Source organism: Triticum aestivum, chromosome 5A (assembly GCF_018294505.1).
Source record: "Triticum aestivum cultivar Chinese Spring chromosome 5A, IWGSC CS RefSeq v2.1, whole genome shotgun sequence".
Lineage (NCBI taxonomy): Eukaryota > Viridiplantae > Streptophyta > Magnoliopsida > Poales > Poaceae > Triticum > Triticum aestivum.
In genome coordinates this window covers 481,010,328-481,082,416 of record NC_057806.1, presented here as the reverse complement: position 1 = coordinate 481,082,416, position 72,089 = coordinate 481,010,328, and the positions used below count along the sequence as shown (strand labels likewise).

General features: G+C 44.6%; 1 long non-coding RNA gene across 1 annotated transcript; it reads left to right on the top strand.

Annotated features, from left to right (window-relative positions):
* The first annotated feature begins 54,167 nt into the window (after nucleotides 1–54,167).
* Nucleotides 54,168–57,141, top strand: LOC123107272 (uncharacterized). The gene is made up of 3 exons (XR_006451630.1): nucleotides 54,168–54,687; nucleotides 54,809–54,900; nucleotides 56,865–57,141. It is a non-coding gene; the product is annotated as an uncharacterized lncRNA (long non-coding RNA).
* The last annotated feature ends 14,948 nt before the right edge of the window (nucleotides 57,142–72,089 follow it).

The following is a 72,089-nucleotide window of genomic DNA, read 5'->3' as shown; positions in this document are numbered from 1 at the left end:
CGGTTACAAAGGAGGAGATATCCATATCTGTATTGCCTAGCTTGCCTTCCACGCCAAGTAGAGTCCCATCCAGACACGAGACGAATTCTTCAATCTTGTATCTTCATAGTCTAACAGTCCGGCCAATGGAGATAGTCTGGCTATCCGGAGACCCCCTAATCCAGGACTCCCTCAACACTCATGACCCGCTTTTGTGCGGGAGAAGACAGCTGGCTGGCTCGTAGTAATAACATATCAAAGAACCATGGTACTTCGGATACCAAGGACGGCAATAGCAGGTCACGTCACAACAAACATAAGCGCCGCATTAACAGCAATAATAACGAGGATACGGCAGTCAATGCCGGATTCAAAGGCTCTGAACCCGGTCAGCGGAAAAATCCATTCAAACAAAGTAAGCCAGGACCGTCCATCTTGGACCGTATACCCGATCGCTCGTGCCAAATACACGGCACCCCAGAAAAGCCAGCCAATCACACCAACAGGGATTGTTGGGTGTTCAAGCAGGCCGGCAAGTTAATTTCCGAAAACAAGGACAAGGGGCCACATAGCGATGACGAGGAGGACCCCCGGCAGCCACACACCGGAGGACAGAAGAGGTTTCCCCCACAAGTGCGGACGGTGAACATGATATACGCAACCCACATCCCCAAGAGGGAGCAGAAGCGTGCGCTCAGGGACGTATATGCGTTGGAGCCAGTCGCCCCAAAGTTCAACCCGTGGTCCTCCTATCCGATCACTTTCGATCGCAGGGACCATCCCACTAGTATCCGTCATGGCGGATTCGCCACACTGGTTCTGGACCCAATCATTGACGGATTTCACCTCTCTCGAGTCCTTATGGATGGCGGCAGCAGCCTGAACCTGCTTTATCAGGACACGGTGCGCAAAATGGGTATAGACCCCTCAAGGATCAAACCCACAAAAACGACCTTCAAGGGCGTCATTCCAGGCGTAGAGGCCCATTGCACAGGCTCAATTACACTGGAAGTGGTCTTCAGATCCCCGGATAACTTCCGAAGCGAAGAGTTAATCTTCGATATAGTCCCGTTCTGCAGTGGTTATCATGCACTACTCGGGCGAACCGCATTTGCGAAATTCAATGCGGTACTGCATTATGCATACCTCAAGCTCAAGATGTCAGGACCTCGCGGGGTTATTACAGTCAATGGAAACACAGAGCGCTCTCTCTGAACAGAGGAGCACACTGCGGCCCTCGCAGCAGAAGCGCAAAACAGCCTCTCAAGGAAATCCACCAGTTCGGCGATTCAAAACCCGGACACCTTCAAGCACACTCGGAGCAATCGTCAGATAGACCGCCTGGCGCGATCTGAGCTCACGTAGCAATGCGGCCCCCACCCCAGTCCCAGCCAAACGGCGAAGCTCGTGCCACGCGTACATAATTACGCATTAAAAATACCATGGGCGCAGGTGGGGAGGGGGGCACACTGCGGCACGCCCCAAGACGCGGCTTAAACCACACTAGGGGCTTCCCGTTTGGTTATTTTTTCCTTTTTTCAGGACCTTAATCTCTAGAAACCCTGTCCGGCAGCACTATTGCCGAACACATGATGCAGCAACCAAGGAGGAAGAAAGCTACGTCACACCACGGAATTCCCAGGTGGATTACAATAACGAGCAAAATATTTGATTTAATACTATTCCTCAGCTTGCCCTTGGAAGGGACATAGTCCCACTCTTTGCTTATCGCAGTATCTGTATCATTCTGCTTTAATGCACCTTTTTGAATAAACAATGCATACCATCACGACTATTATTGCATTCTTGTTATATATATATATGTGTGTGTGTGTTCATTAACGACGCCTTGCAACCGTACACTTTGGTACGGCCAATACACCAGGGGCTTACGTACCCCACAATATGGCGTGAAAAGTTCGAACACTTTCACAAGTGCGGCACCCCGAACTTATAGCATTATATGCATCAGCTCCGAATCATGTCTTTGGTCAAATGTTGGGTTTTCCCGGCTCCTATGTTTTGGTACCTTATGTTCCGCTCTATCGGCTAAGGTAGCGCTAGGAGAACTACTGCGATTGTGCCCCAGTTCTGCCGAGCTGAGCACCTCAGTAGAGAAAGCTAAAACTGACTGTCATGATAAGGCGAGAGACTGGTCACTGTTCGGCGAGGTTTTCGAGTCCCTAAAGACTTATGCCGCTTAGGGCGAGGGGCCAGCCCTGTCCGGCTTAAAGGCGTGTATCGCACCCCGAATTCGGCCTTCCGAATACCAGGGGCTTCGCCGAAATTTAAAATTATAGAACTCTATGGCTAAGTGAGAGTGATAAAGCATTATTAGTCCGGTTGCCTTCTTCGTTGTGCTGAGCACCTCCCTCGAAGGACCCAAACATGGAAACAAGAGTTCTCAGGTTTACCCCGAACACCCCAGCACTCGTGGCACGGGGGCAGAAGCCGAGGACTAGCCATCTCTCAGATTGGATAAACGGCCAAACAGAAGGTAATATTTTAAATTCACACAAGTGTTGCATAGCGCATATGAAACAAGTTTTCATCATACAGGATCACACGAGCAAGTTTACTCAAATATTACATCCTTTGAACATTCGTCCGCCACAAGACGGGCACCCTTCAGGACACCCTCATAATAAATTTCGGGGGTGCGATGCTCCTTGCCCTGCGGCGGCCCTTCCTTGATCAGCTTCACAGCGTCTAGCTTGGCCCACTGCACCTTCACACGGGCGAAAGCCCGGCGTGCACCTTCGATGCAGACGGACCGCTTGACGACCTCTAGCCGTGGGCACGCATCTAGAAGCCGCCTCACCAGGCCGAAGTAGCTGTTCGGAAGGGCATCGCCAGGCCACAGCCGGACTATAAGGCCCTTCATGGCCTGTTTGGCCGCCTTGTGCAGCTCGACCAGCTGCTTTAGCTGGTCGCTCAGAGGCATCGGGTGTTCGGTCCCAGTATACTGAGACCAGAACAGCTTCTCTGTTGAGCTTCCCTCCTTGGCCTGGTAAAATTGTGCGGCATCCGACACGCTGCGGGGCAAATCTGCGAATGCTCCTGGAGAGCTCCGAATCCGGGTAAGTAATCGGTAATTTACTCTTACATGCTTGCTCTGCATATAGAATGCCTTACCCGCCGTTATCTTCTTCATTGCGTCGATCTCCTAGAGGGCCTTTTGGGCTTCGGCCTTGGCACTTTATGCGCCCTCGAGGGCCGTGGCAAGCTCAGACTCTCGCGTCTTCGAGTCAAGCTCCAACGCCTCGTGCTTCGTCACGAGAGCCAGGAGCTCTTGCTGCACCTCGCCCACCCGAGCCTCTTGTTTTTCCCGCTCGGTGCGCTCCTTGGCCGCTTTATCTTCGTCCTTGGTTAGCGCTTGCTTCAGGGTCGCCACCTCGGTCGTGGCCCCTGGCAAATATACGATGATCCTGTCATTTTGCAATCGCGTTTTTTATATATACATATCTATAGACAGGGTATTACTTACCCTTGTTCTCCTTGAGCTGCCTCCTGGCAAGGCCGAGCTCTTCCATCGACGAGGAGCACCGTACTATTATGAGTGCGGTGGTCCAGAAGGTGAGTCCAACGACGCCTGGTGTCGGGAACTCTTTCGGGTTCCCTTGGCCTTCTTGGTCTTCTCCGGCACCGTATAAGGAGTCGAAGTCAGCATCTTCGCCAGAAGAGTGTCCGCTGGGCCTTCGGGCAAAGGAGCCGGACAGTCGATCTGTCCGGCCGTCTCCTGCCAGTCCTGTCAAAGGTACAGGAGTTTAGATCCCGCACGGAGTCAATCTATAAAAGATAAGTATCGTGTGAAAGGTAAAACAGCTTACCGCGCTGGCTTGGCGCTTCGCGCTGAATCCGCGATCCTCGGTAATGGGAGGGGGGACCTCGACGCTTTTGAACAGCACCCTCCAGAGTTGTGTCGAAGAGCCTGTTCAGAGTTCGGTGCTGCACCGGGTTGAACTCCCACAAGTTGAAGTCCCGTTGTTGGCACGGGAGGATCCGGCGGTGGAGCATGACCTGGACCACGTTGACGAGTTTGAGCTTCTTGTTCACCATGTTTTGAATACATGTTTGGAGTCCGGTCAGCTCTCCCGAACTACCCCAGGACAGGCCCTTCTCTTTCCAGGAGGTGAGCCCATGGGGATGCCAGATCAGAATTCAGGGCCGTTGCCCATGCAGGGTCATGCGGCCCGGTGATGTAGAACCACCCCGATTGCCACCCCTTTATGGTTTCCACAAAGGAGCCCTCGAGCCATGTAACGTTGGGCATCTTGCCCACCATAACGCCGCTGCTCTCCGCCTGGCGGCCGCCCACAACCTTCGGCTTGACATTGAAGGTCTTCAGCCATAAACCGAAGTGGGGCTTGATGCGGAGGAAGGCCTCGCACACGACGATAAACGCCGAGATATTGAGGATGAAATTCGGGGCCAGATCGTGGAAATCCAGTCCGTACTAGAACATGATCCCTCAGACAAATGGGTGGAGAGGGAATCCCATTCCGCGGAGGAAATGGGTAAGGAACACTACCCTCTCATGGGGCCCGGGGGTGGGGATGAGCTGCCCCTCATCTGGGAGCCGGTGCGCGCTGTCGTCGGGCAGGTATCCGGCTCTCCTCAGCTTCTTGATGTCTCCCTCCGTGACGGAGGAGACCATCCACCTGCCTCCCACTCCGGACATGGTGGGGGAAGGTTGAGGTGGGAAGTGAGGACTTGGGCGCTAGAGCTCGAGTGTGCGAAAATGGATGAGCAAAGGAGGAGGAAGGCGTGGATGAAAAGATGAATCCTTATCCCTTTATATGGGCGGACGAAACTATGCGCCCCCCACTAGCCTGGTAAGACTCGCTTATCCCCCAAGCATCGTAATCGATGGCGCGGCTGGGTTACCCACGCCCGTATTGATGAGAATCCCGTAATAAGGGGACACGATCTCTACTTTGATAAGATGTGTCAAGAAACTGCCTCGCGTTATGTGCGGGGCTAGTTTAAGGAAACGGTTTGTATAATCACCGGGCCATGACATAATGTCATGCTGCCAAAACAAGTCAGCAAATTAGATTTGCGAAAATATTATCCTCTCTATAGTGGTATGTGGAACTTATTTTGCAGGGTCGGACACTATCCTTGTATTCAAATTCTTCCGTGGTGTATTCGGAGGAGGAACCCGCCTTGCAATGCCGAAGACAATACTGCGCGCCGGACTCATCGTCATTGAAGCCTGATTCAGGGGCTATTGAGGGAGTCTTGGATTAGGGGGTCTCCGGACAGCCGGACTATATCCTTTGGCCGGATTGTTAGATTATGAAGATACAAGATTGAAGACTTCGTCTCGTGTCCGGATGGGACTCTACTTGGCGTGGAAGGCAAGCTGGGCAATACGGATATGGATATCTCCTCCTTTGTAACCGATCTTGTGTAACCCTAACCCTCTCCGGTGTCTATATAAACCAGAGAGTTTTAGTTCGTAGGACACACAACAACAACGACAACATACAATCATACCATAGCCTAGCCTCTAGGGTTTAGCCTCTCTGATCTCGTGGTAGATCTACTCTTGTACTACCCATATCATCAATATTAATCAAGCAGGACGTAGGGTTTTACCTCCATCAAGAGGGCCCGAACCTGGGTAAAACATTGTGTCCCCTACCTCCTGTTACCATCCGGCCTAGACGCACAGTTCGGGACCCCCTACCCGAGATCCGCCGGTTTTGACACCGACAGCAGTTTACACTTGTTTGGGCCTTAAGTCGCCTTCGGGCTTCAGGCCCTCTATGAGTTTGCGTATTGGACTACCGTCTTAAGCATCTTCATGGGCTTTGTCTTGATGAACCACCACGGGCTTAACCCAGCCCCTTCTGGACGGGTTAACTCAAGAGTTACATCCCCAAAAATTACTATCCTGGAAATTTCAGCGAGTCGTACTTACTACCTCCGCCTCAAAATATAAGATGTTTTTGTAGGAGAGTTGGCAGTACTTGAGACGACGAGATTTATTTGTGGCTACACTAGAATGGCTTGACAAGTAGAGTAAGGGATAGACTATTTGTAAGTCGTTTGGATTTTTTTCCAAGTTTCTTTTTCATTTGTGCTATTAGTGTTTTTCTCTATATAGACATGAGGTTTGCACACATTCTCCCATGACAAATCTAACATATATTTACCTTTTCCACAAGAGCTAACAAACTAAGGAAATGATGTTCGATGTCCACTAGTGTTCGAGCCCTGTCACTCAAACTTTCCTATTTGGGTCTGTACCACTACCACTTGTGAAGAAATTAGCTGCATGACACCACGCGCCATCTCTATTCTCACGTTACGATTTATTTCTTTTCTGTTTTCTTACATTTGTGACCCACTAGTTCACCACACCGACGACACCTCTATTTTACCCACCACTAGTCATGTCAACTGCAATGGGCCAAGGGAGACATATCTGACTGTAACTTCCGCAGTGGGGCCCAATGGGGTGGGACAGAGGCACCGCTCGGCAGCGTCATGGCCTCTACACGAAGCGGCGCTTCCCCCAACCCTGATCTCTCTCTCTCCCTCTCTCTCTCTATGTGTGTGTGTGTGCCTCCCTTCCCCCATGCCCTCACTTAGTTCATCATGATGCCGCCCGTCCCTAATCCATGTGCACGGGTCATCAATACGTCAGGGCCCAGCATCGAGCGCCACGCCTCGCCACCCCGCTCACGTACTAAAAGTGCAAAAGGTTTAGTTGTAGCCTTTCCGAAGGAGTATCAATCCCACAGGGAGCACAGGAAATGGTCTCTACGACACCGGTGGAGATGGCACCGACCCGAAGGCTAGAGCGGTGTGGTGATACGTCTCCAACGTATCTATATTTTTTTATTGTTCCATGCTATCATATTATCTATCTTGGATGTTTATATGCATTTATATGCTATTTTACATGATGTTTGGGACTAACCTATTACCCTAGATCCCAGTGCCAGTTTTTGTTTTTCCTTGTTTTTGAGTTTCGCAGAAAATGAATGTCAAACGGAGTCCAAATGAGCTGAAAATTTACGGTGATTTTTTATGGACCAGTAGAAGCCTCCGAAGCAAAAGAGTTGGGCCAGAAGAACCACGAGGCCTCCACAAGGGTTGAGGGCGCACCCTCCGTCCTTGTCGTCGCCTCGTGCATCCCCCTAACTTGTTCTCGACGCCAAAAATTCCTATAAATATAGAAACCCCCAGAAATAAACCTAGACCGGGAGTTCCGCTGCCGCAAGCCTCTGTAGCCACGAAAATCCAATCGGGAGCCCGTTCCGGTACCCTATCGGAGGGGGAAACCATCACAGGTGGCCATCTTCATCATCCCGGCACTCTCCATGACGGGGAGGGAGTAGTTCACCCTTGGGGCTGAGGGTATGTACCAGTAGCTATGTGTTTGATCTCTCTCTCTCTCTCTTGTGTTCTTGATATGGCATGATCTTGATGTACCGCGAGCTTTGCTATTAGTTCGATCTTATGATGTTTCTTCCCCTCTACCTTCATGTAATGAATTGAGTTTTCCATTTGAAGTTATCTTATCGGATTGAGTCTTTAAGGATTTGAGAACACTTCATGTATGTCTTGCATGTTCTTATCTGTGGTGACAATGGGATATTCACGTGATCTACTTGATGTATGTTTTGGTGATCAACATGCGGGTTCTGTGACCTTGTTAACTTATGCATAGGGGTTGGCACACGTCTTCGTCTTGACTCTCCGGTAGAAACTTTGGGGCACTCTTTGAAGTTCTTTGTGTTAGTTCGAATAGATTAATCTAAGATTGTGTGATGCATATCGTATAATCAAACCCGCAGATACTTGTGATGACATTGGAGTATCTAGGTGACATTAAGGTTTTGGTTGATGTGTGTCTTAAGGTCTTATTTTAGTACGAGCTCTAGGGCTGTTTGTGAAACTTATAGGAATAGCCCAATAGATCAGTTAGAAAGAATAACTTTGAGGTGGTTTCATACCCTACAATAATCTCTTCATTTACTCTCCGCTATTAGTGACTTTGGAGTGACTCTTTGTTGCATGTTGAGGGATTGTTATATGATCTAATTATGTTATCATTGTTGAGAGAACTTGCACTAGTGAAAGTATGAACCCTAGGCCTTGTTTCTAAACATTGCAATACAGTTTTTGCTCACTTTTGTTACTAGTTACCTTACTGTTTTTATATTTTCAGATTACAAAAACCTATATCTACCATCCATATTGCACTTGTATCACCATCTCTTCACCGAACTAGTGCACCTATATAATTTACCATTGTATTGGGTATGTTGGGGACACAAGAGACTCTTTGTTCTTTGGTTGCAGGGTTGTTTCAGAGAGACCATCTTCATCCTATGCCTCCCACGGATTGATAAACCTTAGGTCATCCACTTGAAGGAAATTTGCTACTGTCCTACAAAACTCTGCGCTTTGGAGGCCCAACACGAGTCTACAAGAAGAAGGTTGCATAGTAGACATCATGCGGTGGTATAGCCTCCTCTTCCTTCTACTTGTCTTAGCTCTTCTTCGATGGTGGAGGTGGTCTTTGAGCAACACAGGATATGAAGATGGTGATATGAGAGCTTTATTGCCGGTAGCTAGGGTTGGAGGTGTATATATCAGAGGCCCTCTTGAGGCTCCTCCGTTGATGTAGCTTCTCCCCTTTGATCAAAGGGCTCTACACGAGCCAAATTCAATCCTAATAGTCGGGGGAACAAACATGGATGAAATCCATGAAGAGTTGAGTGAGATCTGGGCGATGTCGCAACTTTCTTGGCCCGGTATGATCGAACTCGGTCGTACCCGACACCGTCTTTCTCGTTGGACCCCTTTAGTATTTTGGCCACCATTTTCGCATATAAACTCTGATTTTGACGTTTTTCATCTCGTTGGAGTCGTATGTACGACGCTGATGCACCTGTGATATTGTATATTCAATTTGGGAACTTTAAAAAATTGTTATATTTGATACTCCAAAATGCCCAAGTATGGTGCCAACCTTGGCCTTTTCATTGTTTTTGGTGCATGGTTTCTCCAAAACACCTAAAGACACAACAAAACAAATGAAAAACTACAAACTATGCGATGCTCACAATGAAAGGAGTATAAACTGGAAATCATGCATAATGGACATGTAATTGGCTCAATGGGACATGATATATGGAGATAATATGCAACAAGTGAGCCTCAAAAGGGTGTATAAAATAGAGGCATCAGACATCACGGGTAGCGTTGTAGTTGCAGTGGAGACAAATAGGCAGCCGGAGCCGGTCAAAGGTTGCATCTCCCAGTGGTGCGTGGTTGGCCGCGCAACTTAAAACCCCCCAACAGGACGCTAGGAGGAAGAAGGTGAAATTTCCCTCCCGCGCTGGCTCTTGTGGTATGGAACAACCTCCATATGTGAAACAATCATTTGTTGTTAAGACTTATTAATCATACATATTTTCGGACAGCAAACTCATTGTACTTTTTTATATGTGAAATAGTAATTATGATGTTAATCAATAATACCACAAGTCAAGTTACACAATCGAGTCTTACAAGCACACCTCGTGTTTTGTCAAAGCATACATGTATACCAGGTATAAAACATTGAGTTCTTTACGAAAAACTTAGTTTATGCCCATTAGAGTGGCAAACCAAAACTTACTAGGTCCTACAAATGTCAATTTATCTTATAGATTTATTATATACTAACCACATGAATATAGATTCTTATTTACGATTCCTTTGTCACTTAATTACCGTAAAAACAATAAATAAAGATGGAAGTTTGAGGTGTATTGCTTGTCGAAGACCATATGGCTTGTTTAAATGAAATCAAAGAGGAAGACCTCACTTTTGCTGAAAAAAAACATTCATTTTTATGTGTACAATAATGTCTCATAAATTAAGTCAAACAAAAAACAGATCAGATTTTCTTCCATTTGTGCAACAAAAATAATTTGATAATCAATACCACCAAATATATATTTATTGCATATGTTTTCCTGAGAAATAAAACTAGTTTGCACACGTCTATGCACACATCTAAGTTTTGCTTTCTCAAACTTACAATGTCAGCAACATGTTAGTTAGTTTGGTCCTTTCATACTTAAAGTCGTAATATTTTTTTCTGCCATCGCACTGCTCACATCCTTGGATCGAGTTACAAGGCATTTACTTATGCATGGGGAATTTCGGTTCACCCGCAGACGCACGAACATCTTCCTTCCTGCTCTTTTATGCCTAGCATCTTCCTTCCCAGTTGCATGCTCCAGAACCGATCTCTTCTCACATGTCTACGATGTTTGTGCCCCCCAGTCGCAGCAAATCCATTCTGCAACCATTGCCACCAAGGAAACCTATTGCGTCTCTTTATTGATTTTTGTCGTGCGCACTTTTGATAGTCTAAAAACTTAAATGGAGGTGGATGGAGGGGATGAAATTGAGGCAAATTTCCATGTATCTCGCTTATTCTTGTCCAAACACAGGGGGCAAAATGCTTAGTTGCTAATGTTTCTATTCTTATTGCCCAATCTGTTACAACTACAAAGGTCTATGTGGCCATGAGAATGCTCTAAAGTACAACACCTTCAGCCTCTTCTTTTGAGAATCCTGCGAACACATGAAAGTAAGCTTGAAGTACTTATTCATCTCTTAATCAACAGTTGCATAATTTCTTACTTACTTAACCGTACAATATTCTTGCTTATTTTTCACTCCAATTTACTTCAGACACAAATGACGCGCCAAAGCCTAACTGTTGGAACATAAACTTGTTATCCATGGGAATTACCTATTAATATCTATTAGTGTATCATTTTCAATTTTTCAAAGAGACTACTTGCTAAATTTCAAAATTGCTCGTTTATATGGTTATCTCAGCCATAATTCCTAAATACCGTTATGTCTGTAAAATACTACCATGCATGTTGTGAAAACAATAAATTATAAACTCTGTAACAACAATCAATTATTTCCTTTGATTTGTGTGAGGTTACCCTTGCTTTGCAAGAAATGTTTTCCTGCAGAACCTGCATATTACAAAATTTGACATAACTGAAGTTAGGTCTTTCCTTAAGACAAAAGAGGACTTGAGAATCAGGCGTCAACATCCCGAATGAAGAACAACAAAAAAATTCACGGTCGATGATCGGAATGATGTGCAAATGACCTTCACTCTACGTGGTGGTGTGGGTCGCTCCATCTATGTGCAACTACACAATAATCTGGTCACTCATCCATGTATGTTGTCTTAAATATAACTGCACTTTAGTTTCCCTTGTCTCTAATGACCAATCTGTTAAGGTTTAGGCCTATGTGTTTACCATGCTAGCCCTTGGATCGGTTCACCAACATACACGGTACTGATGTAATATCAAACACAAATGCTGTTGGAAATATGCCCTAGAGGCAATAATAAATTAGTTATTATTATATTTCCTTATTGATAATAATCATTTATTATCCATGCTAGAATTGTATTGATAGGAAACTCAGATACATGTGTGGATACATAGACAACACCATGTCCCTAGTAAGCCTCTAGTTGACTAGCTCGTTGATCAATAGATGGTTACGGTTTCCTGACCATGGACATTGGATGTCGTTGATGACGGGATCGCATCATTAGGAGAATGATGTGATGGACAAGACCCAATCCTAAGCCTAGCACAAGATCATGTAGTTCGTATGCTAAAGCTTTTCTAATGTCAAGTATCATTTCCTTACACCATGAGATTGTGCAACTCCCGTATACCGTAGGAATGCTTTGGGTGTACCAAACGTCACAACGTAACTAGGTGGCTATAAAGGTGCACTGCGGGTATCTCCGAAAGTGTCTGTTGGGTTAGCACGAATCGAGACTGGGATTTGTCACTCCCTGTAACGGAGAGGTATCTCTGGGCTCACTCGGTAGGACATCATCATAATGTGCACAATGTGACCAAGGAGTTGATCACGGGATGATGTGTTACGGAATGAGTAAAGAGACTTGCCGGTAACGAGATTGAACAAGGTATCGAGATACCGACGATCGAATCTCGGGCAAGTATCATACCAATAGACAAAGGGAATTGTATACGGGATTGATTAAATCCTCGACATCGTGGTTCATCCGATGAGATCATCATGGAACATGTGGGAGCCAACATGGGTATCTAGATCCCGTTGCTGGTTATTAACCGGAGAGTCGTCTCGATCATGTCTGCGTGTCTCCCGAACCCGTAGGGTCTACACACTTAACGTTCGGTGACGCTAGGGTTGTAGAGATATTAGTATGCGGTAACCCGAAAGTTGTTCGGAGTCCCGGACGTCACGAGGAGTTCTGGAATGGTCCGGAGGTGAAGATTTATATATAGGAAGTCCAGTTTCGGCCATCGAGAAAGTTTCGGGGGTAATCGGTACTGTATCGGGACCACCGGAAGGGTCCCAGGGGTCCACCGGGTGGGGCCACCTATCCCGGAGGGCCCCATGGGCTGAAGTGGGAGGGGAACCAGCCCCTGGTGGGCTAGTGCGCCCCCCATGGGCCTCCCCCTACGCCTAGGGTTGGAAACCCTAGGGGTGGGGGCGCCCCACCTAACTTGGGGGGCAAGTCCCCCCTTGGTCGTTGCCCCCCCTTGGAGATTGGATCTCCTAGGGCCGGCGCCCCCCTAGGGGTCCTATATATAGTGGGAGGGAGGGCAGCCGCACCCAAGTTCTTGGCGCCTCCCTCTCCCTCCGTGACACCTCTCCCTCTCGTTGGTGCTTGGCGAAGCCCTGCCGAGATCCCGCTGCTTCCACCATAACGCCGTCGTGCTGCTGGATCTCCATCAACCTCTCCTCTCCCCTTGTTGGATCAAGAAGGAGGATACGTCTCTCCGTTCCGTACGTGCGTTGAACAAGGAGGTTGTTGGAAATACGCCCTAGAGGCAATAATAAAAGTATTATTATTATATTTCCTTGTTCATGATAATTGTCTTTTATTCATGCTATAACTGTATTATCCGGAAATCGTAATACACGTGTGAATACATAGACCACAATATGTCCCTAGTGAGCCTCTAGTTGACTAGCTCATTGTGATCAACAGATAGTCATGGTTTCCTGGCTATGGACATTGGATGTCGTTGATAACGGGATCACATCATTAGGAGAATGATGTGATGGACAAGACCCAATCCTAAGACTAGCACAAAAGATCGTGTAGTTCATTTGCTAGAGCTTTGCCAATGTCAAGTATCTCTTCCTTCGACCATGAGAGCGTGTAACTCCTGGATACCGTAGGAGTGCTTTGGGTGTATCAAACGTCACAACGTAACTGGGTGACTATAAAGGTGCACTACAGGTATCTCCGAAAGTATCTATTGTTTTATGCGGATCGAGATTGGGATTTGTCACTCCGTGTAAACGGAGAGGTATCTCTGGGCCCACTCGGTAGGACATCATCATATGCGCAATGTGACCAAGGAGTTGATCACGGGATGATGTGTTACGGAACGAGTAAAGTGACTTGCCGGTAACGAGATTGAACAAGGTATTGGATACCGACGATCGAATCTCGGGCAAGTAACATACCGATAGACAAAGGGAATTGAATACGGGATTGATTAAGTCCTTGACATCGTGGTTCATCCGATGAGATCATCGTGGAACATGTGGGAGCCATCATGGGTATCCAGATCCCGCTGTTGGTTATTGACCGGAGAACGTCTCGGTCATGTCTACATGTCTCCCGAACCCGTAGGGTCTACACACTTAAGGTTCGATGATGCTAGGGTTATAAAGGAAGTTTGTATGTGGTTACCGAATGTTGTTCGGAGTCCCGGCTGAGATCCCGGACGTCACGAGGAGTTCCGGAATGGTCCGGAGGTAAAGATTTATATATGGGAAGTCCTATTTTGGCCACCGGAAAATGTTCGGGATTTTTCGGTATTGTACCGGGAAGGTTCTAGAAGGTTCCGGAGTGGGGCCCACCTGCATGGGGGGACCCACATGGACGTGGGTAGTGGGGGCAAGGCCCCACACCCCTGGTCAAGGCGCACCAAGATCCCCCCTTAGAAGGAATAAGATCATATCCTGAAGGGATAAGATCAAGATCCCTAAAAAGGGGGGATAACAATCGGCGGGGAAGGAAATAATGAGATTTCTTTCCTCCCACCTTGGCCAACGCCCCAATAGACTTGGAGGGCAAGAAACCAGCCCCTCCACCCCTATATATAGTGGGGAGGCGCATGGGAGCTATACACGAAGTTCTGGCACAGCCCTACCTCTCTTCCTACTCCTCCTCTCCCATGGTGCTTGGCGAAGCTCTGCTGGATTGCCACCCTCCTCCACCACCACCACGCCGTTGTGCTGTTGTTGGATGGAGTCTTCCTCAACCTCTCCCTCTCTCCTTGCTGGATCAAGGCGTGGGAGACGTCACCGGGCTGTACGTGTGTTGAACGCGGAGGTGCCGTCCGTTCGGCACTAGGATCATCGGTGATTTGAATCACGACGAGTATGACTCCATCAACCCCGTTCACTTGAACGCTTCCGCTTAGCGATCTACAAGGGTATGTAGATGCACTTTCTTTCTACTCGTTGCTGGTCTCTCCATAGATAGATCTTGGTGACACCTAGGAAAATTTTGAATTTCTGCTACGTTCCCCAAAGTGGCATCATGAGCTAGGTCTATTGCGTAGATTCTTTGCACGAGTAGAACACAAAGTAGTTGTGGGCGTTGATGTTGTTCAATATGCTTACCGTTACTAGTCCAATCTTGTTTCGACGGTATTGTGGGATGAAGCGGCCCGGACCGACCTTACACGTACTCTTACGTGAGACAGGTTCCACCGATTGACATGCACTTGGTGCATAAGGTGGCTAGCGGGTGCCAGTCTCTCCCACTTTAGTTGGAACGGATTCGATGAAAAGGGTCCTTATGAAGGGTAAATAGCAATTGGCATATCACGTTGTGGTCTTGCGTAGGTAAGAAACGTTCTTGCTAGAAACCCATAGCAGCCACGTAAAACATGCAACAACAATTAGAGGACGTCTAACTTGTTTTTGCAGGGTATGCTATGTGATGTGATATGGCCAAGAAGAATGTGATGAATGATATGTGATGTATGATATTGATCATGTTCTTGTAATAGAATTCACGACTTGCATGTCGATGAGTATGACAACCGGCAGGAGCCATAGGAGTTGTCTTTATTTATTGTATTACCTGCGTGTCATTGAAGAACGCCATGTAAACTACTTTACTTTATTGCTAAACGCGTTAGTCATAGAAGTAGAAGTAGTCGTTGGTGTGACAACTTCATGAAGACACGATGATGGAGATCATGATGATGGAGATCATGGTGTCGTGCCGATGACGATGATGATCATGGAGCCCCGAAGATGAAGATCAAAAGGAGCAAAATGATATTGGTCATATCATGTCACTATTTGATTGCATGTGATGTTTATCATGTTTATGCATCTTGTTTGCTTAGGACGACGGTAGTAAATAAGATGATCCCTTACAAAATTTCAAGAAGTGTTCTCCCCTAACTATGCACCGTTGCTACAGTTCGTCGCTTCTAAGCACCACGTGATGATCGGGTGTGATGGATTCTTACGTTCACATACAACGGGTGTAAGACAGTTTTACACAGCGAAAACACTTAGGGTTAACTTGACGAGCCTAGCATGTGCAGACATGGCCTCGGAACACGGAGACCGAAAGGTCGAGCATGAGTCATATGGTAGATACGATCAACATGAAGATGTTCACCGATGATGACTAGTCCGTCTCACGTGATGATCGGACACGGCCTAGTTGACTCGGATCATGTGATCACTTAGATGACCAGAGGGATGTCTATCTAAGTGGGAGTTCATAAGATGAACTTAATTATCCTGAACATAGTCAAAAGACCTTTTGCAAATTATGTCGTAAGCTCGCGCTTTAGTTCCACTGTTTAGATATGTTCCTAGAGAAAATATAGTTGAAAGTTGATAGTAGCGATTATGCGATCAGTAGAAAGCTTATGTCCTTAATGCACCGCTCAGTGTGCTGAACCCCAACGTCGTTTGTCGATGTTGCGAACATCGGACATACACGTTTTGATAACTACATGATAGTTCAATTAAATGGTTTAAGTAGAGGCACCAAAGACGTTTTCGAAACATCGCGGAACATATGAGATGTTTCGAGGGCTGAAATTGGGATTTCAGGCTCGTGCCCACGTCAAGAGGTATAAGACCTCCGACGATTTTCTTAGCCTGCAAACTAAGGGAGAAAAGCTCAATCGTTGAGCTTGTGCTCAGATTGTCTGAGCACAACAATCACTTGAATCGAGTGGGAGTTGATCCTCCAGATGAGATAGTGATGTTTCCCCAAAGTCATTGCCACCAAGCTGCTAGAGCTTCGTGATTAACTATAACATATCAGGGATAGATATGATGATCCTTGAAATATTCATGATGTTTGACACCGTGAAAGTAGAAATCAAGAAGGAGCATCAATTGTTGATGGTTGGTGAAACCACTAGTTTCAAGAAGGGCAAGGGAACAAAGGGATACTTCATGAAACGGCAATTCAGCTGCTGCTCTAGTGAAGAAACCCAAGGTTGAACCCAAACCCGAGACTAAGTGCTTCTGTAATAAGGGGAACAACCACTGGAGCAGCATTACCCTAGATACTTGGTAGATGAGAAGGCTGGCAAGGTCGATAGAAGTATATTGGATATACATTATGTTAATGTGTACTTTACTAGTACTCCTAGTAGCACCAGGGTATTGGATACCGGTTCGGTTGCTAAGTGTTAGTAACTCGAAATAAAAGCTACGGAATAAACGGAGACTAGCTAAAGGTGAGCTGACGATATATGTTGGAAGTGTTTCCAAGGTTGATATGATCAAGCATCGCACGCTCCCTCTACCACCGAGATTGGTGTTTGCGTTGAGCATAGACATGATTGGATTATGTCTATCGCAATACGGTTATTCATTTAAGGAGAATAATAGTTACTCTATTTTTGAATAATACCTTCAATGGTCTTGCACCTAAAGGAATGGTTTATTGAATCTCGGTCGTAGTGATACACATTTTCATGCCAAAAGATATAAGATAGTAATGATAGTACCACTTACTTGTGGCACTGCCATGTAAGTCATAATGGTATAAAACACATGAAGAAGCTCCATGTTGATGGATCTTTGGACTCACTCGTTTTTGAAAAGTTTGAGACATGCGAACCATGTCTATTGGTGTATATGCATGAAGAAACTCCATGCAAATGGATCGTTCGAACTCACTTGATTTTGAATCACTTGAGATATGCAAATCATACCACATGGGCAAGATGACTGAAAAGCCTCATTTTCAGTAAGATGGAACAAGATAGCAACTTGTTGGAAGTAACACATTTTGATGTGTGCAGTCGAATGAGTGCTGAGGCATGCAGTGAATATCATTATGTTCTTACTTCACAGATGATTCGAGTAAATGTTGAGTATATTTACTTGATGAAACACAAGTCTGAATTATTGAATGGTTCAAGTAATTTCAGAGTGAAGTAGCAGATCATTGTGACAAGAGGATAAAATGTCTATGATATGATCATAGAGATGAATATCTAAGTTACGATTTTTGGCACACAATTAAGACATTGTGGAAATTGTTTCGCAATTAATACCGCCTGGAACACCATAATGTGATGGTGTGTCCGAACATCATAGTTGCACCCTATTGGATATGGTGCGTACCATGATGTCTCTTATCGAATTACCACTATCGTTCATGGGTTAGGCATTAGAGACAACCACATTCACTTTAAATAGGGCACCACGTAATTCCGATGAGATGACACCGTATGAATTATGGTTTAGAGAAACCTAAGTTGTCATTTCTTAAAAGTTTGGGGCTGCGACGCTTATATGAAAAAGTTTCAGGTTGATAAGCTCGAACCCAAAGCGGATAAAATGCATCTTCATAGGAAACCCAAAACAGTTGGGTATACCTCCTAATTCAGATCCGAAAGCAATATGGATTGTTTCTAGAATCGGGTCCTTTCTCGAGGAAAAGTTTCTCTTGAAAGAATTGAGTGGGAGGATGGTGGAGACTTGATGAGGTTATTGAACCGTCTCTTCAACTAGTGTGTGACAGGGCACAGGGAGTTGTTCCTGTGGCACCTACACCAATTGAAGTGGAAGCTTATGATATTGATCATGAAACTTCGGATCAAGTCACTCCCAAACCTCGTAGGATGACAAGGATGCGTACTACTTCAGAGTGGTATGTAATCCTGTTTTGAAGGTCATGATGCTAGACAACAATGAACCTACGAGCTATGGAGAAGCGATGGTGGGCCCGGATTCCGATAAATGGCTTGAGGCCGTAAAATCCGAGAGAGGATCCATGTATGAAAACAAAGTGTAGACTTTGGTAGAATGGCTCGATGGTCGTAAGGCTAATGAGTACAGATGGATTTCAAAAGGAAGACGGACAATGATGGTAAATGTCACCATTAAGAAAGCTCGACTTGTTGTTAAGATGTTTTCCGACAAGTTCAAGGAGTTGACTACGATGAGATTTTCTCACTTGTAGCGATGCTAAGAGTCTGTTGGAATTATATTAGCGATTACTGCATTATTTATGAAATCTTGCAGATAGGATGTCAAAACATTGTTTCCTCGACGATTTTAATGAGGAAAGGTTGTATGTGATACAACCGGAAGGTTTTGTCAATCCCGAAAGATGCTAATAAGTATGCAAAGCTCCAGCAATCCTTCTAAGGACTGGAGTGAGCATCTCGGAGTTGGAATGTATGCTTTGATGATGATCAAAAATTTTGGGTTTGTACAAAGTTTATGAGAAACTTGTATTTCCAAAGAAGTGAGTGGGAGCACTATAGAATTTCTGATGAGTATATGTTGTTGACATATTGTTGATCAGAAATGACGTAGAATTTCTGGAAAGCATATAGGGTTATTTTGAAAGTGTTTTTCAATGGAAAGCCTGGATTAAGCTACTTGAACATTGAGCATCAAGATCTATAAGGATAGATCAAAATGCTTAATAATACTTTCAAATGAGCACATACCTTGACATGATCTTGAAGGTGTTCAAGATGGACCAGTCAATGAAGGAGTCCTTGCCTGAGTTGTAAGGTACGAAGTTAAGACTTAAAGCTCGACCACGGCAGAATAGAGAGAAAGGACGAAGGTCGTCCCCTATGCTTAAGACGTAGGCTCTTCAGTATGCTATGTTGTGTAGCGCACCTGAAGTGTGCCTTGCCATGAGTCAGTCAAGGGGTACAAGAGTGATCCAAGAATGGCTCACAGGACAGCGGTCAAAGTTATCCTTAGTAACTAGTGGACTAAGGAATTTTCTCGATTATGGAGGTGGTAAAAGAGTTCGTCGTAAAGGTTACGACGATGCAAGCTTGACACCTATCCGGATAGCTCTGAGTAGAGAAACCGGATACATATAATGGAGCAATAATTTAGAATAGCTCCAAGTAGAACAGTTGTTTGGAATAGCTCCAAATAGAGCGTGGTAGCTGCATCTAGGAGATGACATAGAGATTTGTAAAGCACACACGGATCTGAAAGGTTCAGACCCGTTGACTAAAACCTCTCTCACAAGCAACATGATCAAACGTAAAACTCATTGAGTGTTAATCACATAGTGATGTGAACTAGACTACTGACTCTAGTAAACTCTTGGGTATTAGTCACATGGCGATGTGACCTGTGAGTGTTAATCACATGGCGATGTGAACTAGATTATTGACTCTAGTGCAAGTGGGAGACTGTTGAAAATATGCCCTAGAGGCAATAATAAAAGTATTATTATTATATTTCCTTGTTCATGATAATTGTCTTTTATTCATGCTATAACTGTATTATCCGGAAATCGTAATACACGTGTGAATACATAGACCACAATATGTCCCTAGTGAGCCTCTAGTTGACTAGCTCGTTGTGATCAACAAATAGTCATGGTTTCCTGGCTATGGACATTGGATGTCGTTGATAACGGGATCACATCATTAGGAGAATGATGTGATGGACAAGACCCAATCCTAAGACTAGCACAAAAGATCGTGTAGTTCATTTGCTAGAGCTTTGCCAATGTCAAGTATCTCTTCCTTCGACCATGAGAGCGTGTAACTCCTGGATACCGTAGGAGTGCTTTGGGTGTATCAAACGTCACAACGTAACTGGGTGACTATAAAGGTGCACTACAGGTATCTCCGAAAGTATCTATTGTTTTATGCGGATCGAGACTGGGATTTGTCACTCCGTGTAAACGGAGAGGTATCTCTGGGCCCACTCGGTAGGACATCATCATATGCGCAATGTGACCAAGGAGTTGATCACGGGATGATGTGTTAGGAACGAGTAAAGTGACTTGCCGGTAACGAGATTGAACAAGGTATTGGATACCGACGATCGAATCTTGGGCAAGTAACATACCGATAGACAAAGGGAATTGAATACGGGATTGATTAAGTCCTTGACATCGTGGTTCATCCGATGAGATCATCATGGAACATGTGGGAGCCATCATGGGTATCCAGATCCCGCTGTTGGTTATTGACCGGAGAACGTCTCGGTCATGTCTACATGTCTCCCGAACCCATAGGGTGTACACACTTAAGATTCGATGACGCTAGGGTTATAAAGGAAGTTTGTATGTGGTTACTGAATGTTGTTCGGAGTCCCGGATGAGATCCCGGACGTCACGAGGAGTTCCGGAATGGTCCGGAGGTAAAGATTTATATATGGGAAGTCCTATTTTGGCCACCGGAAAATGTTCGGGATTTTTCGGTATTGTACCGGGAAGGTTCTAGAAGGTTCCGGAGTGGGGCCCACCTGCATGGGGGGACCCACATGGACGTGGGTAGTGGGGGCAAGGCCCCACACCCCTAGTCAAGGCGCACCAAGATCCCCCCTTAGAAGGAATAAGATCATATCCCGAAGGGATAAGATCAAGATCCCTAAAAAGGGGGGATAACAATCGGTGGGGAAGGAAATAATGAGATTTCTTTCCTCCCACCTTGGCCAACGCCCCAATGGACTTGGAGGGCAAGAAACCACCCACTCCAGCCCTATATATAGTGGGGAGGCGCATGGGAGCTATACACGAAGTTCTGGCACAGCCCTACCTCTCTTCCTACTCCTCCTCTCCCATGGTGCTTGGCGAAGCCCTGCTGGATTGCCACGCTCCTCCACCACCACCACGCCGTTGTGCTGCTGTTGGATGGAGTCTTCCTCAACCTCTCCCTCTCTCCTTGCTGGATCAAGGCGTGGGAGACGTCACCGGGCTGTACGTGTGTTGAACGCGGAGGTGCCGTCCGTTCGGCACTAGGATCATCGGTGATTTGAATCACGACGAGTACGACTCCATCAACCCCGTTCACTTGAACGCTTCCGCTTAGCGATCTACAAGGGTATGTAGATGCACTTTCTTTCTACTCGTTGCTGGTCTCTCCATAGATAGATCTTGGTGACACGTAGGAAAATTTTGAATTTCTGCTACGTTCCCCAACAGAGGTGCCGTCCGTTCGGCGCCAGGATTATCGGTGATTTGGATCACGACAAGTACGACTCCATCAACCCCGTTCTCTTGAACGCTTCCGCTTAGCGATCTTCAAGGGTATGAAGATGCACTCCCTCTCTCTCGTTGGTAGTATCTCCTAGATTGATCTTGGTGACACGTAGAATTTTTTTGAATTATTGCTATGTTCCCCAACAGTGGTATCAGAGCTAGGTCTATGCATAGATTCTATGCACGAGTAGAACACAAAGCCGGTGTGGGCGATGATTTGTTCAATTTGCTTATCGTTACTAGTCTTATCTTGATCCGGCGGCATTGTGGGATGAAGCGGCCCGGACCGACCTTACACGTACGCTTACGTGAGACTGGTTCCACCGACTGACATGCACTTGATGCATAAGGTGGCTGGCGGGTGTCTGTCTCTCCCACTTTAGTCGGATCGGATTCGATGAAAAGGGTCCTTATGAAGGGTAAATAGCAATTGGCATATCATCATTGTGGTTTTGCGTAGGTAAGAAACGTTCTTGCTAGAAACCCATAGCAGCCACGTAAAACATGCAACAACAATTAGAGGACGTCTAACTTGTTTTTGCAGGGTATGCTATGTGATGTGATATGGCCAAAAGGATGTGATGAATGATATATGTGATGTATGAGATTGATCATGTTCTTGTAATAGGAATCATGACTTGCATGTCGATGAGTATGACAACCGGCAGGAGCCATAGGAGTTGTCTTAATTTATTTATGACCTGCGTGTCAATGAAAACGCCATGTAATTACTTTACTTTATTGCTAACCGTTAGCCGTAGTAGTAGAAGTAATAGTTGGCGAGGCAATTTCATGAAGACACTATGATGGAGATCATGATGATGGAGATCATGGTGTCATGCCAGTGACGAAGGTGATCATGCCGCGCCTCGAAGATGGAGATCAAAAGGCGCAAGATGATATTGGCCTTATCATGTCACTTTATGATTTGCATGTGATGTTTGTCATGTTTACATCTTATTTCCTTAGAACGACGGTAGCATAAATAAGATGATCCCTCGCTGAAATTTCAAGAAAAGCGTTCCCCCTAACTGTGCACCGTTGCAAAGGTTCGTTGTTTCGAAGCACCGCGTGATGATCGGGTGTGATAGATTCTAACGTTCGCATACAATGGGTGTAAGCCAGATTTACACATGCGAAACACTTAGGTTGACTTGACGAGCCTAGCATGTACATACATGGCCTCAGAACATGGAAGACCGAAAGGTCGAACATGAGTCGTATAGTGGATACGATCAACATGAAGATGTTCACCGATGATGACTAGTCCGTCTCACGTGATGATCGAACATGGCCTAGTTGACTCGGATCATGTATCACTTAGATGACTAGAGGGATGTCTATCTAAGTGGGAGTTCATTGAATAATTTGATTAGATGAACTTAATTATCATGAACATAGTCAAAAGGTCTTTGCAAATTATGTCGTAGCTCACGCTTTGGTTCTACTGTTTTAGATATGTTCCTAGAGAAAATTTAGTTGAGAGTTGACAGTAACAATTATGCGGACTGGGTCAGTGAACTGAGGATTGTCCTCGTTGCTGCACAGAAGGGCTATGTCCTTAATGCACCGCTCAGTGCGTTGAACCTCGAGCGTCGTCTGTAGATGTTGGGAAACATCTGACATACACGTTTTGATGACTACGTGATAGTTCAGTGCGTACTACTAACGGTTTAGAATTGTGGCACCACAGACGTTTTTGAAATGTCGTAGAACATATGAGATGTTCCAAAGACTGAAATTGGGATTTCAGACTAGTGCCCACGTCAAGAGGTATGAGACCTCTGACAAGTTTCTTAAGCATGCGAACTAAGGGAGAAAAGCTCAGTCGTTGAGCATGTGCTCAGATTGTCTGAGTACTACAATCGCTTGAATCAAGTGGGAGTTAATCTTCCAGATGAAATAGTGATGATTCTCCATAGTCACTGCCACCAAGCTATTGGAGCATCGTGATGAACTATAACATATCAGGGATAGACATGATGATCCTTGAGCAACTCGCGATGTTTGACACCGCGAAAGTAGAAATCAAGTAGGAGCATCAATTGTTGATGGTTAAACCACTAGTTTCAAGAAGGGCAAGGGAAAGAATGGATACTTCATGAGACGGCAAATCAGTTGCTGCTCTAGTGAAGAAACCCAAGGTTGAACCAAACCCGAGACTAAGTGCTTCTGTAATGAGGGAACAATCACTGAAGCAGAACTACCCTAGATACTTGGTAGATGAGAAGGTTGGCATGGTCGACAGAAGTATTTTGGAAATACATTATATTAATGTGTACTTTACTAGTACTCCTAGTAGCACCAGGGTATTAAAATACCGGTTCAGTTGCTAAGTGTTAGTAACTCAAAATAAAAGGCTACGGAATAAACGGAGACTAGCTGAAGGTGAGATGACAATATGTGTTGGAAGTGTTTCCAAGGTTGATGTGATCAAGCATCACATGCTCCCTCTACCATCGAGATTGGTGTTAAACATAAATAATTGTTATTTGGTGTTTGAGTTGAGCATAGACATGATTGGATTATGTTTATCGCAATATGGTTATTCATTTAAAGAGAATAATGGTTACTCTATTTATTTGAATAATACCTTCAATGGTCTTGCACCTAAAGTGAATGGTTTATTGAATCTCGATCGTAGTGATACACATGTTCATGCCAAAAGATATAAGATAGTAATGATAGTACCACATACTTGTGGCACTGCAATTTGAGTCATAATGGTATAATATGCATGAAGAAACTCCATACAGATGGATCATTTGGGCTCACTTGATTTTGAATCACTTGAGACATGCAAATCATACCTCATGGGCAAGATGACTGAAAGGCCTCGTTTTCAGTAAGATGGAACAAGAAAGCAACTTGTTGGAAGTAATACATCTTGACGTGTGCAGTCCAATGAGTGCTGAGGCATGTAGTGGATATCGTTATGTTCTTACTTCACAGATGATTTGAGTAGATGCTAAGTATATTTACTTGATGAATCATGAGTCTGAATTATTGAAAGGTTCAAGTAATTTCAGGGTGAAGTAGAAAGATCGTCATGACAAGAGGATAAAAATATCTATGACGTGATCATAGAGATGAATATCTGAATTACGAGTTTGGCACATAGTTAAGACATTGTGGAAATTGTTTCACAACTAATACCGCTTGGAACACCATAGTGTGATGGTGTGTCCGAACATCATAACTGCACCCTATTGGATATGGTGCATACCATGATGTATCTTATCGAATTACCACTATAGTTTATGGGTTAGGCATTAGAGACAACCACATTCACTTTAAATAGGGCACCACGCAATTCCGTTTGAGTCGACACCGTATGAACTATGGTTCAGAGAAACCTAAGCTGTCGTTTCTTAAAAGGTTTGGGGCTACGACGCTTATGTGAAAAAGTTTCAGGCTGATAAGCTCGAACCCAAAGCGGATAGATGCATCTTCATAGGACACCCAAAACAGTTGGGTATACCTCCTGTCTCAGACCCGAAAGCAACTAGGGATTGTTTCTTGAATCGGGTCCTTTCTCGAGGAAAAGTTTCTCTCAAAAGAATTGAGTAGGAGGATGGTGAAGACTTGATGAGGTTACTGAACCGTCACTTCAACTAGTGTGTAACAGGGCACAGGAAGTTGTTCCTGTGGCTGTTGGGGAACGTAGTAATTTCAAAAAAAATTCCTACGCACACGCAAGATCATGGTGATGCATAGCAACGAGAGGGGAGAGTGTTGTCTATGTACCCTCGTAGACCGACAGCGGAAGCGTTATGACAACGCGGTAGATGTAGTCGTACGTCTTCACGGCCCGACCGATCAAGCACCGAAACTACGGCACCTCCCAGTTTTAGCACACGTTCAGCTCAATGACGATCCCCAGACTCCGATCCAGCAAAGTGTCGGGGAAGAGTTCCGTCAGCACGACAGCGTGGTGACGATCTTGATGTTCTACCGTCGCAGGGCTTCGCCTAAGCACCACTACAATATTATCGAGGAGTATGGTGGAGGGGGGCACCGCACACGGCTAAGAAAATGATCACGGGGATCAACTTGTGTGTCTAGAGGTGCCCCCCTGCCCCCGTATATAAAGGAGCAAGGGGGAGGCCGGCCGGCCCTTGCGCGTGCCAAGGAGGAGGACTCCTCCTCCTAGTAGGAGTAGGACTCCCCTCTTTCCTACTCCTACTAGGAGGGGGAAAGGAAGGGGGAGAGGGAGAAGGAAAGGGGGGCGCCGCCCCCCCCCTCTCCTAGTCCAATTCGGACCAAAGGGGGAGGGGGCACACGGCCCACCCTGGCCGCCCCTCTCTCTCTCCACTAGGGCCCATAAGGCCCATTACTTCTCCCGGGGGGGTTCCGGTAACCCTCCGGCACTCCGGTTTTCTCCGAAATCACCCGGAACACTTCCGGTTTCCGAATATAGCCATCCAATATATCAATCTTTATGTCTCGACCGTTTCAAGACTCCTCGTCATGTCCGTGATCACATCCGGGACTCCGAACAAACTTCGATACATCAAAATATATAATCACATAATGAAATTGTCATCGTAACGTTAAGCGTGCGGACCCTACGGGTTCGAGAACAATGTAGACATGATCGAGACATGTCTCCGGTCAATAACCAATAGCGGAACCTGGATGGTCATATTGGTTCCCACATATTCTACGGAGATCTTTATCGGTCAGACCGCATAACAACATACTTTGTTCCCTTTGTCATCGGTATGTTACTTGCCCGAGATTCGATCGTTGGTATCTCAATACCTAGTTCAATCTCGTTACCAGCAAGTCTCTTTACTCGTTTCGTAATACATCATCTCGCAACTAATTCATTAGTTGCAATGCTTGCAAGGCTTATGTGACGTGCATTACCGAGAGGGCCTAGAGATACCTCTCCGACAATCGGAGTGACAAATCCTAATCTCGAAAAACGCCAACCCAACATGTACCTTTGGAGACACCTGTAGAGCTCCTTTATAATCACCCAGTTACGTTGTGACGTTTGGTAGCACACAAAGTGTTCCTCCGGCAAACGGGAGTTGCATAATCTCATAGTCATAGGAACATGTATAAGTCATGAAGAAAGCAATAGCAACATACTAAACGATCGGGTGCTAAGCTAATGGAATGGGTCATGTCAATCACATCATTCTCCTAATGATGTGATCATGTTAATCAAATGACAACACATGTCTATGGTTAGGAAACATAACCATCTTCGATTAACGAGCTAGTCAAGTAGAGGCACACTAGTGACGTTTAGTTTGTCTATGTATTCACACAAGTATTATGTTTCCGGTTAATACAATTCTAGCATGAATAATAAACATTTATCATGAAATAATAAGGAAATAAATAATAACTTTATTATTGCCTCTAGGCCATATTTCCTTCAGTGGCACCTACACCAATTGAAGTGGAAGCTTATGATAGTGATCATGAAACTTCGGATCAAGTCACTAGCAAACCTCATAGATCGACAAGGATGTGTACTACTTCAGAGTAGAATGTAATCCTGTCTTGGAAGTCATGTTGCTAGACAACAATGAACCTATGAGCTATGGAGAAGTGATGGTGGGCCCGGATTCCGACGAATGGCTCGAGGCCATAAAATCCGAGAGAGGATCCATGTATAAAACAAAGTATAGACTTTGAAAGAACTACTTGATGGTCGTAAGGCTGTTAGGTGCTGATGGATTTTAAAAGGAAGACATACAATGATGGTAAGTGTCACCATTAAGAAAGCTCGACTTGTCGTTAAGATGTTTCCTGACAAGTTCAATGAGTTGACTATGATGAGACTTTCTCACTCATAGCGATGCTGAGAGTCTGTTGGAATTATGTTAGCAGTTACTACATTATTTATGAAATCTTGCAGATAGGATGTCAAAACATTGTTTCCTTGACATTTTTATTGAGGAAAGGTTGTATGTAATAAAACCAGAAGTTTTTGACAATCCAGAAAGATGCTAACAAGTATGGAAAGCTCCAGCAACCCTTCTAAGGACTGGAGTAAGCATCTCGGAGTTGGAATGTACACTTTGATGAGATGATCAAAGATTTTGGGTTTATACAAAGTTTATGAGAAACTTGTATTTCCAAAGAAGTGAGTGGGAGCACTATAGAATTTCTGATGAGTATATGTTGTTGACTATTGTTGATCAGAAATGATGTAGAATTTCTGGAAAGCATATAGGGTTATTTGAAAAGTGTTTTCAATGGAAAACCTGGATTGAGCTACTTGAACATTGAGCATCAAGATCTATAAGAATAGATCAAAACGCTTAATAGTACTTTCAAATGAATACATACCGTGAAAAGATTTTGAAGGAGTTCAAAATAGATCGGTAAAGAAGGAGTTCTTGGCTGTGTTACAAGGTGTGAGTATTGAGTAAGACTCAAGACCTGACCACGGCAGAATAGAGAGAAAGGACGAAGGTCGTCCCCTATGCTTTAGACGTAGGCTCTAAAGTATGCAATGTTGTGTACCGCACCTGAAGCGTGCTAAGCCTTGAGTCAGTCAAGGGGTATAAGTGTGATCTAGGAATGGATCACAGGACAACGGTCAAGGTTATCCTTAGTAACTAGTGGACTAAGGAATTTTCTCGATTATGGAGGTGGTAAAAGAGTTCATCGTGAAGGGTTACGCCGATGCAATCTTTGACACTAATCTGGATGGTTCTGAGAAGTAAACCGGATTCATATAGTAGAAGAGTTATTTGGAATAGCTCCAAAAAGAGCGTGGTAGCTGCATCTACAAGATGACATAGAGATTTGTAAAGCACACACGGATCTGAAAGGTTCAGACCCGTTGACTATAACATCTCTCACAAGCATAACATGATCAAACCCAGAACTCATTGAGTGTTAATCACATGGTAATGTGAACTAGATTGTTGACTCTATTAAACTCTTTGGGTGTTAGTCACATGGGGATGTGACCTTGAGTGTTAATCACATAGCGATGTGAACTGGATTATTGACTCTAGTGCAAGTGGGAGACTATTGGAAATATTCCCTAGAGGCAATAATAAATTAGTTATTATTATATTTCCTTGTTCATAATAATCATTTATTATCCATGCTAGAATTGTATTGATAGGAAACTCAGATACATGTGTGGATACATAGACAACACCATGTCCCTAGTAAGCCTCTAGTTGACTAGCTCGTTGATCAATAGATGGTAACCGTTTCCTGACCATGGACATTGGATGTCCTTGATGACGAGATCGCATCATTAGGAGAATGATGTGATGGACAAGACCCAATCCTAAGCCTAGCACAAGATCGTGTAGTTCGTATGCTAAAGCTTTTCTAATGACAAGTATCATTTCCTTAGACCATGAGATTGTGCAACTCCCAGATACCGTAGGAATGCTTTGGGTGTACCAAACGTCACAACATAACTGGGTGGCTATAAAGGTGCACTGCGGGTATCTCCGAAAGTGTCTGTTGGGTTGGCACGAATCGAGACTGGGATTTGTCACTCCGTGTAATGGAGAAGTATCTCTGGGCCCACTGGTAGGACATCATCATAATGTGCACAATGTGACCAAGGAGTTGATCACGGGATGAATGTGTTACGGAACGAGTAAAGAGACTTTCTGGTAACGAGATTGAACGAGGTATCGGGATACCGACGATCGAATTCGGGCAAGTATCATACCGATAGACAAAGGGAATTGTATATGGGATTGATTAAATCCTTGACATCGTGGTTCATCCGATGAGATCATCGTGGAACATGTGGGAGCCAACATGGGTATCCATATCCCGTTGTTGGTTATTGACCGGAGAGTCGTCTCGGTCATGTCTGCGTGTCTCCCGAACCCGTAGGGTCTACACACTTAAGGTTTGGTGACGCTAGGGTTGTAGAGATATTAGTATGCGGTAACCCGAAAGTTGTCCGGAGTCCTGGATGACATCCCGGACGTCACGAGGAGTTCCGGAATGGTCCGGAGGTGAAGATTTATATATAGGAAGTCCAGTTTCGGCCATCGGGAAAGTTTCGGGGGTAATCGGTATTGTACCGGTACCACCGAAAGGGTCTCGGGGGTCCATCGGGTGGGGCCACCTATCCCGGAGGGCCCCATGGGCTGAAGTGGGAGGGGAACCAGCCCCTGGTGGGCTGGTGCACCCCCCATGGGCCTCCCCCTGCGCCTAGGGTTGGAAACCCTAGGGGTGGGGGGCTGTTGGGGAACGTAGTAATTTCAAAAAAATTCCTACGCACACGCAAGATCATGGTGATGCATAGCAACGAGAGGGGAGAGTGTGATCTACGTACCCTTGTAGATTGACAATGGAAGCGTTTGGTTGATGTAGTCGTACGTCTCCACGGCCCGACCGATCAAGCACCGAAACTAAGGCACCTCCGAGTTCTAGCACACGTTCAGCTCGATGACGATCCCCGGACTCTGATCCAGCCAAGTGTCGGGGAAGAGTTCCGTCAGCACGACGGCGTGGTGACAATCTTGATGCACTACCGTCGCAGGGCTTCGCCTAAGCATCGCTACAATATTATCGAGGACTATGGTGGAAGGGGGCACCGCACACGGCTAAGAATATGATCATGTGGATCAACTTGTGTCTCTAGGGGTGCCTCTTGCCTCCGTATATAAAGGATCCAAGGGGGGGAGGCCGGCCGGCCTCTATGGCGCGCCAAGGAGGAGTCCTCCTCCTAGTAGGAGTAGGACTCCTACTAGGAGGGGGGAAGAAGTGGGGAGGGAGAGAGAAAGGGGGGGCGCCGCCCCCTCTCCTAGTCCAATTCGGACCAGGGGGGAGGAGGCGTGTGGCCCACCTTTGGCTGCCCCTCTCTCTCTCCACTAAGGCCCATATGGCCCATTACTTCTCCCGGGGGGGGTTCCGGTAACCCTCCGGCTCTCCGGTTTTCTCCGAAACCACCCAGAACACTTCCGGTGTCCGAATATAGCCGTCCAATATATCAATCTTTATGTCTCGACCATTTCGAGACTCCTCGTCATGTCCATGATCACATCCGGGACTCCGAACTAACTTCGGTACATCAAAACTCATAAACTCGTAATACAACTGTCATCGAAACCTTAAGCGTGCGGACCCTGCGGGTTCGAGAACAATGTAGACATGACCGAGACACGTCTCCGGTCAATAACCAATAGCGGAACCTGGATGCTCATATTGGCTCCTACATATTCTACGAAGATCTTTATCGGTCAGACCGCATAACAACATACGTTGTTCCCTTTGTCATCGGTATGTTACTTGCCCGAGATTCGATCGTCGGTATCTCAATACATAGTTCAATCTCGTTACCGGCAAGTCTCTTTACTCGTTCCGTAATACATCATCTCGCAACTAACTCATTAGTTACAACGCTTGCAAGGCTTATGTGATGTGCATTATCGAGAGGGCCCAGAGATACCTCTCTGACAATCGGAGTGACAAATCCTAATCTCGAAATACGCCAACCCAACATGTACCTTTGGAGACACCTGTAGAGCACCTTTATAATCACCCATTTACGTTGTGACGTTTGGTAGCACACAAAGTGTTCCTCCGGCAAACGGGAGTTGCATAATCTCATAGTCATAGGAACATGTATAAGTCATGAAGAAAGCAATAGCAACATACTAAACGATTGGGTGCTAAGCTAATGGAATGGGTCATGTCAATCAGATCATTCACCTAATCATGTGATCCCGTTAATCAAATAACAACTCCTTGTTCACGGTTAGGAAACATAACCATCTTTGATTAACGAGCTAGTCAAGTAGAGGCATACTAGTGACACTCTTTTTGTCTATGTATTCACACAAGTATTATGTTTCCGGTTAATACAATTCTAGCATGAATAATAAACATTTATCATGATATAAGGAAATAAATAATAACTTTATTATTGCCTCTAGGGTATATTTCCTTCACTATATTCATGCATGCATATGTTTAAAACACTATGAGATCCTATTCAAATATATGAATCCACTTTCATATCAAATTATGATCTTTGTTAGTCTCTTACACCCACACAATCCTCTAACCTTTGTAGCTAGAGGCAATATGCCCTAGAGGCAATAATAAAGTTATTATTTATTTCCTTATATCATGATAAATGTTTATTATTCATGCTAGAATTGTATTAACCGGAAACATAATACATGTGTGAATACATAGACAAACAAAGTGTCACTAGTATGCCTCTACTTGACTAGCTCGTTAATCAAAGATGGTTATGTTTCCTAACCATGAACAAGGAATTGTTATTTGATTAACGGGGTCACATCATTAAGTGAATGATCTGATTGACATGACCCATTCCATTAGCTTAGCACCCAATCGTTTAGTATGTTGCTATTGCTTTCTTCATGACTTATACATGTTCCTATGACTATGAGATTATGCAACTCCCGTTTACCAGAGGAACACTTTGTGTGCTACCAAACGTCACAACGTAACTGGGTGATTATAAAGGAGCTCTACAGGTGTCTCCAAAGGTACATGTTGGGTTGGCGTATTTCGAGATTAGGATTTGTCACTCTGATTGTCGGAGAGGTATCTCTGGGCCCTCTCGGTAATGCACATCACTTAAGCCTTGCAAGCATTGCAACTAATGAGTTAGTTGCGGGATGATGTATTACAGAACGAGTAAAGAGACTTGCCGGTAACGAGATTGAACTAGGTATTGGAATACCGACGATCGAATCTCGGGCAAGTAACATACCGATGACAAAGGGAACAACGTATGTTGTTATGCGGTCTGACCGATAAAGATCTTCGTAGAATATGTAGGAGCCAATATGAGCATCCAGGTTCCGCTATTGGTTATTGACCGGAGACGTGTCTCGGTCATGTCTACATTGTTCTCAAACCCGTAGGGTCCGCACGCTTAAGGTTACGATGACAGTTATATTATGAGTTTATGCATTTTGATGTACCGAAGTTTGTTCGGAGTCCCGGATATGATCACGGACATGACGAGGAGTCTCGAAATGGTCGAGACATAAAGATTGATATATTGGAAGCCTATGTTTGGATATCGGAAGTGTTCCGGGTGAAATCGGGATTTTACCGGAGTACCGGGAGGTTACCGGAACCCCCCGGGAGCTATATGGGCCATAGTGGGCCTTAGTGGAAAAGAGAAGAGGCAGCCCAACATGGGCCGCACGCCCCTCCCCTCCCTTGGTCCGAATAGGACAAGGAGAGGGGGCCGGCCCCTCTCTCTCTTTTCCCCCCTCCGTGAATCCTATTCCAACTAGGATTGGGGGGGAATCCTACTCCCAGAGGGAGTAGGACTCTCCTGGCGCGCCTCTCCTAGGCCGGCCGCACCCCCCCTTTAGTCCTTTATATGCGGAGGCAGGGGCACCCCAGAAACACACAGGTTGATCCACGTGATCATATTCTTAGCCGTGTGCGGTGCCCCCTTCCACCATAGTCCTCGATAATATTGTAGCGGTGCTTAGGCGAAGCCCTGCGACAGTAGTACATCAAGATCGTCACCACGCCGTCGTGCTGACGGAACTCTTCCCCGACACTTTGCTGGATCGGAGTCCGGGGATCGTCATCGAGCTGAACGTGTGCTAGAACTCGGAGGTGCAGTAGTTTCGGTGCTTGATCGGTCGGGCCGTGGAGACGTACGACTACTTCAACCAAACGCTTCCGTTGTCGATCTACAAGGTACATAGATCACACTCTCCCCACATTGCTATGCATCACCATGATCTTGCGTGTGCGTAGGAATTTTTTTGAAATTACTATGTTCCCCAACAGTGGTATCAGAGCCTAGGTTTTTTTATGTTGATGTTATATGCACGAGTAGAACACAAGTGAGTTGTGGGCGATATAAGTCATACTGCTTACCAGCATGTCATACTTTGGTTCAGCGGTATTGTTGGACGAAGCGGCCCAGACCGACATTACGCATACGCTTACGCGAGACCGGTTCTCCCGACGTGCTCTGCACAGAGGTGGCTTGCGGGTGACAGTTTGTCCAACTTTAGTTGAACCAAGTGTGGCTACGCCTGGTCCTTGCGAAGGTTAAAACAGCACCAATTTGACAAACTATCATTCTGGTTTTGATGCGTAGGTAAGATTGGTTCTTGCTTAAGCCCGTAGCAGCCACGTAAAACTTGCAACAACAAAGTAGAGGACATCTAACTTGTTTTTGCAGGGCATGTTGTGATGTGATATGGTCAAGACATGATGCTAAATTTTATTGTATGAGATGATCATGTTTTGTAACCGAGTTATCGGCAACTGGCAGGAGCCATATGGTTGTCGCTTTATTGTATGCAATGCAATCGCGCTGTAATGCTTTACTTTATCACTAAGCGGTAGCGATAGTCGTGGAAGCACAAGCTTGGCGAGACGACAACGATGCTACGATGGAGATCAAGGTGTCAAGTCGGTGATGATGGTGATCACGACGGTGCTTCGGAGATGGAGATCACAAGCACAAGATGATGATGGCCATATCATATCACATATATTGATTGCATGTGATGTTTATCTTTTATGCATCTTATCTTGCTTTGATTGACGGTAGCATTATAAGATGATCTCTCACTAATTATCAAGAAGCGTTCTCCCTGAGTATGCACCGTTGCGAAAGTTCTTCGTGCTGAGACACCACGTGATGATCGGGTGTGATAGGCTCTACGTTCAAATACAACGGGTGCAAAACAGTTGCACACGTGGAATACTCAGGTTATACTTGATGAGCCAAGCATATACAGATATGGCCTCGGAACATGGAGACCGAAAGGTCGAGCGTGAATCATATAGTAGATATGATCAACATAGTGATGTTCACCAATGAAACTACTCCATCTCACGTGATGATCGGACATGGTTTAGTTGATTTGGATCACGTAATCACTTAGAGGATTAGAGGGATGTCTATCTAAGTGGGAGTTCTTTAAGTAAATTAACTGAACTTAAATTTATCATGAAACTTAGTACCTGATAAGTATCTTGCTTGTTTATGCTTGATTTTAGATAGATGGCTCGTGCTGTTGTTCCGTTAAATTTTAATGCGTTCCTTGAGAAAGCAAAGTTGAAAGATGATGGTAGCAATTACACGGACTGGGTCCGTAACTTGAGGATTATCCTCATTGTTGCACAGAAGAATTACGTCCTGGAAGCACCGCTGGGTGCCAGGCCTGCTGCTGCAGCAACGCCGGATGTTATGAACGTCTGGCAGAGCAAAGCTGATGACTACTCAATAGTTCAGTGTGCCATGCTTTACGGCTTAGAATCGGGACTGCAACGACGTTTTGAATGTCATGGAGCATACGAGATGTTCCAAGAGTTGAAGTTAATATTTCAAGCAAATGCCCGGATTGAGAGATATGAAGTCTCCAATAAGTTCTATAGCTGTAAGATGGAGGAGAACTGTTCTGTCAGTGAGCATATACTCAAAATGTCTGGGTATAATAATCACTTGATTCAATTGGGAGTTAATCTTCCAGATGATTGCGTCATTGACAGAATTCTCCAATCACTGCCACCAAGCTACAAGAGCTTCGTGATGAACTATAATATGCAAGGGATGAATAAGACTATTCCCGAGCTCTTCGCAATGCTGAAAGCTGCGGAGGTAGAAATCAAGAAGGAGCATCAAGTGTTGATGGACAACAAGACCACTAGTTTCAAGAAAAAGGGCAAAGGGAAGAAGAAGGGAAACTTCAAAAAGAACAGCAAGCAAGTTGCTACTCAAGAGAAGAAACCCAAACCTGGACCTAAGCCTGAAACTGAGTGCTTCTACTGCAAGCAGACTGGTCACTGGAAGCGGAACTGCCCCAAGTATTTGGCGGATAAGAAGGATGGCAAGGTGAACAAAGGTATATGTGATATACATGTTATTGATGTGTACCTTACTAATGCTCGCAGTAGCACCTGGGTATTTGATACTGGTTCTGTTGCTAATATTTGCAACTCGAAACAGGGACTATGGATTAAGCAAAGATTGGCTAAGGACGAGGTGACGATGCACGTGGGAAACGGTTCCAAAGTCGATGTGATCGCGGTCGGCACGCTACCTCTACATCTACCTTCGGGATTAATACTAGACCTAAATAATTGTTATTTGGTGCTAGAGTTAAGCATGTACATTATATCTGGATCTTGTTTGATGCGAGACGGTTATTCATTTAAATCAGAGAATAATGGTTGTTCTATTTATATGAGTAATATCTTTTATGGTCATGCACCCTTGAAGAGTGGTCTATTTTTATTAAATCTCAATAGTAGTGACACACATATTCATAGTGTTGAAGCCAAAAGATGCAGAGTTGATAATGATAGTGCAACTTATTTGTGGCACTGCCGTTTAGGTCATATCGGTGTAAAGCGCATGAAGAAACTCCATACTGATGGACTTTTGGAACCACTTGATTATGAATCACTTGGTACTTGCGAACCGTGCCTCATGGGCAAGATGACTAAAACACCGTTCTCCGGTACTATGGAGAGAGCAACAGATCTATTGGAAATCATACATACAGATGTATGTGGTCCGATGAATATTGAGGCTCGTGGTGGATATCGTTATTTTCTCACCTTCACAGATGACTTAAGCAGATATGGGTATATCGACTTAATGAAACATAAGTCTGAAGCGTTTGAAAAGTTCAAAGAATTTCAGAGTGAAGTTGAAAATCATCGTAACAAGAAAATAAAGTTTCTACGATCTGATCGTGGAGGAGAATATTTGAGTTACGAGTTTGGTGTACCTTTGAAAAATTGTGGAATAGTTTCGCAACTCACGCCACCCGGAACACCACAGCGTAATGGTGTGTCCGAACGTCGTAATCGTACTTTACTAGATATGGTGCGATCTATGATGTCTCTTACTGATTTACCGCTATCGTTTTGGGGATATGCTCTAGAGACGGCCGCATTCACGTTAAATAGGGCACCATCAAAATCCGTTGAGACGACGCCTTATGAACTGTGGTTTGGCAAGAAACCAAAGTTGTTGTTTCTGAAAGTTTGGGGCTGCGATGCTTATGTGAAAAAACTTCAACCTGATAAGCTCGAACCCAAATCGGAGAAATGTGTCTTCATAGGATATCCAAAGGAAACTATTGGATACACCTTCTATCACAGATCCGATGGCAAGACTTTTGTTGCTAAGTTCGGAAACTTTCTAGAGAAGGAGTTTCTCTCGAAATAAGTGAGTGGGAGGAAAGTAGAACTTGACGAGCTAACTGTACCTTCTCCCTTATTGGAAAGTAGTGCATCACAGAAAACTATTTTTGTGACACCTACACCAGTTAGTGAGGAAGCTGATGATGATCATAAAGCTTCAGAACAAACTACTACTGAACCTCGTAGATCAACCAGAGTAAGATCCGCGCCAGAGTGGTACGGTAATCCTGTTCTGCAAGTCATGCTACTAGATCATGATGAACCTATGAACTATGAAGAAGCGATGGTGAGCCCAGATTCCACAAAGTGGCTTGAAGCCATGAAATCTGAGATGGGATCCATGTATGAGAACAAAGTATGGACTTTGGTTGACTTGCCCGATGATCGGCAAGCAATTGAGAATAAATGGATCTTCAAGAAGAAGACTGACGCTGACGGTAATATTACTGTCTACAAAGCTCGACTTGTTGCAAAAGGTTTTCGGCAAGTTCAAGGGATTGACTACAATGAGACCTTCTCACCCGTAGCGATGCTTAAGTCTGTCCGAATCATGTTAGCAATTGCCGCATTTTATGATTATGAAATTTGGCAGATGGATGTCAAAACTGCATTCCTGAATGGATTTCTGGAAGAAGAGTTGTATATGATGCAACCAGAAGGTTTTGTCGATCCAAAGGGAGCTAACAAAGTGTGCAAGCTCCAGCAATCCATTTATGGACTGGTGCAAGCCTCTCGGAGTTGGAATAAATGTTTTGATAGTGTGATCAAAGCATTTGGTTTTATACAGACTTTTGGAGAAGCCTGTATTTACAAGAAAGTGAGTGGGAGCTCAGTAGCATTTCTGATATTATATGTAGATGACATATTACTAATTGGAAATGATATAGAATTTCTGGATAGCATAAAGGGATACTTGAATAAGAGTTTTTCAATGAAAGACCTCGGTGAAGCTGCTTACATATTAGGCATTACGATCTATAGAGATAGATCAAGACGCTTAATTGGACTTTCACAAAGCACATACCTTGACAAAGTTTTGAAGAAGTTCAAAATGGATCAAGCAAAGAAAGGGTTCTTGCCTGTGTTACAAGGTGTGAAGTTGAGTAAGACTCAATGTCCGACCACTGCAGAAGATAGAGAGAAAATGAAAGACGTTCCCTATGCTTCAGCCATAGGATCTATCATGTATGCAATGCTGTGTACCAGACCTGATATGTGTCTTGCTATAAGTCTAGCAGGGAGGTACCAAAGTAATCCAGGAGTGGATCACTGGATAGCGATCAAGAACATCCTGAAATACCTGAAAAGGACTAAGGATATGTTTCTCATATATGGAGGTGACAAAGAGCTCATCGTAAAAGGTTACGTTGATGCAAGCTTTGACACTGATCCGGACGATTCTAAATCGCAAACCGGATACGTGTTTACATTAAACGGTGGAGCTGTCAGTTGGTGCAGTTCTAAACAAAGCATTGTAGCGGGATCTACATGTGAAGCGGAGTACATAGCTGCTTCAGAAGCAGCAAATGAAGGAGTCTGGATGAAGGAGTTCATATCCGATCTAGGTGTCATAGCTAGTGCATCGGGTCCAATGAAAATCTTTTGTGACAATACTGGTGCAATTGCCTTGGCAAAGGAATCCAGATTTCACAAGAGAACCAAGCACATCAAGAGACGCTTCAATTCCATCCGGGATCTAGTCCAGGTGGGAGACATAGAGATTTGCAAGATACATACGGATCTGAATGTTGCAGACCCGTTGACTAAGCCTCTTCCACGAGCAAAACATGATCAGCACCAAGGCTCCATGGGTGTTAAAATCATTACTGTGTAATCTAGATTATTGACTCTAGTGCAAGTGGGAGACTGAAGGAAATATGCCCTAGAGGCAATAATAAAGTTATTATTTATTTCCTTATATCATGATAAATGTTTATTATTCATGCTAGAATTGTATTAACCGGAAACATAATACATGTGTGAATACATAGACAAACAAAGTGTCACTAGTATGCCTCTACTTGACTAGCTCGTTAATCAAAGATGGTTATGTTTCCTAACCATGAACAAGGAGTTGTTATTTGATTAACGGGGTCACATCATTAAGTGAATGATCTGATTGACATGACCCATTCCATTAGCTTAGCACCCGATCGTTTAGTATGTTACTATTGCTTTCTTCATGACTTATACATGTTCCTATGACTATGAGATTATGCAACTCCCGTTTACCAAAGGAACACTTTGTGTGCTATCAAACGTCACAACGTAACTGGGAGATTATAAAGGAGCTCTACAGGTGTCTCCAAAGGTACATGTTGGGTTGGCGTATTTCGAGATTAGGATTTGTCACTCTGATTGTCAGAGAGGTATCTCTGGGCCCTCTCGGTAATGCACATCACTTAAGCCTTGCAAGCATTGCAACTAATGAGTTAGCTGCGGGATGATGTATTACAGAACGAGTAAAGAGACTTGCCGGTAACGAGAATGAACTAGGTATTGGAATACCGACGATCGAATCTCGGGCAAGTAACATACCGATGACAAAGGGAACACCGTATGTTGTTATGCGGTCTGACCGATAAAGATCTTCGTAGAATATGTAGGAGCCAATATGAGCATCCAGGTTCCGCTATTGGTTATTGACCGGAGACGTGTCTCGGTCATGCCTACATTGTTCTCGAACCCGTAGGGTCCGCACGCTTAAGGTTACGATGACAGTTATATTATGAGTTTATGCATTTTGATGTACCGAAGTTTGTTCGGAGTCCCGGATGTGATCACGGACATGACGAGGAGTCTCGAAATGGTCGAGACATAAAGATTGATATATTGGAAGCCTATGTTTGGATATCGGAAGTGTTCCGGGTGAAATCTGGATTTTACCGGAGTACCGGGAGGTTACCGGAACCCCCCGGGAGCTATATGGGCCATAGTGGGCCTTAGTGGAAAAGAAAAGAGGCAGCCCAACATGGGCCGCGCGCCCCTCCCCTCCCTCGGTCCGAATAGGACAAGGAGAGGGGGCCGGCCCCTCTCTCTCTTTTCCCCCTCCGCGAATCCTATTCCAACTAGGATTGGATGGGGGGGGGGGAATCCTACTCCCAGAGGGAGTAGGACTCTCCTTGCGTGCCTCTCCTAGGCCGGCCGCACCCCCCCCCCTTAGTCCTTTATATACGGAGGCAGGGGCACCCCAGAAACACACAGGTTGATCCACATGATCATATTCTTAGCCGTGTGCGGTGCCCCCTTCCACCATAGTCCTCGATAATATTGTAGCGGTGCTTAGGCGAAGCCCTGCGATAGTAGTACATCAAGATCGTCACCACGCCGTCGTGCTGACGGAACTCTTCCCCGACACTTTGCTGGATCGGAGTCCGGGGATCGTCATCGAGCTGAACGTGTGCTAGAACTCGGAGGTGCCGTAGTTTCGGTGCTTGATCGGTCAGGCCGTGGAGACGTACGACTACATCAACCAAACGCTTCCGTTGTCGATCTACAAGGTACGTAGATCACACTCTCCCCTCGTTGCTATGCATCACCATGATCTTGCGTGTGCGTAGGAATTTTTTTGAAATTACTACGTTCCCCAACAACAAGTTTAGGAGATTTTTTCATAACATGGCAAACCCGTATTTGGTCACATAGATCTTTTTTACAAGCATGGCAAATTGTATATATCTTTGTAATGTCCACATGGCAAATCTATGAATTTTTAAACTTGTCGCATGGAAAATTATATATTCTTGGACATGAAAAATTACGCATATTTGGTGTATAAGACATGGTAATCCCCCATCTCGTCCATCGGGCTAATTTGGACATGACAAATTACGCATATTGGTGTATAAGACATGATAAATTGTTTTCTTATCATATCATGTACTTGTATATACCCCACTCACCACCCTCGTTGGGGCTTCGTAGGGACACAGGAGCTGCCGCCACAACACCATCGCCAGGTAGATGGACGATTTTTTTAATTTTTATTTGCAGGTTGGGGGAGATGGAACATTTGACGGGGAAGAAGGCGAAGAGAAGTGGGGGCGGGGTGAATGAGATACGCGAGTGGGTGACGTGAGTGGGCAAGGAGGCGGCAGGGGGGGGGGGCGAGGGAGGAAGAGGGGGGCGACAGCTTTCGTTCGCTCAGTCTTGGACACGGTGCGAACTATTCAAACACATGACGTGGCACCAGCCTTGCGCCGGTATCTGTATTGTGTGATCGGACGATACGAAGAGCGTTGCACAAGATGGACAGAAATCTGACGTTAGATGTATAACATTTAGGTTTAATAATGCACACATGGAGTAGTATACTGTATAGGTTAACACGCAGTATGTTGAAAATGCTATTTTTTGTGAACTACTTCTATAGTACATTGCAAAAAAAAAAAATACTTCTATAGTAAAGGGCGGGTAGGTAACAGTCAACCCAGTGTGAAAAGAGAAGGAGAACACATGTGTAGTATAACCAGGTGGTACATCAGAAGTACACGTTCCCAGAAATACACAACCATCTTTCTAACCACCCGTTCAATACTACTCAGTTCTTTCCACGGTTGGGGCACTTAATTAAGCTATATGCATGGCTGTACCTGTTTGTCCTCCTCATCCTCCTCTTCTTCTTCTCCAGACATAATAATCGGAGAACTAATTAATGTAGTACTCCACATGCAAACGACTCGGAGAAAAACTACATTGATCTGTCTCCTGAACTCATGTAGAAATCGAGCATCTCAGTTAATTGGGAGTTGGACGCCCGCGCGTGTCGGTGTGTTTCGATTTGCATGGAAATATGACGGAAATTACACATGATGGAACCTGCGATTTGAGTTCAGTGTCCAGGCATTCGTCAAGTCCATTACATTCATGACGTTTTCCATGGCAGAGCATCGATCTGTCCACAAGCTGATCAGAAACAACATTGATTAAGTTCGACGAGATTGATGGGAAAAGTTCCGACGGGCTGGTATAACAAATCTGTTATTGTCATATTCTGACGACTTTTGTTCAAGGGCGCACATTGCAGGCAATAACACCATTTGAATCGAAGGTCATTATTTCAAATAAATACTACGTCTACATCGTATCGCAACTGCAACCGTACCAGCCGGACGTATGTCTTCTTGATACGCGGGAGATCTAGCGAAAACGCGCTGGGTCAAGGCCTAATGGCATTGGCTCTGTACAGTAGGAAACTAGGAATACATGCACACGTATGCCATGTATAATTCTAAGAAAAATAAAACATGATGGATGCAACCAGGTGAAATTTCCAGGATTTCCCCCTCTGTCCGTGCGTACTACCTGTATAGATGTATATATACCCCATCGATGGGCTGGCCCCAAACCATCCAAGCATTGAGCAACAAACTCTTCCAAAGCTAGCAAGCTGAATAGAACACAAGCAGACACGAAGGCCTCCAGGACTGAGCATGGAGGCGAAGGGTGAGCCAGCCTTCTCCAGATATCCAATTCGTCCATTGCATGCACATGCACGGTCGGAGTAAGCAAATCATCAACTCTGATGTTCTAATGTATTCTCCATACATACATATATATGCAGCACAAAGTGGATTTGTGCCTGCAATGCGAGGGTCTTCCGACCAGTCGAATGATCGACCATATGCTCCGCCGGACGCTAGCCAAAAGGCGCCGTCGCCTAGCAGAGGTTAGTGAGTGTCGCTCATCCGATCGTTCAACACCTGAGCATACGTGATACGTGCATGCATGCATAGCTCTCCCTTTATCAGATCCGAACCTTTCTGGTACTACCTTTCTATAGATTCGACGGTTGTGGTCTCTGATGCTTTCTTGCACTTTCTTGACGCCTTTTGCATGCATTCGTGCGCTCCGTAAAGCAGCTAAAGCATCGTCGACAGGAACAACCCCTGAGCCCAGCAACGGCAACAACTCATCGAGAACGCCATACAAAGCAGAGTAAAACGACCTCACAAAAAGGTAAGTCAAGCGCATGTTTTGCATGATATGACGCGAAAATACTGACGTGCATCCATTCTAATTAAGAATTTCGTTATTTGACTTTTCAGGCAAGGGCATATCTAGGGGGTGAATGGTCTGCGTGCGGAAGAAGAATCATGTGAATAAATATCAGTTTGTCCTAGTTATCTATCAAGTACGATATTTCGTGGTCCAAGAAACCTCTATACCTACATATGGGTAATGGATTGTATAGCTTGTGAAAGTGGTCGTGTAGACAAGTAGTATTTCATTTGTTCATGCATGTTCTTCATTTATATCTATACCTTAGTTATGTTGGTGAATTTGTACGGTGGGTCATATATATTAATATATAATGTAATTGTATCGGTCTCGGTTTGTATATGTTTTCGCCCGATTTTTCGTTAATTAACTGGCAATTCTTATTCGCCAAAAAGAACTCGGGCAATTCTCTTCTGTTTAATTAATTGATGAGGCAATTTTTTGCCTCCGTTTCAAATAAACAATACTGGAATTGTATATTGAATTTTTTTGCATCAAGTATATTGAATTCGTTGTACTAATAGATGCTTCATGGGGCATTATTATGTACTGCTATTCATGACATGCATGTTTACGACCTTCAGCTCACGAACCTATCATTGGATTCTTCTTTGTACTTGGCATACTCCGGTCTTCAAATCATCTAAACTGATGACCAAACAAACTAGAGTACCCGCAAAAAATAAATTAGAGTACGGCAAGGTAGCACGTACTACCAGCTAACCAGCTCTACACCTCATCGACGAGTTCAGGAAAATCAAGGAAAGGACGATACGCCGTTGCGTTGGTCCCCATGCGTAGAGAGAGACAACGCTCAAGAAGGATCGAACAAAGATACTTTCCTACTCCTGGAAATTTCGGTCCTGGAAATTTTGGTGTGGTAGTTACAGATGAGATGACATCGTCGACATCTATCTGTGGCCACGAAGGTTGATTATCAATTCCTAGTAGCTACAACGTTTGAACATTCTAAATAGCTCCTCGACATCCAGCGGTCGACCGATCATCTCCGCCCGGCTGCCACTCTAGTACCTATCCACCTTCGGAATTATGTGTCTTGCAACTATATTCAAAGTACATAAACATATTAATATTTGGAATACTATATTATGGAATTATAGATGTATTTGTACATCTTATTATTTTACATGTTTAGCATGAAATAGTTACTTGCTAAATTGTAGGAGCCCGATATCTCCCGACCGTTCGGTCTGGGCAGGTGCCAGACCAAACGTGACGTTTGGTACGATACCTCACCCCTGACGAACGATTTGGTATGATACCTCACCCCTGACGAACGATTTCGTTCGGAGGAGAAGCCCCCCAGTGCGTACCCCTCCCCTACTCCTAACACCCCAAAAAGGTGAATCAGAAAACCCAGTAACAAAAAATAGAAGAAAAAAGCCAAGATTTTATTTTTTTTGCTGTGACAAAAATAGGCTAGTGTTTTGCTTTGTTAAGTAAAAAACATGCCATCAACTTTTAAACACGGAAAATTGCCATGGGTGAACAAGATTATATTTTAACAATAACCAAAAAAGTCATGGTAATTTACATCATACAAACCGAATAATTTGCAATGGCAAATTCATAGTAAAAAATGTCATGGTATTTTTACTTAAACTTACATATAATGTATGCGAAAATTGCCATGTGTGATAAAACACAAAAGGTTGTAAAAATAAAAAAAATGAACAAGAAAAACGCCGTAACCAAAATCATATTAAATTTTGCATATATTTGACATGGCAAAAAAGTAATATCTGCCATGTTAATAAAGGTCAAATAAATAGTAAAACTTAGCATGGAGGTCAGTGGCGGACGACCGCGGGAGCCTTGCCTGTCACTGCTAGACTTTTAGCGCCCGTCGGACATTCCTGCAGTAGTGTATTAATATTTAGGTTTAATAGTGGACGCATGGACACATAGACACATGGAATAGTATACTGTATAGGTTAATGTGCAGTACGATTGAAAATGCTATTTTTGTGAACTACTTCTATAGTAGTAAAGCGAAGGTAGGTAACAGGCAACCCAGTCAAATTTATGTGTTGGACACGACGCAGTGCGATAAAAGGGCAACACATGTGTATAGCCAGGTGGTACATCAGAAGTCCCTAAAATAAATGTGGTACATCGGAAGTAGAAGTACACGTTCCCAGAAATACTCAACCATCTTCCCATCCAAGGTGCCGACCACCCGTTCAATACTAGTACTTCGTCTTTTCCACGGTCGGGACACTTCACTAAGTTATGCATGGCTGTACCTGTTGGTTCTGGTCCTGTTCTTCTTCTTCTGGCATAATACTCGGAGAACCTAATTAATTTAGTACTCCACACACGCAAACGACTCGGAGAAATACTACATTGATCTGTCTCCAGAATTCATGTAGAAAATAGGACTTGGACTACCCTTACAAAAAGGAGTTGGACGGCCGAGCGTGTCGGTGTGTTTCGATTTGCACGGAAATTACACATGATGAGACCTGGGATCTCAGTTTAATGTCCAGGCCTTCGTCAAGTCCATTACGTTCATGACGTTCTCCATGGCAGAACATCCATCTGTCCACAAGCTGATCAGGCACATTGATTCATGTTCAACGAGTTGATGGGAAAAGTTCCGACAGGTCAAAATAATAAATTGTTATCCTGCTATGTTTTTTTCATTTTCTGATGACTTTTGTTCAAGGACGCACATTGCAGGCAATAACACCATTCGAATCGAAGTTCATTATTTCAAATAAATAGTACGTCTACATCGTATCTCAACTGCAACCGTACCACGAACGTATCTTCTTGATACGCGGGAGATCCAGGGAAAACGCGCTGTGTCAAGGCCTAATGACGTTTGCTCTGTACAGTAGTAATACATGTACGCCATGTATAATACTGCGAAAAACGAACAACAGGCCAGGGCATATATATGATGCAACCAGATGAAATTTCTGATTTTGCCCTCTGCCCTTCTGTACCTGTATATATACCCCATCCATTGGGTAGCCTACAACTATCCAAGCATTTAGCAATAAAATCTTTCCAAAGCTAGCTTGCTGAAGTGAAGCCAGACAGATACGAAGGCCTCCAGGACTGAGCATGTCGGCGAAGGGTGAGCCAACATCCACACATCCAATTCATCCATTGCATGCACATGCACGATCGGAGTAAGCTAATTACCAACTCTTATGTACTACCAATATATTCTCCTCCATACATGCATATATGCAGGGACAAGTAGGCCTATGCCTCAAATGCCAGGGTCTTCGGGCCAGTATGATGATCGACGTCTATATGCTCCGGCGGAAGCTGGCCAAACGGCGCCATCGCCTAGTACAGGTTAGTGAGTGTCACTCATCCGATCGTTCAACACCTGAGCATATGTGATACGTGCATGCATGGATAGCTCTCCCTTTATCAGATCTGCACCTTTATGCATGGCGGTAGGACCTTTCTGTATATTCGACGGTTGTGGTCTCTGATGCTTTCTTGCACTTTCTTGACGCCTTTTGGATGCGTTCGTGCGCTCCGTAAAGCAGGTAAAGCGTACGTTGTCGACTGGAACAATCCCTGACCCCAGCAACGGCAACAACTCTTACGCATCAAGAACGCCATACAACGCAGATGATGGTAAAACGACCTGAGAAAAAGGTGAGTCAAGAATCCTGGCTGCATGTTTATGTATACTTCGTACTCCTACTAGTGTTTTGCATGATGTGATGCGCAAATACTGACTGCATTCATTCTAATTAAGAATTTCGTTATTTGACTTTTCAAGCAAGGGTATCATCTAGGGGGTGAATGGTCTGCGTGCGGAAGAATAATCGTGTGAATAAATATCAGTTTGTGCTAGTTATCTGTCAAGTACGATATTTGTGTGGTCCAAGAAACCTCTTGATAGGATCTCTCTTGCAATACTTGGATTAACCACACTAGCTCTCAGGTACAGGCTTGATTCGGGTACAAGAATGGAGAGGAAGAACTAGGGTTCGAGGGAAAGGGGAAAGTGGTAGCCACCGCCGTCTCCGTGATCCTCTGGATGCCTGCCTTCTGAGGGGCTGCGGTTAAGTAGTCGTCGCGTAGGTCTGGGCCGCCGTCACCCACTCCGGGCCCAGCACTCGCTTGTTGGCCACACGTGCACGCTTGGGCCGTGCACCGTGGGTTGGGTCAGCTTCAGGGACGCTGACATCCTCCCCTCCTTGACAAGTGGCTTGCCCCCAAGCCGCCGCCAGCGGAAAACGAGCGTGAAGCGCTTCTTTATCTTCCCAGGTGACACCCATGGTTGAAGGGTTGGACCAGCGAACTTGTACTTGCTCAACAACCGCCCCTCTTCTCTTGCGCCATCTTGTTTGAAGGATCTCCACAGGCACCGCCAAATCGTCAGTGCAAACTGAAAGCACGGGAATAATAGTAGTACCTGGTAAAAGAGCTTGGCGGAGTTGCGATACATGGAAAACTGGATGCACCGTGGAAGAAGCCGGCAGTTGGACTTCGTAAGCCACATTGTTGATCTTGCGGATGATTGGAAATGGTCCGTAGAACTTGAACGACAACTTGTGATTGGCACGGGAAGCAACGGATGTCTGAATATATGGTTGCAGCTTCAAGTATACCTGATCACCCACTTGAAATGTCCTGACCGAACGCTTCTTGTCTACCTGGTGTTTCATGCATTGTCGAGCTCAGTGGAGGTGCTGCTGAATGAGGTCTTGAACCACGCGACGCTCCTCCAGCCATGCCTGGAGTGATGGAACAGACACTGCAGCTTCTGGCGTGAGACCCCAGTGGTGTGGCTCGTGCCCGTACAACGCTGTGAACGGCGACATCCCAATAGCAGAATGTGAAGAAGTGTTGTACCAGAACTGGGCGAGAGGGGCCTAGAAGCTCCATCGCCTTGGACATGCGTGCGTAATGCAGCGGAGGAAAGTCTCCAGGCACTGGTTGACTCGCTCGGTTTCCCGTCAGTTTGTGGGTGGTTAGCTGTACTCAGCCTCAATTCAGTGCCTGCATATCGAAACAGCTCTCGCCAAAAATGGCTGGTGAACATTGGGTCGTGGTCAGAGACAATGGCACCGGGAACCCATGAAGCTTGTAGATCTGCGACATGTAGAGGTGGGCCACTTTTGCTGCAGTGTACAGGTGTGCCAGGGGTAAAAAGTGAGCAAATCGAGTCCGCTTATCCACCAGGACCCACAATCAGTTGTATTTTCCCGATTGGGGTAGGCCATCAATAAAGTCCATTGTTATGAGCTCCCAAGGCTGTGAAGGAATTGGCAAGGGTGTGAGCAGGCCTGGGGAAGCCGCGCGATCGGGTTTGGCTTGTTGACAGGTTGGGCAGCAGGGGACATATTGCTTGACGTGGGCCTTCATCTTGGGCCACGCAAACAGCCGACGCACACGCTTGTACGTCACCGGGAATCCCGAGTGACCCCCGAGAGCACTGTCGTGGAATGCTGAGATGATGCGTTGCTGAAGAGCAGTTGATCCCCCAAGCCAAATGTGGTCTCGGAAACGAAGAATGCCTTGGTGCAGACTGAATCTTTTCTTTGGGTCAAGACGAATGGCTAGTTGCTCAAGCAGCTTCTGCGCGTGAGGGTTGGCATTGTAGTTGTTGACAACATCCTCCAACCAAGCTGGTTGGCATGACGTGATGGCAGATAGCATCTCTTGTGGTCTTGCTCAAGAGAGGGTATCGGCAGCTGAATTGTCTAACCCCTTCTTGTATTTGATGCAATATCGCAACCCCAAGAGCTTCGTGATGGCCTTTTGTTGCCATGATGTGGTCAGCCGCTGCTCCTCCAAGTGTACGAGGCTGCGTTGGTTGATACGTCTCCAATGTATCTATAATTTTTTATTACTCCATGCTATATTATCTACTGTTTTGGACTATATTGGGCTTTATTTTCCACTTTTATATTGTTTTTGGGACTAACCTATTAACTGGAGGCCCAGCCCAGAATTGTTGTTTTTTGCCTATTTCAGTGTTTCGAAGAAACAGAATATCAAACGGAGTCCAAACAGAAAAATCCTTTTTGGAACGTGATTTTCTTCTCGGATAAGGCCCAGGAGACTTGGACCCTACTCCAAGAAGTACCGGAGGCGGTCACGAGGGTAGGGGGTGCCCCCCCCCTACAGGGCGCGCTCTCTGCCCCGTGGGCCCCTCGGTGCTCCACCGACGTACTCATTCCTCCTATATATACCCACGTACCCCCAAATGATCAGAACAGGAGCCAAAAACCTAATTCCACCGCCGCAACTTTCTGTATCCACGAGATCCCATCTTGGGGCCTGTTCCAGAGCTCCGCCGGAGAGGGCCGTCATCACGGAGGGCTTCTACATCATCATAGCCCCTCCGATGAAGTGTGAGTAGTTTACCTCAGACCTTCGGGTCCATAGTTAGTAGCGAGATGGCTTCTTCTCTCTTTTTGGATCTCAATACAATGTTCTCCCCCTCTCTTGTGGAGATCTATTCGATAATCTTCTTCTTTTGTGGTGTGTTTGTTGAGACCGATGAATTGTGGGTTTATGATCAAGTCTATCTATGAACAATATTTGAATCTTCTCTGAATTCTTTTATGTATAATTGGTTATCTTTGCAAGTCTCTTCGAATTATCCGTTTGGTTTGGCCAACTAGATTGGTAGTTCTTGCCATGGGAGAAGTGCTTAGCTTTGGGTTCAATCTTGCGGTGTTCTTTCCCAGTGACATAAGGGGCAGCAAGACACATATGGTATCGTTGCCATCGAGAATAAAAAGATGGGGTTTATTTCATATTTCATGAATTTATCTCTCTACATCATGTCATCTTGCTTAAAGCGTTACTCTGTTTTTAACTTAATACTCTAGATGCATGCTGGATAGAGGTCGATGAGTGGAGTAATAGTAGTAGATGCAGAATCGTTTTGATCTACTTGTCACGGACATGATGCCTATATACATGATCATGCCTAGATATTCTCATAATTATGCTCAATTCTGTCAATTGCTCAACAGTAATTTGTTCACCCACCGTAGAAAACTTATGCTCTCGAGAGAAGCCACTAGTGAAACCTATGGCCCCCGAGTCTATTCTCATCATATCAATCTCCATCACTTTAATGTTGTTTTGCTATTTACTTTGCTTTTACTTTTTTACTTTGCATCTTTATATCAAAAATATCAAAAATATTCTATTTATCAAATCTCACTCTCGTAAGTGACCGTGAAGGGCTTGACAACCCCTAATCGCGTTGGTTGCAGGTAGCTATCGCTTTGTGCAGGTACGAGGGACTTGAGCGTGGGCTCCTACTGGATTGATACCTTGGTTCTCAAAAACTGAGGGAAATACTTACGCTACTCTGTTGCATCATCCCTTCCTCTTCGGGGAAAACCAACGCAAGCTCAAGATGTAGCAAGAAGGATTTCTGGCGCCGTTGCCGGGGAGTCTACGCAAAAAGTCAACATACCAAGTACCCATCACAATCCCTATCTCTCGCATTACATTATTTATCATTTGCCTCTCGTTTTCCTCTCCCCCCAATTCACCCTTGCCGTTTTATTCGCCCTCTCTCTCTATCCTCCCTCTCTTTCTCTATTTGCCTCTTTTTGCTCGTTTCTTGTTTGCTCGTATGGTTGGAATAGTTGTTTATTTATTACTAAACAGAGAACTTAAGATCTATGGATCCTCATCCGCTTGCCAATCTTTTTAAGGGATCCAATTATGATGAACCAATTCCTAGTGATTTGGATGCACTAGATTATCTTTATAAGCTTTTGCGTGACATCCGTAAATCTGAAAATCGTGATGAAGTGCTTTATGAAGTGACTCGTGATAGATCTTTGAATAAAAAGCATGATTACAATGATTTTATTATAAATTCTCTTGATGTCAATTGTGCTAATAATATGCAAAACCCTAAGCTTGGGGATGCTAGTTTTGCTATGTCTACTACTTGTTGCAATGATTATGATTGGGGTGATTCTTCTTATGATCTTGAAAATTTATTTAAACCCCATGATGAATATGAGACTGATAATAGTGTTTGTAATATTATTGAAAGTGGGTTTGGAAGAGTGTCAACTTTAGATCCCACATATTTGGAGAATGTTCAATCTTATGAAAATCTTATTAAAAGTGGGTTTGGAGAAGTCATGACTTTAGTTAATGTTAATCCCACTATTTTGGAAGAGTGTCAACTTTGCATGCATGTGGATCATGTTGAAAATATTGTATGTGATAGCTATTTTGTTGAATTTGCTTATGATCCTACATGTAATTACTATGAGAGAGGAAAATATGGTTGTAGAAATCTTCATGTTACTAAATTACCTCTCGTTATGTTGAGATTGCTATTGTTTCTTTCCTCTTCCTTGCATATGCTAGTTTTTGATTGCCTTGATAATTTGTTTGCCTATAAGATGCCTATGCATAGAAAGTACGTTAGACTTAGATGTGTTTGTCACATACTTTATGATGCTCCTCTTGTTCTTCAATTCTTGTCTTTCATGTGAGCATCATTAAAATTATGAATTCCTAGCTATAAGGCTTTAAAGAAAAGCTCTTGTTGGGAGTCAACCCAATATTTATCCTTCCTGTTATTCAATAAATAAATTATTTAGCCTCTGTTTTGGTTGTGTTTTTTTGTTTAATTAGTGTTTGTGCCAAGTAGAACCATTGGGAAGACTTGGGGAAAGTCTTGTTGAACTTGCTGTAAAAAACAGAAACTTTAGCGCTCACGAGAACTGCTGTCATTTTTATTTGAAGAGTGATATTTAGTTAATTATTTTTGAAGATGATTAATAGATAAATTCCTCGCGTCCAGAAATTTATTTTAGAATTTTTGGGGTTCCAGATCTTGCGCTAGCTACAGATTACTACAGACTGTTCTGTTTTTGACAGATTCTGTTTTTCGTGTGTTGTTTGCTTATTTTGATGAATCTATGGATAGTAAAATAGTTTATAATCCATAGAGAAGTTGGAATACAGTAGGTTTAACACCAATATAAATAAAGAATGAGTTCATTACAGTACCTTGAAGTGGTTTTTTGTTTTCTTTCGCTAACGGAGCTCACGAGTTTTCTACTTTAAGTTTTGTGTTGTGAAGTTTTCAAATTTTGGGTGAGTTCTTTTGATGGATTATGGAACAAGGAGTGGCAAGAGCCTAAACTTGGGGATGCCCATGGAACCCCCAAGATAATCCAAGGACACCAAAAAGTCAAAAGCTTGGGGATGCCCCGGAAGGCATCCCCTCTTTCGTCCACTTCCATCGGTAATTTACTTGGAGCTATATTTTTATTCACCAACATGATATGTGTTTTGCTTGGAGCGTCTTGTATTATTTGTGTTTTTGTTTGTTAGTGTGCCGCAATCATTCTTGCTGTACACACCTTTTGAGAGAGTCATCTATGAATTAAAATTTGATAGAATACTCTATGTGCTTCACTTATATCTTTTGAGCTATGTAGTTTTGCTCTACGTGCTTCACTTATATCTTTTGAGCGTTATAATTTTGCTCTATGTGCTTCACTTAGATCTTTTAGAGCACGGTGGTGGTTTGTTTTAAAGAAACTATTGATATCTCATGCTTCACTTAAATTATTTTGAAAGTCTTAATAGCATGGTAATTTGCTTAATATAAATATGCTTGGTGTTCAAGATATGTGAAATTTTCTTTTTGAGTGCGTTGAATACTAAGAGAAGATTGAAGCATGATAATTGTTTTGAGATATGGAGGTGATAATATTAGAGTTATGCTAGTCTATTAGTTGTGAATTTAAAGAATACTTGTGTTAAAGTTTGTGATTCCCGTAGCATGCACGTATGGTGAACCGTTATGTGATGAAGTCGGAGCATAATTTATTTATTGATTGTCTTCCTTATGAGTGGCGGTCGGGGACGAGCGATGGTCTTTTCCTACCAATCTATCCCCCTAGGAGCATGCGCCTAATACTTTGCTTTGATAACTTCTAGATTTTTGCAATAAGTATATGAGTTCTTTATGACTAATGTTGAGTCCATGGATTATATGCACCTTTTCCCATCCTTCCACCATTGCTAGCCTCTTTAATACCGCGCACCTTTCGCCGGTATCATACACCCACCATATACCTTCCTCAAAACAGCCACCATACCTACCTATCATGGCATTTTCATAGCCATTCCGAGATACATTACCATGCAACTTTCCACCGTTCCGTTCATTATGACACGCTCCATCATTGTCATATAGCTAGCATGATCATGTAGTTGACATCGTATTTGTGGCAAAGCCACCATTCATAATTCTTTCATACATGTCACTCTTGATTCATTGCATATCCCGGTACACCGCCTGAGGCATTCATATAGAGTCATATTTGTTCTAAGTATCGAGTTGTAATTGTTGAGTTGTAAGAAAAATAAAAGTGTGATGATCATCATTTTCTAGAGCATTATCCCAAGTGAGGAAATGATGATGGAGACTATGATTCCCCCATAAGTCGGGATGAGACTCCGGACGAAAAAAGAGGCCATAAAAAAGAGAGAGAGAAAGGCCCAAATAAAAAAATGAGAGAAAAAGAGAGAAGGGACAATGTTACTATCCTTTTACCACACTTGCGCTTCAAAGTAGCACCATGATCTTCATGATAGAGAGTCTCTCGTTATGTCACTTTCATATACTAGTGGGAATTTTTCATTATAGAACTTGGCTTGTATATTCTAATGATGGACTTCCTCAAATTGCCCTAGATCTTCGTGAGCAAGCGAGTTGGATGCACACCCACTTAGTTTCTTTTGATGAGCTTTCATATACTTATAGCTCTAGTGCATCTGTTGCATGGCAATCCCTACTCACTCACATTGATATCTATTAATGGGCCACTCCATAGCCCATTGATACGCCTAGTTGATGTGAGACTATCTTCCCCTCTTTTTTATCTTCTCCACAACCACCCTTCTATTCCACATAGTGCTATGTCCATGGCTCACGCTCATGTATTGCGTGAAGATTGAAAAAGTTTTGAAAAAGTTAGAGTATGAAACAATTGCTTGGCTTGTCATCGGGGTTGTGCATGATTTAAATACACTACAAGAAACCTGTTAATACGTGACGGATTTCTGTTGACGTTCTCAGAAATCGTCACAGACAATGACAATTTCTCTTATCCATCACGGAAATCATCATGGATCAGCAGGATGTGACTGCCATCCCAAAAAGGTAGCCCCTTTATGATGGACATCACTGGCCGTCACAAAAATTGTCACCATTTGACTTGCTAGTGCTTAGTCGTTTCTTTCTTTATACACCATCCGGACCGTCACCGATTGCCGCCGATGTGTCCTGTGTGACTTTTATTTGTCCCATATGTCAGTTGGATATAGCCAATGGTTTATATGTATTATAAAAAGTTAAAACTAAAAGAGAACGCGCGAACTTTCCAGAGCGCGCGCGGAAATGTAAATTTTTAAGTCGCCCACGCGGCCGGTGGCCAAAATTTCGAGCCAGACTACTTAAGCCCACGAGCCACACCCATGTAACCCTAATCCCCATTCTCTCCTCCCTTCCTCAGCCGCCACAAGCGCCCGCGCCCGATTCCGGCGATTGCAGCGGCTATAGCCGGCGCGGAGCACACCACCGAGCTCGCCTCGCTCCGGTCCATCCTCCCCTCCGGCAAGATTTCCCCCTCCTGGCTTCTACCGCTTTCCCAAAATCCACTCCCGTGCTAGGTTTTAGACTCCAGCACCTCCTTCGTCGTCGGCGCATCTCCGGCGGCCTCTGGCGGCTCTTCTTTGTCGTCTACGGTGCCCCCACGCGCGCCCTCGCCTCCTTGTGGTCCACCTTGAGCAGGGCGGCGTGGAGGATCTCCTCCCGCAGGATCCATGGACGCGGCGCACCCTGCAGTCGCCTGTCCGGGACGAGGGCGGGCACGGTGAGCTTGTCCTTCTCGACGATGATGCCGACGAACGCTGGTGCTCCTCCTCGTCGACCTCTAAGGAGGAGCGCCGTTACAACATAAGCATGTCCCGCCGCTGAACCCCCTTCTCCCCCATCCAGTGGCGCGTGCAGGACGTCGGCAAATCCAGTAACCCCTTGGCCTCTGTCTCCTGTCCTCTAGCTCCAATAGTTTTTATTTATTGTTAAGGTACATGAATCACTCTGGAATGATTCTGATATGCATGTACATCGACTTGGTTCTTGAGCAGGAGGAGTTAATGCAGAATCAATATCAGAACCATCAGAAGTTCAGGATTGGGCGTGGTGTTATTTTGCTCCAGTTTCTGACAGAGCCATATATGTACGTATATCTATGTTGTCTGCAGTATGCTAGTATGTTCAAATCATCGTTCCAATCCATATATACCAGATTAAAATTATATTACATGCGTCGAGAGTATGTCAACGCAATGCAAGCACAATGTCTTTCCCTTTGTTATCTTGATAAACTACACTTTTCAGTATCTCTGCTGCTTAGGGCATCTCCAGCCGTTGGACCCCCAGGGGGCGTCTAAAAGCGCCGCCTAGGGGTGAGCCGGCGAAAAAAACGGCACTGGGGGCGAGTCGGTCCCCAGCCGTCGGCCCCCAGGGCCGCCCCCAGGCGCGTATCTTAAAAAAACAGAACCGTGATGTGCACCATGTGTAGGTGGCGTATAGTCAGTTCCCTTCACTCTCCCTCTCCTAGCTTTACAGTTTTTACCCATCTTTTATTTTGAATTCAGAAATTTATGACAGCTTTATGTTCATTTCCTATATAACAGTCGTAGGTAGGAGTTTGTGGTTTTGTGATTGTAGTTGTATATCATGATGTGCACCATGTGTTTTCTTAAACTGCAGAAACTCTGTTACAAAAAACTGTGTATACAGGAACGGCACAACTCAACTAAATAGTTCATTTAGATGCTTAATTGAGAGATGATAGGGTCCCAACAGCGATACAATATAGTCTGGGTTGTTTTTAAGATAACTCGGACACCAGTTGGCAGGTTATCATAACTGTCGCTTAGAGGCTGATTTTTTACTAATAATTATAGCTCATTTAGAAAGGGAGCATGACTCCACCAATGGAGATGCACCTTTCTGTCATTAAAATTTAAACGCTCAATATAGTTATATTTTTCACGTATGTCACAGTGGAGAGTCAAAATATGGCCTCTTTTTATTAGGAAATTATATCTTTGGATATTTTGGGTACATTCCTTCAATTTTTGCATCGCAATCTCTCCGTAATACTCCTTCATTATGTTTCTAAATGTATTTTGTTTGTTCTAGAATAAAACATGTACTGCATTTTGCATCATGTAAATGCGTTGGTTCTGATCATAACTCCACTTTTGTCCTGTATGTTTTGTGAAATGGAGTAATTAACTTCAATTGTTAATGTGTTTCACATCTTTGACATGTACAGTTCATATAGCTAATGTGGTTCTGAGTATGTTTACGATGAGCATTAGTTTTAGATTGCATAATTATTTTTATAGCAGTTTTTTCAGAACTGATGACAGTGGGAAAGGCTCCCACTGACTTTACATTAATATGTTAGTGTGTCAAAACAGTCCAGTCAGTTTATGTTACATGATGAGAAGGAGGCGGGGGAGGGGTCAGGAGAAGTAAATACGAGTGGCCTAGTAAGAATTACCATGTGGCTACCAAGGACAGAATGTAGGGGCCAAGCTCCTGTTCATAGATAACATAGGAATACGTTTTCAAGCTTACTTAGTGTTGTAATATCATTGTTGTCCAGTATATTATTATGATATGTTTTTGCAAAATAACTAGCCTGTGCAAAAGCATGTGTTGTTAACTGGTACTCCCTCCGTCCCAAAATACTTGTTGGAGCAATGGATAAAAAAATGGATGTATGTAGAACTAAAATACGTCTAGATACATCCATTTCTCCGACAAGTATTTTTGGACGGAGGGAGTATCATCTAATTGATATGCGGCTAGCACTTTTCATCACAGAATATTTAGCTGGGCTGCATGTCTTATCGAGTTTAGTGTAGTGGAACTTTTTATGTCAAATAACCACAATGGAGTTTAGTTCTTTTCTCCCTACCAACTCTGTTGACCTATGTATATTCATCATTCCTTTTTGTTGTCGCTAGTTGTTTCTTTTCCCATGTTTGATTAAATTTGTTGCACCACTTTGCATCCAGGGAGTGAAAAAAATTATAGAACCTTATAACGTGTAGTTAGCTACTTCTAGTTTTACCTACTTGCTATAATATTTTATAATGTGACATAATTTTCATCATGTGGCAGATATTGGTTTTTGGGAGCATTTTCAACAACAAAGATGTGCATGCTGATGACTTTGGTGTGCAGAAACATGGGATGACCCCTAGTCGATGTTTGACGAGAGCTGGCCTCGATTGATTTGGGCGTTACTGGCTGTAGAGTAGCATAGTGTACTTTGAGACATGCTTGTAAAATTAATGTTTTTTGTGTCTTCTTTTTGCTCCCGTACTGGTATACTTTTGGTCAATTTCTGTAATTTTCTTTTTTAATGACAAGAGCATATATTTTTCGTCAAATTCTTAGTGGCTTGAAATTTTTATGGACCAAGAGAAATGAGAGATGGGCCAATGTCTTGGACTGAAATTAGTGGGCCTTACTTGAAATTATTATGGACAACCACTTTTGGACTCAACTGAAATTTACTAGGCCAAAACTTTAGATGGCCTGATTACTACATGGGCTGCCACGTCAGATCCATGTCAGATGATGATTTGGTCGGTAAGTTAACGCCGTTATGAGTATGTCAGTTAACTGTTATCCATGACAGTCAAGAACCGTCATGGTCCATGACAGTTTTGGATGATCCGTCATGGAGTGTGCGGTGGTAAAATTATGACGCGATATACATGACGGATTTTGAATCCGTCACGTATGCCCTTCCACGACAGTTTTGCACAGGCCTGTGACGGATTCATTCTGTCATGAATTAACAGAATTCTTGTATTGATACTTTGTGTGGTGAAGATAGAGCATAGCCAGGCTATATGATTTTGTAGGGATAACTTTCTTTGGCCATGTTATTTTGAGAAGACATAATTACTTTATTAGTATGCTTGAAGTGTTATTATTCTTTATGTCAACATGAACTTTTGTCTTGAATCTTTTTAATCTGAATATCCATACCACAATTAAGAAATTTTGCATTGAAATTATGCCAAGTAGCACTCCGCATCAAAAATTCTCTTTTTATCATTTACCTACTCAAGGACGAGTAGGAATTAAGCTTGGGGATGCCTGATACGTCTCCAACGTATCTATATTTTTTGATTGCTCCATGCTATATTATCTATTATTTTGGACTATATTGGGCTTTATTTTCCACTTTTATATTATTTTTGGGACTAACCTATTAACCGGAGGCCCAGCCCAGAATTGTTGTTTTTTGCCTATTTCAGTGTTTCGAAGAAACAGAATATCAAACGGAGTCCATATAGAAAAATCCTTTTTGGAACGTGATTTTCTTCTCGGATAAGACCCAGGAGACTTGGACCCTACTCCAAGAAGTACCGGAGGCGGTCACAAGGGTAGGGGCGCCCCCCTCCTACAGGGTGCGCCCCCTGCCTCGTGGGCCCCTCGGTGCTCCACCGACATACTCCTTCCTCCTATATATACCCACGTACCCCCAAACAATCAGAACAGGAGCCAAAAACCTAATTCCACCGCCGCAACTTTCTGTATCCACGAGATCCCATCTTGGGGCCTGTTCCGGAACTCCGCCAGAGAGGGCCGTCATCACGGAGGGCTTCTACATCATCATAGCCCCTCCGATGAAGTGTGAGTAGTTTACCTCAGACCTTCGGGTCCATAGTTAGTAGCTAGATGGCTTCTTCTCTCTTTTTGGATCTCAATACAATGTTCTCCCCTCTCTTGTGAAGATCTATTCGATGTAATCTTCTTCTTTTGCGGTGTGTTTATTGAGACCGATGAATTGTGGGTTTATGATCAAGTCTATCTATGAACAATATTTGAATCTTCTCTGAATTCTTTTATGTATGATTGGTTATATTTGCAAGTCTCTTCGAATTATCAGTTTGGTTTGGCCAACTAGATTGGTAGTTCTTGCCATGGGAGAAGTGCTTAGCTTTGGGTTCAATCTTGCGGTGTTCTTTCCCAGTGACAGAAGGGGCAGCAAGACACGTATGGTATCGTTGCCATCGAGTATAAAAAGATGGGGTTTATTTCATATTGCATGAATTTATCTCTCTACATCATGTCATCTTGCTTAAAGCGTCACTCTGTTTTTAACTTAATACTCTAGATGCATGCTGGATAGCGGTCGATGAGTGGAGTAATAGTAGTAGATGCAGAATCATTTTGATCTACTTGTCACGGACGTGATGCCTATATACATGATCATGCCTAGATATTCTCATAACTATGCTCAATTCTGTCAATTGCTCAACAGTAATTTGTTCTCCCACCGTAGAAAACTTATACTCTCAAGAGAAGCCACTAGTGAAACCTATGGCCCCCGGGTCTATTCTCATCATATCAATCTCCATCACTTTAATCTTTTTTTGCTATTTACTTTGCTTTTACTTTTTACTTTGCATCTTTATATCAAAAATACCAAAAGTATTCTATCTATCAGATCTCACTCTCGTAAGTGACCGTGAAGGGCTTGACAACCCCTAATCGCGTTGGTTGCGGGTAGCTATCGCTTTGTGCAGGTACGAGGGACTTGAGCATGGGCTCCTACTGGATTGATACCTTGGTTCTCAAAAACTGAGGGAAATACTTACGCTACTCTGCTGCATCATCCCTTCCTCTTCGGGGAAAACCAAGGCAAGCTCAAGACGTAGCATTGGTCGGTGAGGATCAGGAACTCCGCGTGTTGCAAGTAAGGTCTCCATTGGTCCACCGCTACAAGGATTGCCAGGTACTCTTTCTCGTACGCAGACATCCCTTGGTACCTCGGGCAGAGAGCTTTGCTCATAAACGCGATCGGGTGACCACGTTGTTGGAGGACTTCTCCCACTCCTTTGTCGCTGGCGTCCGTCTCAATAACGAATTGCTGAGAGAAATCTGGCAAGGCAAGGACGGGGGCTGTGATCAGCTGATTCTTCAAAGCCTGGAAGGCTTGTTTTGTGATGGAAGTCCATACAAAGGGCGTTCCTTTCTTGAGCAGGTTGAACAGGGGCCATGCGAGCATCCCAAAGTGCCGGATAAAGCGTCTGTAGTAGCCTGCAAGGCCGAGGAAACCTCGGACTTCTTTGACATTGGTCGGTGTTGGCCACTCCACCACTGATTTAATCTTGCTTGGTTCTGTAGCCACCCCCTTGGGACTGATGACGTGCCCCAGATATGTCAGTTGTAGTTGACCGAACGCACACTTACTCAGCTTGACTTTCCATTGATCCCTGCGCAACAAGGCCAAGACCTACCGAAGATGCTCCTTGTGTTCAGAGAGTGTGCGGTTGAAAATGAGGATGTCGTCTAAGAACATCAACACACACTTCCTGTTGACCGGTTTCAGAGTTGTGTAAACTGCTCCATTGAAGTGACCTCCGCCGAGCCAAAGAATAACACCTTGAATTCAAACTGCCCGAAGTGGGTCTGGAATGTTGTTTTGAACTCATCACCTTCAGCGATCCGTATCTGATGATACCCTGCTCGCAGGTCTAACTTAGAGAACCACTGAGCTCCTTGTAGCTCGTCCAATAATTCCTCAATTATAGGGACCGAAAACTTCGCCACGCATGTGAGAGCATTGAGCTGCCTGTAATCGACACACATTCTCCATGTGACATCCTTTTTCTTGACCAAGATCACCGGGGATGAGAATGGACTGTTGCTGGCTTGAATCACCCCCGATTTCAAGAGTTCTGCAACTTGTCGCTCTATCTCATCTTTTTGCTCCGGCTTGTGTCTGTATGCTCTTATACTGAAAGGTTGAGCTCCTGGAAGCAGTTGTATCTTGTGATCACACGAGCGCTTGGGTGGCAATCCTTCTCGCTCCCCAAAGACATCGACGAAATCGTCCAGGATAGGTTGCAGACATTCAGGAATCTGCTGTCCCTCCGTTTGATCTTCAGATATGGGACACAGATGCACAATATTGCTGACAGCCTTGTTTTTACACAAGCTTTGGAGTTGCACTGCATTGATGAGTAGGCAAGTCGATGATTCCGCGTCGTGCCCCTGCAACTTGATTTTGTCCAACGGAGATTGGGATTCCAGCGACTTGGCCCGCCAGTCCACCATCATAGGACTATGGTTCTCCAGCCAGTCCATGCCGAGGATTGCATCATATGTGCCCAAGGCGAGCACCTTCAGATTTGTGCGGAAATCATGCCCCTGAGTGCACCATTCGCAGGCTGGCACCACCGCAAAACAGAGAAGTTCACCCCCGTCCGCCACACGAACACAACAGGCACGCGGGAGAGGGCGTGCGCCGGACAGACTCGCAGCGAGTTCTTGATCGATGAATGAGTTGGTGCTGCCGGAGTCCACCAACATGAGCACCTCGCGGCCTTGAATCCAGGCGCGCAACTGGAATGCTTTGGCTGATACGCCCCCGGACACAGTCGAGAGAGAGAGAGAGATAGCCATGACTGTGTCTTCAGGCGGTGGTAGCTGCATGTCAATGGTGCTGTCGATGCTGAAGACGTCCAGAAGTTCTTCGACAACGTGCAGTTGGACCGAAGTGGGACATACGTGATCGTGCCCCCACTTCTCGCCGCACTTGAAACACAGGCCGCGGGCGCGGCGGTAATCCCGCAACGCCTTGAGCTTGGTAGATTCAGCGCGCGCGGCATCCGTGCCACGTCGATCAGTCGCCCCTGCTGTGGGTGCGGGGCGGCTCGGGGGTGGCGGTAGCGGCAGCGGGAGTGCTGCTTTGGCTGCCGAGTCAGGTGGTCTGGGCAGTGCCCCGAACGTGCCACCAAGCACCTCCTCCTGCAAGAGCGCCAATGAGCACGCCGTGTCCAGGTCGGGGGGTCTCTGGACCAGCACCACTGCTCGGATATCGGTCCTCAATCCCTCCACAAAACGAGTGAGAAAGTAGTAAGGATGGATAGAATCATAATATGAACTCAAGTGATTAATGATCATCTCAAATTTTTCAATATAATCAGCTATTGAAGTGGTCTGTCACAAAGAATAGAACTGGCGAATCAGCATTTGGTGGCGATCCCGACCAAAACGGGTGCACAACAGGGAGGTAAATGCTTCCCAATCAAACTCCGACAAACGCTTCTAAATCGTTTGCAGCCAAACTGATGCAGTACCAGAAAAATTGAGCGCCGCCATCGGAACCCAGAAAGATGGATGGATGTCGAACATGGAAAAATATTGTTCGCGCAGGGTTTTCCAGAGGTTCGGATTCTCGGCCGTAAATTAAGGAAACGAAATAGACGGGTGCGCTTGGCCCAATCTAGCGAGCATCTGGCTCGCATGAGCAAAGGGAGAGACCATAGATGGAGACAAGAGGGAATCAGGCTGACCTCTTGCCGGGAGCGGCGGCGGCGTCTGGAACGACACCGCCGTCGGCCCCCGTGTGATGTTGAAAACGTCGTGGCCATCGGGCCCTTGTTGATGGGTCGCCGGCCAGGCACGAGTCCGATGGGGACGCCATGCGTCGCGGGCGGATCCTGCGTCGAGGGTGGTTCCTCGCCCTCCTTGGGCGCCGTGGGCTGAGCGAGTTGCAGCGCCGCCACCGCATCGCTCAGATCCGCCACCCGACGCTCCAGATCGGGCCGCCACTTGAGTACCTTGTCAATCTTGGCGGATGTCGCCTGCTGGGCCTTGGTCTGCGCGTCTATAGAGGCTTCGATTTTGGCCTCCAGCTTGGTGAGGAACCAGAGACACTCGGATCCATGGCTTCGAGATGCGCCCGGGCTTGATGCAGGCTCCTGGTCTCGAAGAGACGCGCCAGAACGACGCGAAGAGGGTGGAGTTTGGTCTCTGATACCATATGATAGGATCTCTCTTACAATACTTGGATTAACCACACTAGCTCTTAGGTACAGGCTTGATTCGGGTACAAGAATGGAGAGGAAGAACTAGGGTTCAAGGGAAAGGGGAAAGGGGTAGCCGCCGCCGTCTCCGTGATCCTCTGGATGCCTGCCTTCTGAGGGGCTGCGGTCAAGTAGTCGTCGCGTGGGCCTGGGCCGCCGCCACCCACTCTGGGCCCAGCACTCGCTTGTTGGCCACGTGTGCACACTTGGGCCGTGCACCGTGGGCTGGGTCAGCTTCAGGGACGCTGACACCTCTATACCTACATATGGATTGTATAGCTTCTGAAAGTGGCCGTGTAGACAAGTAGTATTTCATTCGTTCATGCATGCTCTTCGTTTATATCTATACCGTAGTTATGTTGGTGGATTTGTACAGTGGATTGTATATTTATATATACCGGAATTGTATATTGCATCCCTTTTTTTTTTTGCATCAAGTATATTGAATTCGTTGTACTAATAGACGCTCCATGGGGTATTATAATGTACTGCCATTCATGACATGCATATTTACGACCTTCAGCTCACGAAACTATGGATTGTTGTTTGTACTTGGTGTACTTTCGTCTTCAAATCATCTAAACTGATGACCAAATTAACAAACTAGAGTACCCAGAAAAAAAATAGAGTACTGCGAAGAGTAGGACGTACTACCAGCTAACCAGCTCAACAACTCATCGGCGAGTTCAGGAAACGTTGGTCTCCTCCAGATATTCAGGGTCGGGCTCGGGCCCCGCGCATAGAAGGATCGAACAAGGATTCTTTCCTGCTCCTGGGAATTTCGGTCCTGGAAATTTTGGTGAGAATGGTAGTTACAGATGAGATGACGTCGACGAGATCTATCTGTGGCCACGAAGGTTGATTAGCAATTGCTAGTTGCTACAACGTTTGAACATTCTAGGATAGCTCCTCGACATCAAGCGGTCGGTCCATCATCTCCGCGGGTTGCCACTCTGGTACCCGTCCACCTCTGGAAATATATGTCCTGCAACTGTATTTGAATTATATGAAAATATTAATATTTGGAATACCATATCATGGAATTATAGATGTATTCGTACTTCAAATTATTTTGCATGTTTAGCATGAAATAGTTACTTGCTAAAATGTGCTCCCTCTTTCGGACGATCGGAGGGCCGAACTACAGTTTGGTTGCGACCTGGACCTGCAGACGTTCCTCTACTATGTAGGAACGAATATTCCAACAATTGAGCAATGAAATCCTTTTAACCCCGCAAAAAAATAAAATGTGCTCCCTCCGTCCCATAAAATAAGGGCATTTTTTACACTACACTAGTGTGAGAAATGCTCTTATAATATGGGACGGAGGGAGTAGGACCCTGATATCTCCCGACCGTTTGGTCTGGGCAGGTGCCAAACCGAACGAGACGTTCGGTACAATACCTCACCACCGATGAACGATTACGTTTGGGAGGAGAAGCCCCCCAATGCGAACGCCTCCCCAGCCCCTAACAGCTCAAAAAGTGAATCAAAAAGCCTAGTAACAAAAAATTAGAAAAAAGCCAAAATTTTATTTTGTTTTTGCTGTGACAAAAGGCCAGTTTTTGCTTTATTGAGTAGAAAATATGCCATCAACTTTCAAATGCAGAAAATTGCCATGGGTGAACAATATATTTTAACAATAACCCAAAACAAGTCATGGCAATTTCCATCATGCAAACAAAATAATTTGCAATGGCAGATTCATAGGAAAATATGTCATGGTATATTTTTAATTAATACATCTAATTTATGCAAAAATTGCCATGTGTGAAAAGGCATGAAAAGTTAAAAAAAGAACAAGAAAAGCGCCATAACCAAAATCATATTAAAATTTGCATATATTTGTTATGACAAAAAAGTAAAATCTACCATGTTAATAAAGGACAAATAAATAGTAAAACTTAGCATGGCAATAAAAGCTAAATATTGCCATGGGATGTAGGTAAATTTGACATGTTAATAAAGGTAAATTAGCCATGAGTAAAACTTGCCTCGGCAATAAAAGTTAAATATTGCTATGCGGATTTAGGTAAAATTGTCATGTTAATAAGGGTCAATTTGCCATCGGCAAATGAAAAGTAAAACTTGCCATGGAAATAAAAGTTAAATATTGCCGTGGTTCATTAACATATGCTGCAATGTATTGTAATATCTTATCAAAATCACTATAATGTCGCAACATATTGCAATTTATTATATATATTTTATGCAAAAACACAGCCATTGCAGCTCAATGTTGCCGTGGCTGCATTTTTTTTATTTGCATGCCTAAGTAGTCAGTGGCGGTCACTCAAATATGCCCGTCACTGCTTAAACACTCAACAGTGGCGGGCGCCAAAGCCGTGCCCGCCACTAAAGAGTTTGTACCAGTGGCGGGCGCATGCCCGTCACTGATGCCATTTTAGCAGTGGTGGACGCCCGTGGGAGCCTTGCCACTGCCGGGCTTTTTGCGGTGGTCATTGCTAGTCATTCCTATAGTAGTGTATTAACATTTAGATTTAATAATGGACGCATGGACACATGGAGTAGTATATATACTGTATAGGTTAACGCGCAGTATGTTGAAAATGCTATATTTGTGAACTACTACTATAGTGAAGGGAAGGTAGGCAACAACCAACCCAGTCAAATTTGTGTTGGACACCACGCAGTGTGATAAAAGGACAACACATGTGTATAGCCAGGTGGTACATCAGAAGTCCCTCAAAAACAAAAAACAAAGGTGGTACACAGAAGTAGAAGTACTCGTTCCCAGAAATACTCAACCATCTTCCCATCCAAGGTGCCGACCACCCGTTCAATACTAGTACTTCGTTTTTCCACGGTCGGGACAGTTCATTAAGTTATGCCGCTGTACATGTTGGTCCTGCTCCTCCTCTTCTTCTTCTCCAGACATAATACTTGGAGAACCTAATTAATGTAGTACTCCACACGCAAACGACTCGGAGAACAAACTATACTGATCTCTCTCCGGAATTCATGTAGAAATCGAGCCTCTCAGTTAATTGGGAGTTGGACGCCCGCGCATGTCGGTGTGTTTCGATTTGCACGGAAATGCGACGGAAACTACACATGATGATACCCGATGATACCTGGGAGTTCAGTTTAATGTCCAGACCTTCGTGAAGTCCATTACGTTCATGACGTTTTCCATGGCAGAGCATCCATCTGTCGACCAGCTGATCAGAAAACATTGATCATGTTCGACGAGTTGATGGGAAAAGTTCCGCGGGTTGGGATAATAAATTGTTGTATCGCTATGTTTTGTCATTTTCTGATGACTTTTGTTCAAGGGCGCACATTACAGGCAATGACGCCATTTGAATCGAAGTTCATTATTTCAAATAAATACTACGTCCACATCGTATCTCAACTGCAACCGTACCAGCCGGACGCATCTTGTTGATACGCGGGAGATCCAAGGAAAACGCGCTGGGTCAAGGCGGGCCTAATGACAATGGCTCTGTACAGCAATACATGTACACGTACACCATGTATAATACATCATGGATTCAACCAGATGAAATTTCCATGATTTTGCCTTTTGTGCGTGCGTACTCCCTGTATATATACCCATCCATGGGTAGCCTACAACTATCGAAGCATTTAGCAACAAACTCTTCCAAAGCAAGCTAGCTGAAGAGAAGACAGGGAGACACCAAGGTCTCCAGGACTGAGCATGGCGGCGAAGGGTGAGCCAGCCTCTCCAGATATCCAATTCGTCCATTGCATGCACATGCACGATCGGAGTAAGCAATTTGTCAACTCTGATGTTCTAATATATTCTCCATACATACATATATATGCAGGACAAAGTAGATCTGTGCCTCCAATGCAAGGGTCTTCCGGCCAGCAGAGAGCCGCGTACACGGAGGGCCAGGAGCCGCCGCCGCCGCCTACTGCAGGTCAGTGAGTGTCACTCATCCGATCAACACCCGAGCACACGTACGTGCATGCATGCATGGATAGCTCTGCCTTTATCAGATCCGCACCTTTCTGGTACTACCTTTCTATAGATTCGACGGTTGTGGTCTCTGATGCTTTCTTGCACTTTCTTGACGCCTTCTGCATGCATTCGTGCGCTCCGTAAAGCAGGTAGTAAAGGGTTGTCGACGAAGACCGCTGTGTCGAGCAACGGCAGCAACTCTCACCTACCAAGACAGCCGTACAAACTCGATGATGCAAGTGCTGCTGGTGGTAAACCGACAGGTGAGTCAACCAGCCTAGCTAGCTAGGTATCAACTTGTATAATCCTTGCTGCATGTTTACTGGTGTTTCCGATCGTTCCTAAGAATTCCGTTATTTGACTTTTCAGCCAAGGGCTTATCAAGGTGGTGAATGGTGTGCGTGCGGAAGAAGAATCATGTGAATAAATATCAGTTCGTCCTAGTTATCTGTCAAATCTACGATTCTGTGGTCGAAGAAACCTCTCTACATCTGGATTGTATAGCTTGTGAAAGTGGTCGTGTAGACAAGTAGCATTTCATTCGTTCAGGCATGCTCTTCATTGATATCTGTATCTCTGTTATTATGTTGGTGAATTTGTACGGTATATCATACATATATATTTATATATACTGGTATTGTATATCGAATTCGTTCTAATAGATACTATTTGATACGTAATATCAGTTATTATGTTGGAGTATTTATTACAGCCATTCAGCACATGCATGTTTGCAACCTTAAGCACTGACGAACCTATTTTTGGATATTTTTGTAACATCCCAAATTTTCAATTTGGAATGTTATACATTAGGTCATCATGCATATCATATTTTTCTCGCATTTTCCGATCCTAGAAAATTTCACGCAACTCAAGGACCCTCGGAGAGAGTTGGAAGTTTCATTATTTTCATATTTGGGATTTCTCAAATTTTGAAAATAGGATCATTTGGATTTATTTAAATTATCTTCATAAAGTTTTTCCTATAAAAATTTTTTAAGAGAGGGAATAATATGACTTTCCCAATATTTAGGAAAAATGAAGATATTATAAATAAATCAAGATTTGGTTTTGGAAGATTTATTTTGCTTAGGCAAAATGAGCATTTCAAAAATTTATGCATGTTTACCGTTTTTAAAGTTCTTTTTGTTCGACTCATTTTTAGGAGTCGGGGAAAATTTGTTTTATTTAATTTGGAGTTCATTTGGTTTTTTTTTAATTCATTTGGTTTAATTTAAAAAAAAATACGCGCGCCCCCCCCTGGGCCAAGGCCCAGCCGGCCCAGCCAGCCAGGCCCGGCCCAGCGCCCCGCCTCCCTCTCCCTCGCGCGCTCGGCCGCCCGAGCGAGGTGCCCCGCGCCGCCGCACGCCATCGCCCCGCCTCCCGGAGTCCGGCTCCCCCTCGCCTCCCTTGCCCCCTCCCCAAGCCACCCGCCCCCCCCTCTTAAATACCCGGCGCCCCCCCCCCCTCTCTCTCACCCGACCCGCGCCGAACCCCGCCGCCGCGAGGAAGCCGCCGCCGCCGCCGTTTCCGCCGTCGCCGGAACCCTCGCCGCCCCCTCCCGACCCCGCCGGACCTCCCGCCCCGCCCGGAGCCCCGCCGGAGTTCGCCGGCGAAGACCACCGGAGGTAGCCCCGCGCCCCGATCCGGTTTTCCCCTAATAAATCGATCCGGTTTATTTAAAAAAAAACTAGATTGGTTTTTTTTTCGGTTTTCTTAATTAACGAACGTTCACCGAACCGTTCGTTTCAATGAACGCGTTCGTTGGATTCGTTCTGTTAACGAACGTCCGTTATTTAAACCGTTTGTCGTTTTTCTTTTATTCGGATTTAATCCGTTATTTTTTTCTGATTCGATTTCCGATCCAATTTTCAAATCTGTTTTATTTCTTGCCCGTTTATCGGAATCAGGTGATTCAAACGCCTGGAGTTTCGTAACGAAACCGCCGTTCCGACTAACCAACTTTCACAGAGTTTTGCTACTGTGAAATTTTGACCTAATTTCAGATTTCTAAACCGAGTCGTTCTCTCTCGAGTTCCGACTTTCGATGCCTTATTTGATTCGATTCTTTTGCAACCAGGGTTCTTAAGTTGAACTCTCTGGTTAGATCTTTTATTCGAGATTTCCCTGTGCATTAGATGAGTACTTATTGTATGCTTGTTGTTTGTCTGCGTTAGATTACCCGGAGTGCGCCGCTTGTTACTTCGAATCTCTAGGACACGCGGATCATCAGCAAGGCAAGTAACACTTTGATCATATCTTTCCTACTACCCAGTTTTATTGCATTAGATCAAACCCTCAAACACTTGCATTGTTTAGGATCTAAATTAAATTGTGGGATTGGGAAGTAGAATTGAGGTAGTACCTATTACCTGTTACTTATGAAACCTTGGGAGTTACTTCTACGTTTGCTTATTATGCTATGCTATGCCAGTAGACGTGGATTGGGTGAGTGATATCCATGACAGATGTGAGATTGATAATTTTAATGGTTTATCTAAGGTGGCAACTTAAACACACATCTGGGTGGATTGAGGCACCTGATGTCTATCAGGACTTGCCTGTTGTTTTTTTTTTTTTTTCACCCAGGCTCTAAGGGATCATAAGATATTTCAAACTGGAAACTTCCGTGTGCAGCCACATGCTACTATGGGCTCTAGCATAGTTGACTAAGCTGTGCGAACTCTTACGGGGTGGACTAGCAGATGTAGGGGATGTAGGTGTACCGGTCTACCCCACATGTAAGGTGCTAGTGCTTCTGAAAGACTATGTCTCGGTCATCCGTTTCTCAAACACCATGTAGTGCGAGAAACCAAACGGAGGCGATCGAGTCATGTGGGGAAAAGTGCGCAAACCTCTGCAGAGTAACAAACTAATCATGATTAGCCGTGTCCCCGGTTATGGACGTTTTGAGTATCTAGTACTTGAATATCATTGTGAATCTCAACATGTTACTTCTAATAAATGTTATTGGGTTTTTAATGAGTACTTTTAATTGGGATTGAGGATGCTGTCAACCATTCTCAATGTTTAACAACCACCATGATAGTTAAACAAAATTATTCCTTTGATGTAGGGAAAAATTGGCTTTTCGCAAAACTGTAACCATAGAGCCCTACCACCAGCCAAATATGCATGTAGTATAGGCTTATTGTTTCATTACTCTCTATGTGTTACATTGCCAGCATATTCCATGTGTTGACCCGTTTTCGGGCTGCAACTTTCATGTTGCAGACTTTTCAGACGACGAGTAATGAATTTAGGTCGTGGTTCTATACTCAGTGATGCCGATGGAGTTGATGGACTCACTTATCTTCCAAGCCTTCCGCTGTTATCGTTATTAGATGGCCTTAAGCCATATTTATTGTAATAAGTTCTTTTTGAGCCATCGATGTAATAAGTGTGTGATTGCAACTCTGCTATAAAACCTCGATGTACTGTGTGGTGTCAGCATTACTGATCCAGGGATGACACCGTAGCACAGTAGACGTGATCCATTCGGGTCAGGTCGCTACAGAGATGGTATCAGAGCACACGCTGACTGTAGGACACGACCACTAAGTTAAAGCCATAGATCACTACTCTCCTCTCATTTTCTAACTCCTCATCTTTTCTACTCTATTAGGATGACGAACGTGAAGATTAAGTACACCCAACCGGATGAAGGCACACCATTTGGATTTCACTTGAAGGAAGTTACGAAGTACCTGGACATTGGACTACCAAGTTTCACCGGGACTTTCAACGCCACTCTGCCTGAAGAGGAGCGCTGGAAGATTCACGCTCACGTTCCAGGAAGGACATTCGCCCCAATCACCAAGCCTACAGATAGTGTTTTCAATGCACCAACCTGGAGTCTGGGAAGGAGCATGGCATCCCATATCACCATAGGACGCATTGGAGAAGTTTATCAAGAAGACCTCAAGGACACCATCTACCAGATTTGCGGACGCCGAGATGACAAATGGGACATAGTCAGCACCAAGAAGGATAGATCCATTGCAGCTTTTATCCAGGAGTTAAACCAGCACATTCGACGTCAGGAGAACCAGATGTGCAATGATATGGTAGAGTTGAAAAATGCGAAGGCAAGGATCATCGAGCTAGAAGGAGAACTAAAGTCTACACGCAAGGACTACATGGACGAGATCGTAGCTCTAGCAAGGCACAATTGCGATCTTAAGCAGGAGATCGAAGAACTCAAGAAGAAGTTAGCATCCCAGGAGGACGACAAGTACGTCGCATGTCCAGACAATTACATCAACATCAACGACACCGATTCGGATCCAAGTGAACCCGATTTTGAAGACGAAGCTGGAGCAGACATCATGGAATCTTCCACCGGTTCAAACTAGTAGAAGTCCCCCACATATTAGTAGTATTTTCCCCATGTAAACATTATAGTACACGCACTTGCGATAGTTAGATCGTTGTAAGCCTTGTTTGATTGAATGGAGTGATTTTGTGTGCATTTGCTCATGTGCATTTGGGTAGTGATTCCCCTTAGACCTCATTCTATTCCAAATTTCTCTTCTTTTCTAAACCCATCAGATGCCTCCGAGACGTGACCCTGAATTCGTTTTCCCGCCAGAGATCACCCAACTGATCCAGCAGCAGAACACCCTGATACAAACATTGGTGCAGAACCAGGGCAACAACAACAACAACCCACCACCACCACCTGCGGATCATTTGACTCGTTTCCTTAGACTAAATCCGCCGGTTTACTCCAGTAGCACCGAGCCGATTGTAGCAGATGATTGGCTCCGCAAGATAGGAAGGGAGTTGACCACTGCAGGATGCACAGATGGAGAAAGAGTGAAGTTTGCAGCACATCAGCTTGAAGGACCCGCAGCTGCATGGTGGGAGATTTTCACAGCCACTTACCCGGTAGACACTGTCACATGGGATCAATTTCAGCAAGCTTTTCGCACTGCCCATGTCTCAGCAGGAGCCATGGCCATGAAGAAGCGTGAGTTTCGCAACTTACGCCAAGGAGGAAGGACTGTTGGCCAGTACGTGGATGACTTTAGAAAATTAGCACGTTACGCCCCAGATGACGTTGCTACAGATGCGGCTAAACAGGAGAAGTTTCTAGAAGGACTGAATGATGAATTCAGCATGCCGTTGATGGTAGCAAGTTTCAATAACTACCAGGAGTTAGTAGACCGAGCCCTTATGATTGAAGGAAAGCAGCAGCAAATTGAGAACCGTAAGAGGAAGTATGGACAGGGGAAGTATAACTCTGGAGCCCAGCAGAAGCCCCGTTTTACCCCTAAACCGGGATTTAAGTTTCAGCACACCCATGGAGGAGGTAGCTCGCACAACCATAATGGCCACAAGAATGGTGATGGGAATGGAGGAAGCAACGGCCAGAACCGAACAACCCCATCAACCCCAACCAAGAGAGACCTGAGTCAAGTCACCTGTTTCAAGTGTTCGAAGACCGGACATTATGCCAATGAATGTCCTGAAGGCCAGAATGGAAATGGCAATGGAAGTTCTGGAAAGAAACCCAACCCTTTCAATAGGGGACAGGTGAACCACGTTAATGTGGAGGAG